The sequence below is a fragment of the Astatotilapia calliptera genome, chromosome 4, assembly GCF_900246225.1.
Source record: "Astatotilapia calliptera chromosome 4, fAstCal1.2, whole genome shotgun sequence".
In the NCBI taxonomy this organism is placed as follows: domain Eukaryota; kingdom Metazoa; phylum Chordata; class Actinopteri; order Cichliformes; family Cichlidae; genus Astatotilapia; species Astatotilapia calliptera.
The window spans coordinates 21,009,360-21,074,088 of NC_039305.1; the positions used below are offsets into that span (position 1 = coordinate 21,009,360).

At 40.9% G+C, this 64,729-nt stretch overlaps 2 protein-coding genes across 10 annotated transcripts in view; both read right to left on the reverse strand.

Moving 5' to 3' along the window:
* Positions 1-16,590, reverse strand: part of fam83ga (family with sequence similarity 83 member Ga) — an 18,991-nt gene extending 2,401 nt beyond the window's left edge. For 2 of the 9 annotated variants that reach the window (XM_026165453.1, XM_026165454.1), the window contains exons 1-5: positions 15,780-16,590; positions 14,732-14,899; positions 6,137-6,261; positions 3,808-5,798; positions 3,610-3,730 (exon numbers count right to left, since the gene is read on the reverse strand). In XM_026165453.1, coding sequence (XP_026021238.1) covers positions 3,657-3,730; positions 3,808-5,798; positions 6,137-6,261; positions 14,732-14,899; positions 15,780-16,232 — 2,811 coding nt within the window. In that variant the 5' untranslated portion in view covers positions 16,233-16,590 and the 3' untranslated portion in view covers positions 3,610-3,656. Of the gene's footprint in view, positions 1-2,554; positions 5,799-6,136; positions 6,262-14,731; positions 14,900-15,779 lie in introns of those variants that run through there. The other 7 variants (XM_026165445.1, XM_026165448.1, XM_026165450.1 and 4 more) reach the window with 5 other exon arrangements.
* Positions 16,591-22,557: 5,967 nt separating this feature from the next.
* Positions 22,558-57,197, reverse strand: grapa (GRB2 related adaptor protein a). The gene is made up of 5 exons (XM_026165455.1): positions 56,365-57,197; positions 49,468-49,565; positions 48,271-48,390; positions 36,093-36,261; positions 22,558-23,838 (listed from the first exon to the last, which is right to left on the reverse strand). The coding sequence occupies exons 1-5, from the start codon at positions 56,440-56,442 to the stop codon at positions 23,653-23,655; spliced, it is 651 nt and encodes a 216-aa protein (XP_026021240.1). The 5' UTR covers positions 56,443-57,197; the 3' UTR covers positions 22,558-23,652.
* Between the last annotated feature and the right edge of the window lie 7,532 nt (positions 57,198-64,729).

The following is a 64,729-nucleotide window of genomic DNA, read 5'->3' on the forward strand; positions in this document are numbered from 1 at the left end:
TTCACTGAAGCCTCATCAGAAATGGCCTCAATGGAAATGTGTCTGGCAAGAAGCCATTCCAGAAGGGAAGCAGAGAGAATGGGCTGAGATATACAAATCACATAATAACTGGACTGAAAATCAGGGTCAGCAGGTCTTATAGAGTGATGAATCCAAATTTGAAAATTTAGTTTAAATCATCATGAGCCAGCTGAGGTGCAAGGTAAAACAGTAAGTCTACACGGTGGAGGCGCTGTCACGGTTTGGATCTGAATTTTAGATGGTGGGGATCTTACTGGAACTGATGGAATTTATGAATGCAGAAAAAAATCCACCATGCATTACCTTCTGGAAAGCATTTTATTAGCATGACAATATGACAACGATCCAAAACACACTACCAAGGCAGTAAAAGAATACCTGATTAAAGCCCAGAGCTCACACCTTCAAGTTATTGAAGCAGTATGGGATCATCTTGACAGAACAAAAGAAAAGGCAGCCAACATCCAAAGAAGCCTGGAGAACTATTCCTGAAGACTACTTCAAGAAATTGCAGAAAGGCTGCCTATCAGACTTCAGACTGTGTTGAAAAAAACATGCAGTCATATAAATGTTCAAAATTAGAATTGTGCAAACTCTGTTTTTGCTTTATATACTTTTCCTGCCCAAGCATAAAGAAATGAGGGGCGGCTCAAGACTTTAGCACAATACTGTATGTTATTAAAGCCTTTCACATTCAATTTTTCTAAACTTTGATGAAACTTAATATAAAAAACTGTCAGTGAAGAACAAAAAGGCACTTTGATAAATGCACTATTTCAAGTTTCTTTATATAGCACATTTCATATGACAGGCATAGACTTAACAAGCTTCAAAGCAGAAGGAAAAAGGACATCACACATGGCAAAAACTTCTAAAATAAGAGATTAAATGGTCTGTATTTGTATAGCGCTTTACTCAGTCCCTAAGGACCCCAAAGCGCTTTACACATTCAGTCATCCACCCATTCACACACAGGTGCACACAGCACTGACAGCGCCACCAGGCCCTCCACCACCAGTAGGCAACGGGTGAAGTGTCTTGCCCACGGACACAACGACTGAGACTATCAGAGCCGGGGCTCGAACCGGCAACCTTCCGATTACAAGACGAACTGCCAACTCTTGAGCCACAATCGCCTTTTACACTTTAAAAAGGGATTTTGATCAGCAGGATAAAAAATATAGGAATAAAAATAACACTGATCCTGAAAAATTTCCCCATTGATCACACACGTGCAAAAAGAGATACGCTTTGAGTCTCTTTTTAAAAGAACACACTGGTGTAGCAGTAGTAGTTGTAGTAGTAAGTGGTAGAGTGGGACCATAAAACTAGATGATTTAGAAATCATTCAGTATTTGCTTTGTGATTCAAGCGATGCCAGGAGGTCTAGATTCAGTAAGCACACCGACAGAGTGAAAAGAGGCTGTCATTCATCGATTTTACAAGCAGTGAGAAATTATTTTACTGGGAGGCGAAGAGACCCTGAATCCTCCCTTAGTTACACTGTAATAGGCCTAGACTGCTGAGGGCTTCCTATGATGCACTGATTCTTCTTCCCTTATTTCTTTTCATTCTATGTGTTTAAACACATCTCTGCATTTAATCATTAGTTATTAATCTCTTACTATGGCTCTCTTCCACAGCATGTGTTTTATCTTGTCTACCACACCTCACCCCCAACCGGTCACACCAGATGGCTGCCCCTGCCTGAGCCTGGCTATGCTTGAGTTTTCTTCCTGTTGAATGGGAGTTTTTCTTCCCTGCTGTCGCCAAGTCAATGTTTGACTGTTGGGGTTATTCCTTTGATTTGGTGAAATATAATTATGCATATATTTACTTAATACCTGCATTGTTACAGTAGGAAAAGGTGCATAATTTTCTATTGAAAATAAAAGCATCAGAAAAGGCTGAGACTGTGACAGGAAGCACCTACAACTGTAGATATGTTGTTTTTAAAGATGATAAAAGGCCGGCTTAGAGATAGTGAGCATGTGCTTCTACAAGCTAAGATCACACCCACATTTTTGGCATGCTTCGGGTTTTTTCCGTCACGCAAGTTAACACAGAGTAAAGCCTTGGGATCTACTAAAACATTTATTTTGCCCTCATTTAGTTGTAAAATACATTTGGGCATCTAATTATGAACCCTGGCAATGCAATGGGTGCGTTTCTTCAAGAGACTAAGGATGTTGGCGGATACAGATATGTTTACCAAGGCTCCAATGGAAGATTGACACCACTTTCATGTTTGCATACTAAACAGTTTCAGCTGCTTAGCTCAGCTTAGCACAGAGACTGGAAACGATGGACATACAGCAGCAACTAAGTGTCTCAAGGTCACCAATTGAAAAACTGTGTTTTTTTTAATTAAGTTGTCAAAGAAGGAAAAATGTGTTACCTTAATTTCAATTAATTAGTGTGATGTTTTTGTTTTTTAACAAAATCCAGTTGTATATATACCCATTTGGATATGATTGGCAAACTAAAGAAACGTTTTGTTGGTTTTAAATGTTATTCTGATCAGTGCTCATACCTTCTGTCCCTCTGTCTGCCTCTTTGACTGGGGGCTCGCTCTCCTCTCTGTACCCCTGGGTCTTATTTCCACCTGGTTTGAAGCGTTCTCCCTCCCCTCTCTGTCTGGTCTCCCTCCCTCTGTTGATTTAATGTCACCAGCGGACGATCGCTTTGGCTTTGATCTCTCTTTACTTGACCCTCCTGCAGTCATTCCTCCATCCACCAGTCTGTCTGCAGCTGACTGGCTCCTTGCCACCTTTCTCGTAGGCGTTTGGACCTCTTTGTCTTTTCCTCCTGTTTCAGTTGAATCTTTGCCTCGTTTAATTTGCACCATTATTCTATTAGTATCCTCACTGCCTCTCATCTCTGTCCCCTGGGATTCTTGCTCTTCCCTCGTCTCGGCCACACTCAGTTTCCTCCCATGTTCGTCCTCTTCACTCGCTTCTTCTTCACTTGCCTTGTTCTCTACCTCCCTAGTTTCCACTTTTTTTCCAAGTAAAGAAGAACTGGGGACTTTAGCGGCCCCAGTCAAAGTCTGTGTTTCACTGTGTGCCGTACCTAATGTAGCATCACTTGAGCTGTAATTTATGTGTGCAGGACCGGTGCCAGTGGCGGGAGAATTTAGACTATTTGTGTGTGCGAAATTAATGTGATCCGCTATCATCCCCTGGTCACGAGAAGCCATGTGGTCAAAAACAGGCTCATTAAAAAGCGAGTCGCTACATTCATAATACTCTTCAGAGGTGGTGGAGAGAGTGGAGTCCTCTCGTGAGGAGATATAACCATCAAAAATGTCTGGCGATAGAGAATCCAAGGCTGGCGTGCGTGGAGAAAATCCATCAGGAGTGGGAGTGGGAGTGTGTGCTTTAAGCGACTGTGATCGGTGCACAGGTGTTTGCGAACGGAAGTCCGGCAGGTGTGTTTCGGTGAGGTGTAAACGCAGGGCTTTTTCGGGCGTGTGTGTGCCAACACGTCCTGTAGAAGTTTGTTCTTGAAAGGTGCTGTGCGTGTTGTGATTTGCAGTATTTCGCATATTAACCTCATTGTCTACATGTGTGAGTCTTACTTGTTCACCTTGCTGGCTGTGGGTGTCTGTAGCAGATGTGTGTGCGCCATCGCCGTTATGAGGTCGCAGACATGAGGTCGAGAACACTGGCGCTGTCGAAGAATTCAGAGCCTCCATCTGATCCATGTCCTGTGGTTTAGAAAATGATATCCTTTGGGGTTCATGTACTCTTGCGAGAAATGTTCTGCACTGTGTCACATTTTCACCTTTTCTGTCTGACACGTCACCAGATTCAGAGCCTGTCAGAGTCCTTTCAGGGCTCGCTGTATCTGCCTGCGCTGTTGCTACACAGCGTGCGTCCATCTTCCCAATAATCCTGCAATCTTCGGAAGTTTCGAGGTCAACATCTTTTGGAATGATTTCTTGAATTTTCAATGCGGCTGCCTTTGGTGCATCATTAATCAAAGCGTCTGACTTGTGCAGCTCGCTTCCAGCGACCGTCTGGGATGCTGCTCCGTCATCGTCTTGCTCATCTGCTTCCACACTTGTCTCTTTAGATTCTTGCTTTGAAGTTTCTTCAGGATTCCCTGTGTTCTCTGTGTCTTTTTGTGCCCCTGCCTTACTGGTACTGTCGTCCTGCAGCTCAGGGACAGTTTGACACTCTTTTACCAGAGATGTCTGCTCAACAGCTGCCACATCAAACGCACTGTGGGCCACGAGGGGCCCTGTGCTGGCCTCGGGCCTCCTAACAAGACGGATCTCCGGCAGTTTCTGCCCATTGCTGGTGCTGCTGTCACTCATAACTATCTGTATGGTACGAGGTTTAGGGATAGGGGGAGCTGGGGTCAAAGAAGAGGATGCAGGGAGGGGTGGATTTGGTGTTGTAACGGAAGAAGTAAGAGGAAGGGCAGAGGAGCTGGTGGAGGGAACAGAAGCGCTAGAAGATGTGCTTGAGTGCACTGTAGTAATAGGAATGTGGTTATTTTTAGACTGTGTGGCAGAAACCAGGGAGGTGGAAATGTTGCTGTGGACAGTTGGAGTCTGGATGCTAGAAGCCACTTCAGTAGAGATTTGCGGTTGCTTGTGAACAGCTCGTGTTTGTGAATCCGCCTGTGGTGGTGGGGTCTTTTCTTTCGTACCTTGTTCTGTGTTTAATTCTGGGGAGTCGGGAATCTGAGGGGTGTGTGCACCGTTTGGTGTTGGGGTGTGTGTCCTGTGCACAGCAGAACTTTGTGTGCTCAATCTACTTGTAAGTTCTGCTTTCTTTTCTGTGTTTAATTCTGGGAGCGAGCCTGACTCAGCGTGACTGTTTGATGAGACGGGTTGTTCTGCGTGGGAAATCTTCCCCTCGTCAGAAGCGGGTGCTTCGCTGCTGGATTGGGGAAGTGCTTGTGCACCGAGGGGAGTATCAAGGCCTGCCTCTTGGTTAGTGGTTGTGCTTAAATCAAATTTATTCTTGGGGCTGACACAATTAGCGGCGTCTGACTGCAGGTCAGACTTTTCCTCAGATGCAGGTGATTTCTGTTCAGATGCCTCTTTGTTATGTGTGACATCACTGAGTTGTGCTTGCTGTGCTTTTTCTACAGCATCATCAACCATGGATTTAGCCTGTGCTGGTTGGAGTGCATTCACCTCCTCTTGTTTAGGAGTCGCCTGTGTGGGCTTGGCGACTTCTTCCTTGGATTCCTTTGTGCTGCTGAACGGACTGCTAAACCTGATCGCCTGGCTGGTTTCAAACATCTCTGAACGCTGCAAGTGGACTTGAGTTGGTTTTTTGGCATCCCGAACATTAATGAACCCTATGACATCACTGGGGGGGTCAGGTTCTGGCCATGTGGGCAGGTATGCGATTAAGCATGCTTTTTCTAGATTTATTAATCCAGGATGGAGAGGAGGAGATTCTTTTGTCGATTCTTCACTAGCCTTGCCTCGCCTCTTCTTCTTGGAGTTCTCTGGATTTTGGGGTTCTTTGGGGCTTTCTTGGTTAACAGAGGTGGTGGGGCCGGGGTTGGTCAAAGCAACCAGGGCATATTTTGGGCTGTACAACTTCCTCGCAATCTCAGCAGAAGGGGGTATGACAGGGGCGGGCTGTGGGAGGGGTTCCGGCTCAGGTTCAGGCTCTGTGATGGTCTGCCGGAGGTCAACAGAACTGGAGGACAGATAGAGGAAGCGAAACAGTCGGTCGAAGCCATCCACAGCCTGGCCTGTAACCACGGTGATGAGATTCCTATCCAGACGTGAGGCCATCCAAGTGAAGCTGCACAAAAAACAAATATGAACAAATAAAAAATGCAAATTCAGACTTATTTAAACTGCACCACGATACCACAAAACAAACTACACTACACTGCAAGCATAATGAAGTAATCAGCAATGACTGCAAACGTAAAAGTATAATAATCCAGTCACTTAGGAACTGCACGGTTACTCTAGTAGATTGGATACATTTACAACCTGTTTGTCTGCTATGTCGACAAGCCATTGTTTATTTATCTCTTGTGCCAAGTTGGCAGTTTCAAAAGCAGGTGGAGCACAAGGGGATAATCTTTTTCTGACACATTCTCCCTCCTTCTCACACACGTGATGTGCACTGACCTGTACGACCCAGACACAGCTTTGTCTCCATCAACGAACATGAATCTGTGACCCATTCGCCCTCTGACCTTGGTGCAGGACCTCGTGTAGAACTCCGCTCCTTCTGAGCAGCGGACACGAAGGTGCTGAAACACAAACAAACACGCAATTTTTGTACATATTAAAGACCCAAAACTGCCTTCATAACCTGTGACCTGCATTATAGAATAAAAGCCTGCCAAACAATGTGAGTAGAGACCGTGAGTCACACTACGTCAGCCAAAGAACAATAACATCCACAAATAATAGTAATATCAAACATTTACAACTCAAATGTAGCCAATGTAGAATTTTCTTTTTTTGCTAACAAACAACTGTTTGCAGCCAAGTGGCGGAGGGCTTTCGCTTTGGTGGCCTCAGAATCTCATCTCTGATTTTTGCAGATGATGTGGTTCTGTTGGCTTCATCGGGTGAGGGCCTCCAGCTCGCACTGGAACGGTTCGCAGCCGAGTGTGAAGCAGCGGGAATGAGGATCAGCACCTCCAAATCTGAGGCCATGGTTCTCAGCCGGAAAAGGGTGGATTGCCCACTCCGGGTCGGGGATGAGTTCCTGCCCCAAGTGGAGGAGTTCAAGTATCTCGGGGTCTTGTTCGCGAGTGATGGGAGAAGGGAGCCGGAGATCGACAGACGGATTGGGGCTGCAGCTGCAGTAATGCGGACGCTGCACCGGTCCGTCGTGGTGAAGAGGGAGCTGAGTGTAAAAGCGAAGCTCTCAATTTACCGGTCGATCTACGTCCCTACCCTCACCTATGGCCACGAGCTGTGGGTAGTGACCGAAAGAACGAGATCGCGGATACAAGCGGCAGAAATGAGCTTCCTCCGAAGGATGGCTGGCCTCTCCCTTAGAGATAGGGTGAGAAGTTCGGCCATCCGGGAGGGGCTCAGAGTAGAGCAGCTGCTGCTCCACATCGAAAGGAGCCAGCTGAGGTGGTTCGGGCATCTGACAAGGATGCCCCCTGGGCGCCTCCTGGGTGAGGTGTTCCAGGCATGTCCCACCGGGAGGAGGCCCCGGGGCAGACCCAGGACACGCTGGAGAGATTATATCTCTCGGCTGGCCTGGGAACGCCTTGGTATTCCCCCGGATAAGCTGGAGGAGGTGGCTGGGGAGAGGGAGGTCTGGGCCTCTTTGCTTAGGCTGCTGCCCCCGCGACCCGGCCCCGGACAAAGCGGATGAAGATGGATGGATGGATGGATGGATGGAACAACTGTTTGCCTTAATAATAATCCCTAAAACATAGATACAGAAGTCATTAGCAGTCATTTTCCACTTACTGCCTTAATCTAAGGCAATTGCTCCATGTGTTCAAACATCTAAGCAATCACACAAACTACAGCCAGTGTAAACACTCTGCTTAAAACTTACACAACCCACATTATGATGTCTGGCTTGTCTTTACTTGATTTGAAAACCTATATTCCCCACCTTTGTTGGAAACTGTCTGTTTTTCATGCCTCTTAAAAGCACAGCATATGTGTTATAAAATAAGCCTTCTGAGTCAATTTTCCTGCACCTGCTTTTGCCTATAATGTGTTAAGGCTCAAAGCCTATAATGAAAATAATTATTCCTTTCAACAGAAAACATGTTTTCCTTCCATCTGTCCATTGTCATTAGCCATTTCTGGGTCCAATCACTTCTTCTGATCTCAAAATCAAACAAATGTTGAAATACCACTTAGGCTATGTTCACACTGCAGGTCTTAATGCTCAATTCCGATTTTTTTGATCAAATCCGATTTTTTTGTCTGCTTGTTCACACTACAAATAAAAGGTGACAGCAAACGCGCTCTAGTGTGAATCCTCAAAGCGGCCCGCATGCGCAAAAGAAGACGTCACACACACTGCACTCTGTTTAGATCCAGACCAAGCAGTATGGTTTGACTGATGGCTGTTAATATAAAGACTTGTTTCGGACTTTACGTTTCCCAATTTTTGCTTCAAGTTATTTTGTAAAATGTAATAATTATCCTTATTGCTGTTTTAGAGAGGAGCGGTGCTTCAAAGGATTATACAGTACAAATAAAATGTTCACGTTTCTCCAACGTTGTCTTCTCAACAGTTTCACTGACATCTACACTGGATAACCAGGAAGCGTTCGCGATGTCTTCTCGGGCGCTTCTCCGGAGCTGATAATTGGCGTCTGTCTTGTGTCCGTGACGTAAAAGATGGATTTAATGCGACATGACCGTTCAAACAGCAGTTGCTTTCTAAAAAATCGGATATGTATCGGATTCAGTACCACATACGAAAGTGACCCAGATCGGATTTAAAAATATCGGATTTGTGCCGTTCATACTGTCATACCATGATCGGATATGGGTCGCATAGCAAAAAAGTCGGATTTGATGCGCTTTCGCCTGCAGTGTGAACGTAGCCTTAGTGTTAAAAAAGTCTGTACTGTTTTTAGGTTAAAACACAATGATCCATGCGTTTATTTTCCCAGATGTTACAATAAAGTTTAACGTTCAGGTATCCATGACAAGAGGATTTATAAGGTTAGCTGTGTTATAAGCTAGCACAACATTAGCTAGCTAGTTTCTAAAGATGTTCGACCATGTTTTGACAAAGACAGAAAACTAAATAGTAGCAACATTTGGAGGGTTAGTGAAGTTGTGCTAGTTGGCACACAATTATGTCCTACCTCTGTGGCTAGCTACAATGAAGAGGATTAGGCCCACCTGGGGGGGGGGGGGGGGGGGGGGGGGGTGTGGCCACATCTTTTTCTTTTCTTTTTTTTTTGCAGAATTCTGAGATTAAAGTCAGAATTCTGGAAAAGAAAAAAGACATGTCCACTTTTTTTCTTTGTTTCTCCTGTGGCCCTAATCCTCTTCCATACTGCAGAGTTATGGTTAGGATAATATAAAACATTAGCACAGGGAAGATGGAGGATGAGTTAAACTGTTTTCAGTAAAAGTTCACGGTTCCAGTTAGTAGAGACAAACGTCATAATATGGCAAATAGAAGATGACGAAAATGTCTGAAATTATTCATCCACAACAAAAGATTAGCCGTTAATATCCCCAAACACATTGAATAGCAATCAACTTTTTCTCAGCAGCTAGTGGTGGCTGAAAATAAAAAAAAATAATTCCAAAATAAAAGTTGAACTGATGCCTTGGTTTAAGGTGCTTCTTAAACAATATCTGGATGTCCTTGTTAGACTTTCTATCAACAGTAATTTTGTGTTCAAGGATAGTTTTCTAAAACCTCTGCATCAATTAAAATTAAATGAACGAAATTTAAAAATGAAATGAATGAGAACTATATATATTTACACAGACTGCTGTGGTGACTGAAACCTGTGACCTCATCACTTATCCTACTGAGCTTAATGGCACATTTGAATAATATCATTCCTGACTGTATGATGCTAACATTGTGGAAAGAGCCTGATGTTAGGTTCAACATGCAACAAATGAAATACAACAGAGGTATACAAAACTGTGACTACCTTAAAAGTGTCTATTTCTTAAAATCAGGTTGCAGTAATACTAGTTTGTGTACATGGAGAAGACCAAGTTGCATTAAAGTCTCATCACAATCATGTACTAAAAAAACAAAACAGAGACAAATGCCTTTTATTTCTTCTTTGCAGTAATCTGATCTACATTTCTTACTTTGTAAGAGACGGGCTGACGCAACAACTATTCTACGTGACACAACATCAACATCCATATATGTACGGTTCAGTTTCTGGCATCAATCATTGACAAGTTTTGACCAAGGAGATGACGCCGCAGTTTTAATCATGTTTGCTGGGTGTTGCTGCACGGTTTGGATTACTCACTAAAACAAACGTCTGATCCTGAGCTTACTTTCACTTTGAAATTTTGTTCAGACTGAAAGTGATTCCTTTCTGAAACGTTCAAATATTTGGAGTCTGGGACACCGTGAAGCCTAGGAGTTTTTAGAAACAGCTTAAAAACATGCTGTACATGAACAGTGCTAACAGAAAAACTGGAGCGCTTGAAAGTAACCACAGTAACTGAATCCTCACATCATCATCTAACCCAATGCACTTTCAGAAAGCAAAAGACAAATAGATACCAACTAAGCCTATGCAATCTCTGTGCATATGCATGTGCAAACATGACCTCTGTGAAAAGCCTGTTTTCAACTATACACCAAACATATAAAATAATGTATGTTGCAATGCTAACATTTAACCAGTGTAAGGTTCATAATAACTGAATGGTACAATATCATTGTTGCAATCATAATCTGATATTAGAAAGTCTGACTCAGTCAAACTTTTCAGAGTTAAATGTTGCAAATATTTTTTATCCTAATACTTGCATGGTGATATTGTATCAATACAGGAACACTAAATATTGATATTTTATTAAAGAAATTAAAATATGGTGGGAACGCTGTGAACAAAAGGCACATGCAACACTACCACCCTAAAAGTACCCCAAAAGGTGCTTTTAGGGTGTTTTTCTTCATTGTCTGTAGTGTTTAAGAGCTAAAAGTCTGTATAAAACTAGTTTAAAAAACATGGTTTCCTTCCATCACTTTTCTACATCACTAGCTGCTTGTCAACTCTGTTGTCATTGACCATTTATAGGTCCAATTGCTTCTTCAGTTCTCAAATATTAAGATACCGCTGAGTGTTAAAAACAATTTGTTTCGTTTCAGCTCCAACAAAAAGATCCCAGTTGTTACAATAAAAAAAATAAAGGTTTAGGTATCCATGAACAGGTTTACAAAGTTAGGCAGTGCTATAAGCTCGCAGGACGCAAGCAAACTCTCATTAAATCGACTGAACTGAAAGACCATCTGACAGACTTAACCTCCTAATTTGCAACAAGCTAATACCTAAGTTACATGATTAAACATAGGACATCAATCTCCTTGCATCTACAAAATAATAAGAAAAAAAAAGCGTGGCTTCCTGGTGACAATATTGAATTTTTTCACATTCTGCGACCGAGTGCAACTTGTGGTGACTCAGTGGTTGCCCAGAGATTGAGGGTGTTGCACTCATGACCATGTGGACTGACTGAGGTCACTCTCAGAGAGATTGTTGGAGGTTTGCAAAGAATTGCTGTCTAATTTATAAATGCAGACAGATTGCCAGCATGTTGCCATCAGTCTGATTGAGTTTTTGTCAATGAGTGCAACTTGAGGGACTCGACTCAACAGGCTGCCAGCTGGTTGGATTCTGGTTATATTCATGTAGAAGAAGAAATGTTCATGTAATAGTTAAATGTGAATTTCAATCTATGTAGACAGCAACACATATATATTCATGGATGATTTATCACAGTTAATTGTTGTATTATCCAAAAAAGAATGCATGGAAGTGTTAGACTGACAATCTCATTTTACAAACATAATACAGTAACGTTGGAGAGAGAGAAAAAAAAAAAAATCACACCATTACACATATTGACCTTAAGTTGTGTGGTTCTTGTTGTCGTTACTCAGCAGTACATAAATAAGCTCCATAAGCCCAGCAAGGTGTGTAACAGACCCTCAAGTCACCTTGACACACTAGTCCTTTGGTTTGTTGTAAGTGTAGACTTACACTGTCTGATCTGGGGATTTTCACCCTGCCCTTCCGGATGCCTTGACACAACTTTGAGTGCTAAGTCTGTCTGAAAGCCACATGATGCAGCCAAAACATCATGCAGTCAGTCTTCTTGTTTCAGCTCCTCCTCGTTTCTTTTTTTCTGGCATGCTTTGTCTCACAGTAGAAACACTTGTTTTCCTCCTTCGTTTAGGCACACCCTAAACTTTCTCCTTCCCCCAGTGCATTCCTTTGGTTAACCGATTCGATAAATTGCATTGCATGCTCCAAGTTCATGACGACGAGCATTTGAGCAGTTGTTCAATGCATTTTATGCGGAAATAAAACCACCTCCGAGTGCACTGTGGTTTCAACAGTCTCTACAGTCAATGTGCACACTTTGCTAAACTACTTAAATTAAGCTCTGTCAGCTTGAAGTGTGGCAGTTGGATATTTTCCTAGAAAACCTTCCTGAATAACTGATGGGTAAGAAGAATTTAGTACCTTATTGCCCACTCAGGTGCCAGATTCCACTTACTCTCACTCACTTGGCAACTCATTTCACCACTCATCTGCTCCTCCTCCCATCCCTCCCCTCCAGCCGCTCTATCTCGTCACTTACGGCTTGTGGTAAATTCCCAAACTATCACCTGTTTCCTGCAAGTCATCCTCTGATTGTCTTTCTTGACAGACTTGTCGCTTTTAGAGATGTTTGTGTTAGCTGCTCATCGTCGTCACGTACTCCTGTCTCCTGGCTCTTCAGATTTTCCACATAGATGAGCATCTATTGGTGCACTGTTAATGTTAATGTCATAAATGGCTATGTAGTTTTACTTGGTGAAATAGGCCCCACGCCAAAGGTTGCCTGCCAGTATAACAAAGCAGCAGTATATGACACATCAGGGAGCAAGCCCCTCCAGTGCACTTCATAGGAGAACCTAACAGACTCGCAGTGTATGACTAAGAGAAAGGAAGCACGCTGGCTGTCAAACAAACAAGATTGTGTCCTACTACACTGGATCCATCTCTTAACAGCGTTGTTTTACTTGCTGCAGAGCCACCGTGGATTAAACAGAATAGCAGCTTTGCATGTCATTTTAAAACTCTCTGTCAGGTGTACGTTGTACGCTCCTGTTGGCTAAAACCAGAGAGTGACCTACCTGAAGGAGATACACTTGTCTCTCCATAAATATTAGAAGAAACTGTGGCACAGAATGTCTTTTCTTCATACAGAGCCACTGTGCTATCAAATATTTAATTTAGCAGAGCAACTTCAGCCTGTGTGTCTACTGTGAAGCAAGTAGGAGTAAAACTGTTAAAGACAGATTCTCAGTGCTTATGAATCTAAAGCAAGAAAAAGGTCTGGGACGTCTTAGTAGGAAATAATAACATGGCATTTAATTCAAAAGGCAAATGCAGTGAGTATGAATCGCATATGAAAAACTCGTTAAACTGAGCAACCGCTTTCACTTATCATGTCATGTGCCACACAAACATGTGCTTTTGTTGACAAAGCAAACACTGCTGCTATTGAATTTCTTGCTGTTTTGTTGGCAAATTGGATCCAGATGGTACTGAAAGACTGTCAAGCCTGTTTAACTTTAGTTACTCTGAGGCATAAAGTGACAAGTGTGAGTGTTTGTGCATCTTTTCTTATCAGCATGATCTGCACGCATGCATGCTACTTTAGATATTTTGAAATATTTCTGCAGTATTACAGGGACCACTAAGCACACAGGTCGAGCCAATAAGGTACGGCTAATGCTGCAGACGGTAGGCGTGATCATGGCTAAAAAAAATTATTCTTCAATTCTGACCAAAATGTAAGTGAAATACATGAAATCAAACATTTATTTAATCAAATAAAGAGCTGTTGAGGACAATGTGCTTGGTGTAAACTGTATAACAATCAGGTGAATTTCATTTTGCCAATTTCATGGAAAATTTCCATTAAATTTTCTTCTGTACTCATGGAAAATTTCAATCCTTTACAGTTGAACCAAACACTCCAACTGGAAACACCTTGCGTTGGATGATTTCAGCTCCTTCTTCCACCTGTCAAGCAAAACTGTGTCCAAGTGAAACAAGCAGACCTTGTGAGAGGCCCCATCTAATGCTGACTAAGCCATTAAAAAACACTACACAGTGAAGTAATATGAGAGAACATTAATCCTGCACAACGACACTTTAACCAGTAATCTATCCTAAACTGTTCTTGAGAAATGATCACACCTAACAGAAAGCAATTGTTTCTTTTGGTTGACTTGAGTTAAAATGATTGTGTTTGCTTTGGCAGCTTTCTACAAAAGATTTATGCCCCAAGAAAACAGTTCAGTGAAAACGCATTTTTATATTCCATGCAACTCCCTTTTAACATGTCCCGGCACGAGAAAGATCTGTTTCATATCTGTGTTTTGATCGTAGCTAGCTACTTACGATATGTAACAATAAAGGTAGGCAGAATGGGATTTATCTGCGTTGCAGTACCAGCTGGGTGGATCTACTGGTGGTTGTGTGGACTCTAGTGTGTGTGCGTGTGAGGGAGACAGCGAGAGACAAAAGAGAGAGGGGAAGCCGGCATGTGCTTCTGTTTATCCGTGCATAACAGAAGTCTCTTGACTTCAGTTGCTTATTTTGCGAGATAATCTGTCCTTGTGTTCTACATCAACAGCCTTACAAAGTTATTTCAGGCTCAAAAACACAGCAAGACTTTCCATTTTGTCCCAAAGGTTTCAATGCACGCGTTTGGGGCCAACAGGCAAAGACGCTCAACTCGTCAGTGAAACATTTACCCTGTAACATTTTGACCTCACATGTCACACAATGAAATTTCGCTTTCTATCTCATTATCATTTGAGTCGTAATCACCTTTTATTGCCTAGGTGGACCGCTTTGAATGGCGACGTCTGTCCAACAGCGTGCTGTGGGAAAACTGAACGGCTGACTTTTATGACTGTTTTCAGCTTTACTTAGAATTTGGACTCACTCTTTCATGATAAGATTCAAATTGCTATGCAAAATGACGAAGTGGGTGGTACCGGCTCACCTTGAGGTGTCCGGCGTGCATGTTGGCCCTCCGACACATGGCCAAGAAATGAGGTAGCGTTGCACGTTCCAGCAGGATGTAAACAGAAACTCTCCTTTTGAAACCAGCATCAAGCAAATCTCTGAAGATGTCGACATCAGTGAAGACGTCCATCACCACTGCGATTACCTGGAGACGCAGAAGCACAGGCACAGAACCTAGATCAGCCTCAGATACTCCTATGTAGTTCATGCATGAAAATGAAAACAAAATTCATTACAGAGCAGAAGGATAAAAGCCTCAGCCTTAAGGTTACTGCGCGGACACATTTTTATGCCAAAACAAATAACACTCAAGTTGTTTTTCAGGTTTAAGTAAAATAAGTGTTTCCTATGCAGAGGGAAAGTTCTCCCAGCTCTCACAGCTACTTATACAACCGATAACTCGTTTTCTGTCTGAAGCTCTTGAGGAAAATGATCCAGCGAGCTCGTTTCAGGCAAATAACACGTCACAGAGAAGTGATGCTAAGAAATAAGACATGTCATAAATTTCTGCCTCCAGATGACTCAGCCGCATAAACAGACACAAACACTGACTGATAGGCATGAGCGCTGCAAATTACCCATGCAAATACCCCACCTAGCACACATAGTCCACTGTTAGTGGCATAGCTGATAATGGCCATAAATCAAGCTGCACTTTACTCATTTGGTCAGCAGTCTGTAGTCTGACTATACTGACTTCTTTAGACTTTATGCCAGCACTGTGGGTAATTTCAGGACTATGCACAGCTGATTAAAGAAAAAAAAAGTTAGTTAGATGGCTAGAAATCAATATTTTCGGATTTTTATTCAGTCATTAAATGAACTCAGGTGAGTAAACATTAGCATGCTTTGAAGATGAACCAACACACAAGTCATCCAGGAAGCTCAAAACACACATAAATATTGATGAGAAAACAAAGTTTTCATCCGCACTTAAACATGGTTATTTTTATATATTATTTAATGCACAATGTGATGATGAATAGTGCCATTTAATATTATCATAACTGCATTGGCCCACCTACCTTTTGCGCCTGTGCGATCATTTTTCTGACAACCTCTTTGATGTGAGCGTGACCATCCAGCGGCGGCTGCGTGTACACCGTAGTGCGCGTCACCCCCCGGTACGCATCGCTGTCGGGCCAGCCCAGGTCCATCTGCGGGATGGACGTGTCCGACAGCTCTGGCCAGTAGTGAAGCGACAGCGGGGTCTGCACGTCTTCGGCATCCCCCGAGAACAGCTCCAAGCCCGGGTCATAGGGTTCGACGGCGCCGGTGAGAGCTTCCAGCTCCGGGTCTGAGAGGAAACCCCGGAGGCCGCGAGCCTCCAGGTATTTAAAGAACGCCTCGCGACCATCCTGCAGGAGAGCCTCCAGCGCGAGCCGCTGGTCCTCACAGTAGAAGAACTCGGGCTTGGACTCGTGCGTCCGCGGGTTCACGTGGTTATCATCCAGGCACTGAAGCTGGGATAGAGCCATGTCGCGAGCCCGAAATAGTTAACTGAAAAAAAGCAATACAACTTTCATGAACCACCCAGTTCTACGAGGCAGTTCTCCAAAACGTCTCCAGACTTTGGCTGAAGACAGACGCACCTGTGTGCTTTAATTCCTCGCGTTTCTTTAAAAGAGCTGAGCAGCTTAGCTCGAGGTCTGGTAAATATCTTTCATCGTGTCGCCTGCTTCGGTCAGCGCTATAATTCCGCTGGTCAGCCATAATGCATTAACACTGAGCCATTGTTACTACCAAGCTGAAAGGCTACCCGGCAAGAGAGAAAGTAAATAATGAGCGACATGCTGCCTGCGGCACCGCCCGACAGGTGTGACCTTAACAGGCAAAACACACCTACCCACACGCTTTCAGAAAAAGGCAGACCTTTATCACGTGACCTCCAGGGCTTCCCAGTTTTATGAAGTGTTGCAGCAGGAAGATGTCCATCCCTCGATTTGTCCATTAAATCATTTAGATGGCACCTCATGTGAAAACCATCAGCGGATCATACATAGCTGTTTTACCTGTTCTGTCATGTTTTTTTTTTCTTATTTAACTTCCTGCCAGGATGGAAAAGCCCCAGCTTGTGTTTTGTAAAGATCAAATTGAAGCACATAATTACTTTAAAGAAAGACTAAAAACTAAAAGATCAAAGCGGGATTAATAAGATGTAAAATATCACCGAGGGGCAATAGGTACATGCACCATTAAGTTTTTGTTTTTGGTTTGTTTGGGTTTTTTTCTCCTGGTGTCTGTGTTTTCAACCACAAACTTCAGCGTCTCCTGCCTTGTGCACTATGTTTCTGACCTCTGACCTGCACAGAACATGTTGAATAAGAGTTGCAAATAAATTCCCAAATAATTAAAACATTTAGATTTACGCAACCCTTTACAAAACGAAGAACAAGTCTTCACAACCACCGCCAATCAAATGTGTTGCCTCAAGACTTTTATGATCGTTATATCTCTTTTATCAAATAATAACTTCATTTGAACTGCATCTAATACCAGAAACATAGTACCTCGTTGTCAGTAGATTATAGTGACAGGGCAGCCCAGTTACATCTATAAGCATGCATGTGATGTTATTACTGTGTAAGAACAAAGAGATTGCAGTCAAGGCTGAAATTTACTTTTCAGCAGGGAGGTGTTCTCGCCTACAGCTCACTGTTTCTGTTTTTAATGCAGAGCAGGCCTGATGCAGATGCTCAAACTAGAAGTCTGCACATTGCAACCTAAAGAACAATGACGCTTAGAATCAGGCAATGGCGGTATCGCAACATTTCTGGGCACGAAATTTAAACCACTGCTTGTGGTTTTGGGAGAGGCTATACCGTGAGATATTTAGCAATGATTTGTTGATAGCGCTGCAGATTCCACACACACAATTTTACTCCAACTCTGGCTAATGATCAGTTTTCAAACCTCTAAAAGATTTATTATTTTAGTGAGCTAAAATGAAATAAATTTGAAAGATTGGACAGATGGATAAACTAAACAGTGTTTTTCACGCCTAGTTTTAGTTTTTAGTTTGGTTAACTGCAATAACATTGATGCAGTCAGAAAAAGAAGTACACCCTCGGTCAGTTTTAGTATCAGGACACAATAAAGTCAAGAGTTAATATTTATTTATTTTTTTAAACGGATCTAAAATGTTGCAATAATGTGTGAAAAAACAAATGCGCCCCACGATTCAGTAGCTTCTATAACCACATGCAGCAATAACTTGGAATAATGGTTTCCTGTATGATTTTATCAGTGTCTTGCTGTGCAAGTCCACTTTTGTTTACAGCATTGCTTCAATTCAGTAACCTCATGTTGACATTTGATCTCTGAGTGGGTCATTGCAACACCGTTAGTAGAAAAATAGCCTCATTTGACTCCAGAATACCTTGGTATACAAACAAGTTCATGGAGTTCATGGTCTGCAACGTCCCAAATCATCACCCCTCCACCACCGTGCTTGACACAGTTCATTTGTGCTGTTTGTGCTGATATGTTATGTTTACTTTTCTCCATACATAATGCTGTGTATTACAGTCAAACAGCTTCATTTTAATCTTGTTGTGATTTCTAACTTTGCAAACCTAAGCTGCACTGCCATGTTGATTTTAGAGAAAAGAGGCTTTCTTTTGGCATCTCTTCCAAACAACTCGTACTTTTTCAGTCTTTTTCTAATTGTCCTGTCATGAACTTTAACATTTAACATGCTAACTGAGGCCAGTAGAGTCTGAGAGGTACTCTTAGGCTTTTTTGCAGTTTCTCTGAGCATTGCATGGTTTGACCTTGGGGTGAACATGCTGGGATGTGCACTCCTGAGAAGACTGGCAACGCTCTTGAATGACTTCCACTTGTGAATAATCTTTCTCACTGTAGACTTCAAATTGGAATTCTTTCCCGATTGATGTCTAAGATCATCACTGCTGTGTCAGTGCAGCACCTGAAAAACTGCCCGAACTTCTGCTTTCATAGGGGGGCTCGCACTTGCTGGCGAGCAGTCGATCAAAAGTGTTTTTTTAGACCTTTAAGGACAGGATGATTTTTAATTATTTCCTACATTTGATTTTGCTCTGAATTGCAGTCATTTTAACTGACATGGACTCTCCAGGTGTGTATAAAGCCTGATATTATCCCTGCATGATTTGGGTGTTCCAAAGAGCTCAGAGTCATCCACTGTGAAACGCCCGTCTGCCTTCTTGTTCATTGTGGCTGAGGTCACGTGACTGTGGAGGAAAATCAGCGACAGTCAGCACTCCTTGGTCTTCGTTGGTGTCAAAGTTGGAGTGCAAACCAGGCGTTAGAGCATGTCTCTGAAGAATGGAGAGCTACTTCTTGTGGGTCAAACTTCAGAGTATAGTACAAAAAAACCTGCAGACTTGAATATCATTCACTGCAGAGTAGATATGCTTCATCCTCTCCCCTTTACCGATCCATCAGTCAATACAACATTACAACATCCACTGTGAAACGCTTGCCTGCTTATCATTCCTTTCTTTCTTACTTCATGAGATAAATATTCCATCGCATTCACACTTCTATCAGTGTTTTCATATAAAGACGGTCTCTCTATACTGTATAATCCAAGCTTTCTTTATGCCGGACTGTCAGGTGGATGTCAGGTGTAAAGGTGAGTATAGTGAGTGATGACTCATCTCGTCTTTCACTCCCAGACTGGCTGCATTTGACCCATTAGTTTAGTAAACAGTTTTTCTGGTTCGCAGGATGTTTGACCAGTTTCCCTTCACTCCGTGGTCTAACCAGCCAGGGGCCAGTAAGTCAGTCAAACTGGTTCCTCTGTTTCAGTGTTTTTACTGTTCACACCTGTAAATAGCTTTGATGTAAGAGCTCACACGCCTTCCTCAGCCGTTTGCTGTTTAACCATCAACCTCGACTGAGAGACCGACACACTTGTCCCTCACACTGCCTCCTCATCTCTCATCAGTAATCTGGTTCATCCTGTGTTCTTTTCTACCATCTATCTTGTCCCGTTTCACCGTGACACAAATATGTCACTATAGAAATCTTGGCATCTCTCTCACACACACTTACACACAAACCTTATCCCTTCATCCACAACTCAGACACTTCAAAGTGACTCAGCAGTTTTAAAAAAGATCAGAGGGAGAAAACAGCAGTGCTATTTCTGGTACACCTTTAACTCCTTTTCTTCTTTCCCCCTGTTGGATTGCGGTAGCTTATTGACTAACTGTCAGTGACAAGCCAGGGATGACTCTGTCAGGAAGAATGAAAATAGAGGTTTGTTAGAACAAAAGCAGTGACAAGAGAGTGAAAGGCAACAGAAGTGATTGAGAGCAGAGGAATGGTCAAACGTAACCCAGTTTACCAGCTTCATGTCAAACATTACAGTGTGGTGAGAGAAGCTGCTCTGCATTCCTTACATAACGGCGGCCGAATGTCAGCGCAAAACTGTCCTTAACATCGGTGACGTGATGCGTTATCGCACAGATCTATTATTATGTTGACAGAATTACATGCCAGTGAGGCGTCTCCTGGCACAGGATACAATAAGACCATAAAATGAGCAAGTGTTGTAAAACTCTAATTACCATATAAGTAACATGTACATATTTGTTGACACTTTTATAAAATACACCTAAAAGACAAGTAACAACTCTTTTAACTTGACTAGAATTTCATGTTTAGGTTGTGTGGATATATACATGGATATGTTTTCCTCTTTAAGAGAGTTTTAGACACGTCTAAAGTGATTCTAGTTTTTTAGTTCCTTTTTGTTAACCAGGGTTTGATTTACTCAATCATAATACCAATTTTTGTTTAATCAGAGAGATCAAGCTTTATTGTATTTGCACGTTGTGCTCAGTGTCCACTCAAAAATGTATTAAGATCCAGGAAAAACGAGTAGATTGGCACGCTACAGTAGCTTTTCCTGTTGATGCAGTTAACAAGCTGATGTACTTAATCAGACTGAGAAAACTTTAAAAAAGATAGATGTTGTTTATATGTTAAAAGCGGGTCATTATATTCTCTTGCAATAGATACCGACCTTCGGGGGCCCAAGATGTACCTGTGTGCCAAGTTTGGTTACTCAGCTCCTGATGGTCTATGAGGAATTAATGGACAAAGAAACAAACAAACAGAGAGACAGCCCTTATTATTATTATTATTATTATTATTATTATTATTATTATTATCTGAATTTAATATAATTATATTAATTAATAATTATATCATTTAATTTACTGAAATTGTGATGAATATGCTGTGTACATATGAAAATAATGCCCCTGGAATTTTGCTGTTTGACATTAAACAGAAGAAAGATTCATAGTGGACTCTATTTGACCGGGAGCATTTCCATAACTTTTAAGTGTGGAGGCACAGGGCAGACCAACAATGGTGCTTGGAGGTAGCAGGGAGGATCAAAATGCTTAGTATATTACCATACCATACCATACCAACTTTATTTCTAAAGCACTTTAACATAAAACCAGGGTTTCACAAAGTGCTGTACATGTTAATAGCATACGTAAAGAAAATTAAAATGAGATACGATAAAATAAATAGATACAATAAATTAAAACATGTTAAAACAAATTGAGTCAACCCCTCTAATCAATGCCAAAGGCTTCAGCGAATAAATATGTTTTAAGAAGACTTTTAAATTCAGAGACAGAAGAGGCCTGCCTAACATGCAAGGGCAGATCATTCCACAACTTTGGAGCAGCTACAGCAAAAGCACGATCACCTTTAAATTTATACTTAGGATTAATATTACTTATTAATATTTAATAAGTTTGTAATCGGAAGGTGTCCGGTTCGAGCCCCGGCTTGGACAGTCTCGGTCGTTGTGTCCCTGGGCAAGACACTTCACCGGTTGCCTACTGGTGGTGGTCAGAGGGCCCGGTGGCGCCAGTGTCCGGCAGCCTCGCCTTTGTCAGTGCGCCCCAGGGTGGCTGTGGCTACAATGTAGCTTGCCATCACCAGTGTGTGAATGTGTGTGTGAATGACTGGATATGTAAAGCGCTTTGGGGTCCTTAGGGACTAGTAAAGCGCTATATAAGTACAGGCCATTTACCATTTAGAAAATTTATGTACAAACCACAGTTTTTAAGCTCATATGTGGCCCTGCCTCCAGATTTATTATGTAAAAAGTGGAGCTGCATCAGAATTTAAACCTAATCTTTTGATGGATAGCTGAAAAAAGTTATAAAATTATAATTTTACTTACATGGCATAATAATTCACTGGTTACATATTCAAACATGTTTAAAATACCTAATACCTAAAGTCATGTGAAATAAAAACAAATCAGAATCATATACATGATATTATTGGATTTTAATTATTGATTTATTCATGTGTATGTTCCTGTAATGTTGCTCAGCAGCTTGGTTATAAAACTGAAGTTAATCTGTAAAAATAATAAGTATCTAAAACTTTAAATTATATAGCATTGGGCACAAAATGCAATAATTGCATTCAAAATATGGAGTAATCTAAAGTAAAAGCCGAAAGTAGCATAACATTGAAATACTCAAAGTACAAGTACATTAAATCTGTTAAATTTAATTGACCATTTAATTAAATGGTTTGGGGGATTGTGAGATTAGCAGTGCTCCAATGGCTTTGGTAGAGGGAACTTCAGGATAAAACTGATTATAAAAAAAAAAAAAAGGGGGGGGGGGGGGGGGGGAATAGCACCAACAAAACTGATCACGATCACAGCAAATTATGGCACATGTGACCTTTTCATTAAAAAGAACACAAGATCATTGTAAAATACACACTAAAAGCAGATACAGTAAATACCAAATAAAGTCCAAGCTTCAGGGCTCAAAGATGTGAATGTATCACTTTATTTCAATGATTTTGTTACAGGATAAGGAAGACCGATCCAAGTTCTTGCTGTCAGTCACATGAAGTTTGTTCCTCTTAAGCAACTGCAACAGTTTCAACAGAAGCAAAACATGTATACAATGTTTAAATTCACTTGCAGTATATGTATTTTAAGATCACACGTGGATAAGAATAAATACTCAAGAACAAACGATTGATCAGTAAATTGAGTTGAGCATGTTACATTTTAAGCAGCGCGTTTTTCTTCTTTTTTTGTATTAACAAAGCGATGTCGGGGCAGTGTTCGTCTTACTGTCACACTGTAACACAGTAACTCCTTTCACTGGTCCACTGAGCACACTCAAACACACACACACGCACACACACATATATACGCGCACACAGATACAATCAACACAATCAACACACTTCTCACTCCCTCATCGTCACACAACATGCATGTATGTATGTAAAGACTGCAGCTTTACACCTGTACAGACACCCCCCCCACACACACACACACACACACACACACACAAGCTCAGTGACAGAGGAATCTGCTGTGTCAGTATCCTCTAAGTGTTCACACTCACAATGACTTTCTGTCCAGCTCCTGGTGAAAAGGATGGCAAAATACTGGAGTAAATGAGCCAGAGAGCAAGCCTGCCCTTCCTTCAGGAGTTTTCATGGGCCACACACTTTTCCCCTCAGTTTAGTGTTTATGTGTGTTACTTTTCTAAAAGAGATGGTAAGCTGTAATAAATGATTATAACTGGGAGTATGTATGACTTTGAATATATGTGAGAGTTCTCCACAGTGTAAAGGTCCATGTCTGGATCGGAGGAGAAAGTGGAGTCTTCAGGATCAGATGATCAGATGAGCCTGCAGCAAAGGCTGATTTAAAGGGCGACATCACAGGGGGGCATTGGGAGGAATCAGTTTAGGGAACGGGTCGTTCGGTGGTAGCTCCGTCGTTTGCTCCAGGAAGTTGACGGGCGAGTGCAGAGCGGGGGAGCAGCGTGAGTGTCTTTCAGGATGGCTCGTCGGTGAACCCGAAGGAATGGCCGTGCGCTTGTTTGACATGAGGTCAGGTCACTGGCAGTGATAAATGGGCTGGACGTACTCTGGAGGGAAGTAGCCCACGCGTCCATGGCAACGGCCCCTCCAGCGCACCGAATCAGAGCAGTCAATGAGTTCAATGACATCACCACGCAGGAAGCGTAGCTGGGACGGGTGGTGCGGGGTGAAGTCGAAGACAGCTTGGGCATGATGGGAACGCTGTGGGTCAGGAGGGAGAGAGGGAACAGGAGGGAGGGGAGGAGGAAAAAAAAAGAGAGTTAATCACACATTTTCATCACAACAGTAAGTTAATACCCAGTTAATAGCGTCAAAGAAAATACTAAAAGTAACCCACCCCTGTGTTGAAGACAGCTATCAAGCTATATAAGATTTACACATTAGCCCGGGGAAGTGAACCTTAAAGCCAGAATTGGCCCAACAAAGACTCCAGTATAAAGTATAAATGCAAATATTATACAAAATTTTAAAATGAAAGAATTTCTGTATTCTGAATTTTTTAAAGATTTTTTTGTATATTTTTCTTCAACCACACATTTGCCATTTACAGAAGCCTCTGTTAAAAAACAGGTAGAAAATTACTGTTGTTGTTGTTGTTGTTGTTGTTTTTTATAGTGTGGACAAGTGAGCTACCAGAACTCTTTCTGTCAGTTTACACTTTAAAGTCCAAAGAGTCATAATGACAGTCTTCTTTCACTGATATAACAAACTATTATGACTGAACTTCTTTTTCTTAAATTAAAATATCTCTGAGATTAAATGTGCAGTTAAACTTCTGTACAGTCACAGAAAGGGGAGTTTCACTGGCCTGCTTAAGTAGGCTGCATGTGGCCCACGATGTAAAATGAGTTTGACATCCCTGTATTAGAAAATGAGAGATGAGGCCTTTTCATCGCACAATATAAAGACACCACATGTCAAATGTCAATGAAGCTCTTTTTTACCAATTCAATCCAGAAACAAAGAACATGAATGCTACTTTTCTATTTTTAAAAGCTGGAAAGGAGGCAGTAAGCTTCTGTAATCCAACATCTCCCACATAAAATGAGTCATAACACACCGGTGCAATGTGTGTAGTATTCAGTGGGGTTACGCTGTAGCAGCATGGTGTTATTTGCATGTGACGGTCAAATATGTTACTCGTCAAATGAGGGGGTTGTAGAGTTATTAACGTGTTTATCTCGCTACGTTTAGATGGCTGCAGAAACCAAATCAACTTAATGTCCTGCAAAAGACAGATGTTTCATGCTGATTTAATATCACAGCCAGTTTTGGGTTACCTTTGTTTTTTTATCAGTGACTCCCAAAAATATGTCTTTCTTTATGTTAAAGTAATATTTATACATACCAGTGCGTTTTCTGCTTATCATCAGGATATAAGATTATAGAAAAAAAATAGAGCACACAGTTTACAAGGGCTAGTTTGGAAATTTCTCCACTACACGAACTTAAAATGAATGTTGGTCAATAAGGTTCGCTGGTCTTATCTCCTAAAGGCTTTGAGAGGTATTATTTAATTCACCAGCCACAATCTAGACAGTGAATTTTTAAAGTGAGCGCAGTTTCTTTGAAGCAGGAGGCCAAACAAAACAAGAAAAAGAATACGAGCTCCAAAGAGATTAAATAAGTCTTGGTAAATATGAAAAAACAGTCTATGTATTCACACATTCATACAGAGCACGCACTTGGTGACAGCAGGAAGGAAAAACTCCCTTTTAACAGGAGAACCCTCCACCAGAAGAAGGCTAAGGGAGGGACAGCCATCTGCTACGACCGGCTGATGTTGAGGGGTGAGAGATTAATAATAACTAATGATTACATGTACAGTAGTGTGTAAGCACCTAGAGAGTGAAAAGAGTTGAATGAAGAAGAAACACTGTCCATCATGGGAAGTACCCATCAACCTAGGCCTATTGCAGTGTATCTAAGTGAGGACTCAGGGGTAGCTGAGCCCTGATTATGAGAGCTTTGTATCCTGAATCCAATCTGGGAGCTGAATTCTCTGCTCCCCATTCTACTTTTAAGTATCCTAGAAACTGTTAGTAAGCCTGCAGTCTGAGAGCAAAATTCTTTATTAGGGTGATACAGTACTATCAGGACCAGGGAAACAACTAGATCTATCCAAGAGTAGCATATGCTAATGGACAGATACTTATATAGCACCTTCCACTACAGCTACAACTACACTACAACAACTCTCATTCACCCAATCACACACACTACTTCTGGTACTTCAGCTTCCTCCCACAGTCCAAAGACATGCATGGGATTAGGATAAATGGCTAAATTGGCCATATGCATGAATGTAATGTGACTTGTTGACTTGTTGTTTGTCTCTCAGTGTTGTTCCTGTGTTAGACTGGAGTACAGTCCAAGGTGTACTCCCTCTCTTGTCCTATGACAGCTGGGATAGGACGGTGAACTGAAGGTGAAACTGATGAAAATGAATGGGTGGCTGGTTTTGTTTCGAGGGCTTCAAGGACTTGTGATACTGAGAAAGTGATGGAAGCTGTAAAGAAAACCATGCGTGTAGGGCATATTTTCAAGGGGAGAGCGAGTACAGACACACAGCGATGTTAGAAAGGACCTAACAGACAGAAAAACAAAGAACATGCTGCTTACTCCCGCTCCAGACACACCACTAATCTGGCCCTGTTGGGTTTAAAGCTACCATTCTGACACATTCCACTTTCTTTACCCTTCGATTCTCAGACTGTCCTTACCTGACAGCAGGTTAATATCAATGAGGCAAGATATTTTAGATTGCTGTGACACTTTTATGGTGATGAACATCATGTGCTTTGCATAAAATTCTCATTATGCGCACCTTCGTGAAGCATGAAAATCACTTCGCGCCACTCTTCTCCTCAAAAGCCTTGTTTAGCGTTGGGTTTTATCCGATATTTAAATTGAGTAAATGGTAGATTTTAGTTTCTCTTGGTCATAAAAGAAAAACACAGAGGGATGGGTATGCAACGGAGAGGTGCTATCAGTCCAGAATGATGAGTGTAATAAACACACATGCCCACTAAAAATAACAACAACAAACAACGCTTATAATGCTTGTCGCTGTGATGTTTGATGGCAATCCAGGGCAAGGGGAGCCGCTTTAAATTCAGCCCTCAGATTCTTCTCTCTCTTCCTCAAGATGTTTTTCTTTGAGTTCACAAAAGTACTGTTTTTCTTCTCCCTCGATCGCCGGCCTCCTCTGATCGCTGCTGACTCGTGAAGTAAAAGCAGTTTAAGAGTGGCAGAACAAAAGTGGCTATTTTAAGGAGAGAGGCTCGAACTTAACTAACCCGGCTATCACTGGCGCTCCCACAGAAGAAGGTGGATGTGATGTGAACTGCGAGGGAGCGGGGAGGCTGCAATGAATACCAATATTGTTTTTTATATGTAGGTGCGTAGATATCTATGTTGCAATTCTGGGCTTTTTTATTGTGGACTGCTTTATCTTAGAGTAAGGCCCAATAAAATGACATCCAAGTAGCGGTAGGCACACAAAACATGTACACAGTTACAAACAAGTACATGCACTAACTAGACAGTGGGATTAGGATCAAGAAACCCAGACAGAATCCATCAGGCCTGCAAATCTATAAAATCCTCACAGTCTTATGATTTATTGTTTCACTGATCTAGTCGAGACTTCTAGTTTGTGTGGGTTGCACAAGAAGAACCCTTTCATTCTTGTGCTCTCTTGTAAAGACAAATACAATCCATGTATCCTTGTGATTAGGGTTGACTCTACCGCCTAAGAGAGCACTGACAGTACAGCTTTTGCTAGTTCCCTTGTGCACAGAATGCAACGAAAATTCCTCCAATACTGCTTGTTTGCCCCTTTGCACAAGGTCCAAGTTTTCCAGGGTAAAAGGGAAGGCTTTGCAACACAAGGACATGAGGATATTAAGGGATGTGTTAGGAGAATTATTTCCTATTCTGCCATACTGAGATAAGAAGCTATCAAGAGCCATGTAATGAGCTGATGTGGAATTAGTTTGGGAAGACAAACCAAACAATAGGAGGGTCAACACACACACACACACACACACACACACACACACACACACACACACACACACACACACACACACACACACACATACATACAAAAAAACCCACCATGGTGCAACATGATTCAAGGACTCACAAGTGCTCAACACACTCGGTTCACGTCTGTGAAACTGACCTATTTAGTCGAACACAAAAAGTAAGAGAAACACTGAACACAATATTTTCATAACCTCGTCTTTCTTTATAATCTAAATGGTTAAAGGGGGGAATGAACAGTTTTTTTCTTTGTATTCTTATTTCTTTTATGAAAGAAAAAGAAGTGATGCTGTGAAGAAGTGGATACTGAATACTGTTAATATTTCAGAGCTTTGAGCGTGCACATCAAGCTCACAAAGAAGAAAGAGCTGCTGAGCAAATACACAAGAAAGTACCAGACTGTTTATTTGCCAGTTTGCCATATTGTTGTCTGGTTAACTGGTCTTTAGGGCAAATTTCTTTCATTTAGTATTTTCTTTGGGGGTTTTTTCTTCTCCAAAAACGGCACAGAGTATTTTGTAGCTCACACAATTCTGTCCACAGTGGCACCTCGGAGATGCTTAAGAGTCCTTCTCATGATCAAAACCCAAATAGAAACCCTAAATATGGTTTTGCCACCATAACCAGGTTAAGTCATTCATCAAACAATCTTTTCCCCAAGAGAAGTAAAGCGTGAGTTGTATGACCGTGTGCAAACGCTGCCAGTGGAAGACGCTGGGTGTTGGAGCTTTGTTGATGCCCAAGGCCAAGACGCGAAGACCAGCTGACTGTGATTTTATATAGCTTGACGGTGAAAAAGCCAGATGGGTCCAAAGCTAATATCAATGTTTCATGTGTGCTTTTAATCTGCGCATCTACCTACTGGGAAACCAAGCCCACTGATGAAGAAGAATTGAAGATAACTGGATACGGATGGAGCCAGTGCAGAAATGATCGGCTGGTGTTTACATGATTGCATCTCTCTTTTTTCCCCCCACCTTTGATCCTCTCACAGATTAAATTGTAAAGAAGTAGAAGGCTGTAGAAATACATTATGTTTATGGAGATTCAATGCTAAGGAAAGCTCTCCACAGACAGGCACAGAAAATACACCTTAAAGCTCAAATTAAAACAGTAAACACATATGGAGACATAAAGAACTGACTAAGCTGCTGTGATCTCGTGTGGAAAGACAGAAAGGCTGCATAGCCATGTAAGGAAAGCACGGCACCTTTGGCTCTGGGGCATGATGTGATTCAGATTCAAAGTGACCTACAGGGCAACAACATCACAGCCAGTGTGCTAAACACAGAACGATACAAGGATACTGTATATGACCAGCAGCTGACACTTCACTGTAGTTATTTTCACTTATTTTTCTCAAAACAAAGTCACACTGTTGCTGTATGTGGGCGAAACTCCACAGCAATGGATATAGAATTAATTTGTCATGTCCTAAAGGTACAGTGTGTAAAAGATGTCTAGATGTCTGTGGACTGCAGCCAACGGAAGTTTGTTTTCTTACTCTTCCTAATTCAAGTGCATAATCCTAGCTAAGGTGGCCACTATAAGATAAACAACTCTATTTATATCTTTCTATATTTATCTGTAGTGAGCATAGGCTGTCTGCTGTTTAAGTCAGCTGGTGTCTACGTCTGTTTACTCTGGAGGAGGCTGTAAAACATTTAGAAGAGAGTCTGATGAGTGAATGAAACTCACTTCTGTCTGATGACTGCAATACTGAGGTGAGTTGTTGATATCGTGAACTTTTCTGTTTACCCCAGCTAGCCTCTGCTGTTTTGGCTCACAGTAGAGCTCTTAGTCTCTATTGTTGCTGTTAACCTCTGTTAGCTACTGTTAGCCTGTGTTAGCTGCTGTTGGCCAGTGTTAGTGATATCCTGAACGTTTCTGTGTTTGCCCCAGCTAGCCTCTGCTGTTTTGGCTCACAGTAGAGCTCTTAGTCTCTATTAGTTGCTGTTAACCTCTGTTAGCTACTGTTAGCCTGTGTTAGCTGCTGTTGGCCAGTGTTAGTGATATCCTGAACATTTCTGTGTTTGCCCCAGCTAGCATCTGCTGTTTTGGCTCACAGTAGAGTCTCTTAGTCTCTATTAGTTGCTGTTAACCTCTGTTAGCTACTGTTAGCCTGTGTTAGCTGCTGTTGGCCAGTGTTAGTGTTATCCTGACCATTTCTGTGTTTGCCCCAGCTAGCATCTGCTGTTTTGGCTTACAGTAGAGTCTCTTAGTCTCTATTAGTTGCTGTTAGCTTCTGTTAGCTTGTGTTAGCTGCTGTTAAAAGACACTTAATGAATGAACTTGCGATGTGAGTAATTAAATGTAATTAAACTTTGTAATTAATGTAGTTAAACTTTTATTAGAGGGTAAGTGTGATTTTTAGGACACACAAGCCTAGCTATATTACAATATTGGGAATAAATGAGCATGTAGAGCCCTGACTTCAGTTCAAGAGATGAGGTTTGATGTGAGGAGGAAGACAATGAAGTGGAAATGAGGGAGGAGAGTGAGCAGTGGTGAAGGAGGAGAAAAGCATAATGAGAAACAGATCATGAAAATATACATGTACAAATGTTCAATAGTCATATAAGTACAACATATTTTTCTATTACATACGTTAAAAAATAAGTGACTGCATTTTTAAGGTTAGCCATACATGTAAACAACCAACACATGCCACATTTTATATATATTATTATTATTATTATTATGAACACATGTTTCAGGAAGATAATTACATAACACTGTCCTAGTGGACCCTTAATAAGCTTGCTTCTGATGGGGCAACTTTCTGACCTGAGACTAATGATGCTGCGTAATATAAAGACAATCAGAATTTGGTTTTGTGCCTGACTCCTGTCACTGATGAATGGAACAGATATGATATAATATCATAGAACCAGGAAATTAAGCAGAACCAAATGAAAGAAAAAACAAAATTAAAAAACAACAACAACAACAACATTATTTGGTAAAACAGAAACAGTCTTTTATGGTACTTGAGGACCATGAAAGCCATATGTAGTGATAATGTGTATTTTTGTGTTTTTCTTTTTTTATTCTACTGCACGTATGTGAGCAAATTTAAAATACACTTTAAGTAATATTGAAGGTCCTGCTAAATGCTGATAGCAGAGTGGAAGTGGCCTGAAGATAAGAGCTGAAATAATCGATCATGAGTAAATGAATCTGCAGCGACTTTAATCATGTCCATAACTGTAAAATGAATTTCTTTTGGGTGTTGAACCATTAAATTAGAGCTTGTAGATGCATTTTCAAAACTATGGGAATTTTACATTTGCTTCTTTTGTTTTTAAAGAACAATTTTCTTAATTTCCTTAAATCGGCTCTGTGGCGTTGTGATTAACACATTTGCTTTACATGCAAAAGATTGATGGTGGAAGGGTAAGAAGAGTTAAGGTTAGGATTAGCATAAAGTGCTTTTACAGATCCTTAAATGTACAATATGTAGAAACTCCACTGATCATGAAAGTAATGCTGCTCTACTAATGCTTAGATAGACGCTGGGTGAACAGTGGCGGTTTCCATAAGCCCTATTATTTCTTAAGTTTAACCATATTCTTAAAAGTAACAGAAGAGTCACAGCTGACCTCTAATACCTGCATATTCATTGAGAATTCAGGGCAAATTGCCTGTGTCATCATAGTAAAATATGAGACAGAATAAATGGGGTGTAAAAAGCAATGAAATTAACAACCATAAACATCTTGTTAAAGCCTCCAGGCTGTTTTCTAGCAGTAAGTGCCAATAAAAGAATACAAGAATGCAGCATCTGTCCTAGTTTTGTTTCTCTTGTGTTCGTATTCCACTTCAGCTTGAGTTTGTCAGAAGTCACTGCACACAAGTGGATCCAAAAGTGTGTTTTTGAATGAGCCGTTTGAGCAGATGGAGAGAGGACAGTCATCCTTTTTGTGCTATTTCTGCCCAAACCACAAAGCCAGAAGTCATAACATAACACCACCTCCTCTGTGGTGGTGTCGTTGGTGTAGCCTTAAGCTTCCTGTGCATGAGCATGAGAAATTCTCAGAAAACTGAAATATTCAGAAACAAAACCTGGTGTTGTTTTCATGTGCTATTCACTCGCATTAAAGAGAATTCAATTATCACAGTATTTAGGTCATACAGTTTATTAGTCTCCCGGGGGATGGCTGTAGCCATCTTCCGTTTAAGTACCACCATAACTGCCTAAAGCTAAATTCATCACTTCACACCTGCTCCAGCTGCATTTGCACAGAGAGACGAATGCACTGCGCATCATCCCGAGTGATTTGGAGCACGCTCTGAATGGTTTTATGACCAGCCATGATGCAACTAATCAGGAGCTCAATTTGCAAAAAAAAGACTTTTTTTTAGGATGAAAAAAAAATCTGAAGGTTTCCTGTTCCATGAGACAAACTACAACAAATCTAGAAGCAGCTACTCCAAAAGCACATCATCACAACGATCAAATGCATCATCTTCACGACTCAGATATGCATACATTTTGTAAATTTTGGCTTTTTGTGTGCGCTTTTTTTGCCGTGTTAAATGGTTCATTCAGAAGGATTTTGGTTTACATAATTTTTCTACTGAATGCCCAGCTGCTTTCCTGTTGGGTGATGTCAGCTGCTCTTGCTAAATGTCTTTAATAAAATGTCCCACAATTAAAGTCTAACTTGTGGACATCCACTTTTTAACCTTTTGTTAAACAGTAAAGGTAGAAGTCAAAGTATTTTTCTTTATCAGAGCAAATAGCCCTTACAGGTTACCCTAGCCTATTAAAACAATCTTTCCTTGGAGCCTGCTGTCCAGGCAACTAAGGTCATGTTAACAAGTTCCACGATCAATAGGGAGCTACCGTTAGCATGTGGGACTGATAGGACACTCAGGTTTCTTCATATCAGAGTAAGCATGGCAGACACCTGGATGATTTTGAGGTAGTACTGGGCGGGTCCTCTCATCCACATCGGCTCCAAATTTGGAGGGGTGGCCATGCACATGAGCTCAGTTAACCTTCGTATAGCTAAGGCACTGAGTATGAGTTAGCTTTTACACAGAAGTCAGTGCATTTTAGTGTCAATCCTGTAAATTATAAGTGCAAAGGTGTATTTTATTCTTTAGTAAACAGACATTTCCTTTTTTTAACGATGGTTTAAAATAATTTAGTGACGATTCTGGTGGTTTTACTTTGGGTTAAGGCTAATAATCTTTTTCTCTCTTTTTGTGGTGACATAAAGTATATTACTGCAGGCGTTCTTCTCCAGGCTGGATCAGTAAGGATGCTATTATTACTTCAAGCAGAACATAAAAGGAACGTGGAGAAAGGAGGGCGAGAACTACAATGTGCTGCTACCTTGCCTGAAATACACTCGTGCATGTGTGTCTGTTTATTCCCTGCCTCCCTTTAGTTGTAATAACAGCACTGACTCATTGGCCACTAACATCACTTCTTCTCTGATCATCTGCAAAACACCACAGAGCAGCAGTGACTGGCTATCTGCAGGCCACCACCTCGGATGTCAGCACCTCTCTGCTTCTTTTTTGGCACTTCACAGAGCTGATCGTTAGGCGAAAGGTTTGATTTCAAAGGTGAACCGAACCGAGGCAGTGAAAGCAGTGGTCGCAAACAGATCCCATCTGCAAGGGTGCTTTGAAAACAGATGGCAGCATTAAGGATAAAGCTTGGATGTAATTCTAAGCTGCTCCAGAGTTGCTTTAGGATCATGTCTTCTTATTTGGGGTATTAAAAACATTATTAAGTCAATAAAGAAAACATGAGACAGCTCTATGGCAAACTTTGTCTGTGCATGTACTGTAAACACAGAGTACGAGGGAGCTCTTGCATTTTCTAACATAAAAACTGCAATTAAACCTTTATCACCACTATCATCTACAATCAAAAGAAAACATGCAGAAAACTGAAAAATCCAACTTCTTGAGGTTAAACGATCCAAACTTCAACATCATCTGTAGGCCATCTGAAGCACTGATTCTTAACTGATACTCAGTTGAGCTGTGGGCTAAGTAACCACATATGATGAGATCCATTTCAATGAGTGATGTGAGCAAAATTTACCCTGTCACATTCTGTTAATCCTCGACTCCCATCGAGCCCAAAATGAGAAAAGTGTAAAGTGCTCATGTAAATGACTTAAGATCAAGCCCATCTTGATTGTGACTCTTTTATTTTAAATATACAGGATCTGGAAATTACACTGCGCTGATATTACTCTTATGACGTTATGGCTCCCTAGCTGGAATAAGTAAGAAAGTCTGTGCTAAAAATCCAGCTGAGAAATTCATCCAGGGCACATTAAGCTTATGCCTTTGGCTTCTTCTGTGCTTCATATGATTGTAAAATACTGGACTCCATTCAGAAGTCTGAGTGAGTTACATGTTATGCATTTTGCAGGACTTTTTGTGTAACATAATTTTGCACAAATTAAGAAAAACAGCAAACCCTATTTATTTAAAATAACATATAGTACTGCGCAAAAGTCTCAAACTAGCCCTCGTTTCTTTATAGTTTATTAGGAAAATGACAAATAGGTGCAAGCATTTAATTAAAACATGTGACATGCACGATAATACAACATAAAACACCAAATTCTGACATTGTCTTAAGCAGCTTAACAAGCAAATGAAAATGATAAGATACAAGACTTTTGCACAGTACTGTAAATGACTTTTTGTTTGTTTAAAAGAAACTGGGGACTTTGTGATGTACAATAACAGCCAGCTGACAGAGTAGCAGGAGTAAACCATGAAGACAGGAGGCTGACTAAAAGAACGACTTAAGACAAAAACCACGCATCCAGCAATGCCAGACATTCCTCGGTTTCATTTTGAGAATTATAATTTTTGTCAGTGTAGTAAATGAAACATGATCTCCATGTGACAGCTAACACTGGCAGATGACTGCACTAAATTGATCGTTCTGTTCGCCGATGAATCGAGGTCAAATCTCGGGGCTGAAACCACAGAAGTGAATATGATGTTATATGAAGTATTAGCTTGTGGTTTGTGTTACAGTGACACAAACATGCTGTCAGGTCGGGATTGCTGTGGATCAAATCCCTTCGGTGCAACTGGGTTCGCCTGCGGGTGCGGCACTGCCTGCCGCTCCCAGGAGTAGTTACTGTGCAATACGAGCTTGTCTACATAATGACAACAACAACAGCAGCTTTTCCCATGATGACGCCTTCTCAGGAACTAACTGTCATTTCTCATACTAAAAATCAAATAAAGTACTACTAATGCTTGGGCTGTGCTTCTGGTTTACAGCTGTAGTATATCACTATCGTGTGCAGTCTTTTGGAGTCTACATATCACACTCTACATAGAGTGTGATCCACCTAAGACTGATCGGGTGATTGAATTATGGAGTAAAGTAATAATATGCCCAAATTTGATATGTAGCTACCTCATGACTAATGCGTAGAATTGCCTTTTAGAAAATCAGTTTCCTTTAACACTGCTGTGCTCAGTCCGTCTGGCACGCTGTCTAAGATGACTGATTTGATTTTGCTCTAAACTGGCGGCTGCTCTGTGATGTTTCATTACAAGCTGCACCTCTACGTCAAACATCAAACTCCGCCGATGCAGTTGCAGCTCCAGAAATTCCACATATGGAGTTTTTCCCATAGTTATCAGCTACATTAGATTGACAGGTTATGCCTTCGAGTCAAATGAAAAATGAATACTCAGCTTGTTATGTTTGTCCAGGCGTACTGATTTGATAAGCACCGGATAATTTACTGTGTCTCGCCTGATAGTTAACATGATGTATGGGAGTACGGCGGAGGGAAGAGGAACGAGACAGAGACAGATGACAGCAAGAACAGATGTGTCTTAAATGGTTTGGTGAGGACACTCATAAGGATAATGGGATTAAAAAATGCATAGGGATTTTTTTATTTATTTTTTTTAGGTGATTTAGGTACATTTAATTTTTGTTTAATTTAATATATTCCATTTCAAATAAATTATATTCAGGTTGCTTTTAAAAACTGTTTGTTTAAAGGGAGACTTTTGTGTACATTTTTACTTCTACTGTATATTTTTCTCCTAGGACTCCACTGGAACACATTTGCATTAGTCACAGTTTTAGCTCCTGCCTCTTTAAGGCCACCCTTCCCTTAAAGCACAGTTTAATCTGATTGGTAGCTCCTCACCTGGCTTTCACAATCAGAATCCAGTGCTAGCAAGCTAGACCTCCTTATCTCACCTGAAATGACCATAGAAGGAGACCTACAATGAGCAGATTGAGCTGAAAACTGATTGATTAGATCAGTTTAGAGGGTTTACTTTGTTACAGTACAAATACAAAAAAAAAAAAAATCAGGTTATAGCTTCCCCACTTAAATTTTATTTTAGATTGCTTTAAGAAAACCATGAAATCAAAAGAAACTCACCCTGGCGAAGTGCTCGGGGTCTCTCAGAAAGACCGTCCTCTCCTTGGCGATGCTGTTGCTGTGGTAGAAGTCCACCAGCTCGTTCAGAGAGGAGAACGCCTCGTCCCACACGTAGTACTGACTACAGCGATCCTGCAGTACCTTGAAATGCTGAACATGATCCCCATAACTGCAAAGCAGGTAAACAAAGAGATGCAAACGATCATAAAACTGAGTATCTATGAGGATATGTGTTTCCTCGCAGTAGCATACCTTAACTAATGAGTTCCATTTTTTTGCCATTTTGTTAACTAACACTAAAAAAAATACAAAATCGTGAGAAAATCCTTATTTTGTTCCTCTTGATAAATCTTAATTTTGCTCATTTCTTTCTCCCCTGGTCATCCACAACACCACCCTGCAGTGGCTCCATGCTCACAAACACTGAGAATCACTGCCACAGCCAGTTTCCCTTTATTGGATTAAACTTCATGGAAATGAAATCTATAAAACACACTGGGCAAAATTCCCAAATCTCATTAAAAGTTTGAATATTTACTATTGTTTATATGGGACAAATTGCATATATATATATATATCTGCAACAACACGGGTCATTTACTCTCAGAAATAATTTGGAAACAAAACGGTGACTTGTTAACTGTGTTGACGGTGCTTGGGCTCAATTTAAGGTCTATTGTAGGAATCATGGCTGAATAATCCTGCTTTTTAATCATGTACTCTATTGTCAATCACAAGGTCTCTTTATTTTTCTTTTAGTTTATTTCTTTTTGTCTTACAGTACATCTGGACCAACTATTTCTTAATAGTCTTAATGTTTAGCCTGCAAAGCCTCCTCCCAGATGTCAGCTGCTGATTGGACAATGGATTTAGTGCATTTCAATTTGCCTCTAAAATCAGTGGAGTGACCTCTGCTTGGTATTATACGTATAAGCAAGAGAAACGCTTGAGATTACAAGTCTCTTCCGTAAGAGTGTCGTGTCCTCGCACAGGCAGAATTAACCTGGTGTGTTTTTCATTTTGAGCCGGAAGCTGTGCCCGAGTCCAATCCCAGGACCCTGGGTTGACTTAAAGCTGTTGAAATAATGTGAAAACAGACAAGCTGTTACAAAGAGAAACCCAAACTACTGTGGAAATATCTAACACAGTCAGTTTCTCAGAATTCATAAAAGCAGACAATGACATTTTCACAGACTGCTCTGTGAGTCTCATGTCAAATAAACCCAATACCCTTTAAATTTAAATAAATGTGGTTTAGATGCTTTGTAGCACAAAATCAGCAACATTTTTAGACAGATTCTGATCAAAGCCAAGCAAAGCAAATGACAAATAATAATAAAATAAAGCCATAAGTGACACAAACAAAAATAGCCTAGGTGTTGAAGAGCTTTGCCTTGTTGTTATAATTAGAAGAGTTTGGCCAGCATTCATTGACAATCATACCTGCTCCCCTTGTCCTGGTCTGTGGTGGTTGCTAAGTAACTTCCCAGCTTATCTTTAGAAATCTGGACATCTCACCGTGATTACATGGTTACATAACTGCGTCTAACATGCAGCGGAAATCAGTGCAACACCCCCATATTTCTAAACACATCGCAGAGTAGGTGTGTGTGTTAATGTTATGTTAATGATTGCTAAAATATCACGTCGGTGGTTAAAGAGAGAGCCAACATTCTCTCTCCCGTTTCTCTTCTAGCGCAGCGTCATCGGTGTGGATGGAAATACCGCCATTGAATGATGCATCCTAATAAGCGAAAAAGCACAATGTGGGATCTCTTTTTGGGGGGATTTGTGGTTTAACCTTGCTCGGCTCCTTCTGAATCGCGTCTGATTGGCCGTGCTCCAGGCTCGCGGAAAGTAAATGAGCATCGGCTTTTTTTCACCCAGAATTCCTTTCTCTATTCAGACACTGTGCTCCTGTGAACAAGCAGAGCTGGCTCCCTTATGACTGGATGGCATTCAGCTACACCTCCACCCTGCCCTTCTTTCTCTGCCTCCTCTTTTTCTCCAGCCTGTGTGTCCTTGTTTCTCTCCTCTCACGATCTGACTCCCAAAACTGAGGATTTTATTTTGCAGGAATATTAAATTAATCAAATGTGTCTTTCTAAAATGACAGCCTACCAGCATGTGAATATTAACTCATTCTGTATGACCAACAGTGCTTTTATTTTGCCCACAGGTCTGGTTGGCTTCAGCTATTTTGGTACCCTGTGCGAGGGTTTGAGGTTTGGTGAATAAACTCTGAGGAAAATTTCTGAACAGCCAGAAGCAACAAACACAACTTCACCTTGAATTAATGTTTAATTGGGTCTTAATTACATTTAATTTCGGGGACTCTTACAAATAGATCTGTCTGTGCCCCTCTGGCAACACACGAACACTGTGTTTTAAGCTGTAGTGTTCCTAGACCAATGCTGGGGTGGTAATGTTCATGAACTGCTACTTAAAGGCCACAATTTTTTTATTTTATTATTATTGTCATATTGTTGCCATATCATTGCTGTCAGTGCAGACAATCACCTCTTAATATCAGTTCTTTCTAACTTTTCTCTCTTTATCTCACTTTGTCTCCATTGCCTTTCTTAATTCAGCTTCACACACACACACACACACACACACACACACACACACACACACACACACACACACACACACACACACACACACACACACACACACACACACAAAGCACAAAACTGTGGTCTTCTGTCAGAGTAATCTTCATCAGCCCCAATAATCTCCCAAGGTGTCTGGCGCCCTCTGCTGCACCCTACTGGTGGGGCTCTGTAACTGCCACCAGCTCTGCAACTGTGCAGCAGCTGCTTGTCTGAGGTAGCAAATCACACAATAAGCCCCTGCTGGATAACGAAGTCAAAATAAGTAAGGGGTGCTGTGAGAGGTGAACAGAGACGAGAAGATTTTAAAACAGGATGTGAGCTCAACACGGACTTTCCCTCGAGGGGATTCACAACAATGTAAAGCACAATTAAACACATAAAACAGATGGAAGAAAAGAAGAAAAGAAGGTAATATTTGAAGTTATTCTGCACCCTCTACATCCTTCTCAGTGGTAGTTTGAAATTTGAAAGAGAAAATTTATTTTCAGGAAATTAAAAATTATTATTATTTTCAGGAAAAAGAAATCAATAGAAAACGAAAAACAAAAAAAAAAATTAATTTCAGTTTAGCTTTGGAATATTAATGTGAAACTGGCATCTATCATTAATGTTTGACATGCCCAGCCCCTCCCCCACCGGAAAAAGTGCCCATGCAAGTGACCAGAAGCTAGCTAAATACTGGCTGAACATTAAACCACGCTTGATGCTAAATTTACCCTGCCATGCAAAACACAAACACACATCAGTATCAGGAAAGAGGTAAAAATAATAATAATGCAGTTTGAGACTTTGAACACAAATCATGAGAAAACTAGCCTTAAAAAGTATTTAAATACTATTTTTTGCTGTATCGCAATGGCAACACACCTTATTTAGAATGAAATAAACTATAATCTAGAGTTAAATACTTGTATGTAATCAAGAGGAGAATGCATGATAATGTAGTTGTAACAATATTCGGCGATGTCATACTGATGGTTTTATTAATTATGACAGTGAAGTAGAGACAGTAGAGAAGCAGTTTGCTGTAAGAGCGCAGACAGCATCTGTCTCAGCTGGATCGCTCTCTCGCACACACACATACACAAAGCAGTCTCTCCAAGTGCCCTCTCATCTCTCTGATCCAGTGTAATTAAGGCCCACAGCGATGGAGAGATTATGCTCTGTTTCCGAGTAAAAGGAAATGAGAACGAGAGCAAGAATCTAAGAATGAGAGTGAGAAAGATTGAAAGACAGAAAATGAAATAGATTTAGAGATAGAACTCAGAGTCAGATATACTGTAGATGAGGACAGCAGTTACATTTCAGACTTTTGCTCTGCGCCAGCGCTATTGTGTGTGCTCAAAGGTCGTCCGACCATCTTTCTCTCAACTTCCCCCATCAATCTATTCTCACTTCCTTGTTCTTGCTGTCTCTCTCATTCTGCCAGCCCCCTTGTCTAATCTGCTGTTCAGTTTCTAAACCGCTGCAGATGTCTGGACTACTTCACACAGTCACACTAACACCTCCGGCCGACAGTTTTTAATCTGTGTGTGTTTGTGTGTCCATGTGATGCAAATTGCTGATTATATCATGTTTTTGTGCCAGCTAGCGTGCATAACCGTCTGCCGTATTACATGCGTTGTAGGCCGCCATGCACACACATTTTGACCACCAGTGCGTGCACGTTTTAAAGGAGCGTCCTTGCATGTCAACCAGGCATGTCAGTGAGTGAGTGAGGGGGGGAGGGGGGTTCAAACCGCTTGTGGCATTAATAAAGCATAGCATGTTTTGATAGATGGCTGAGGAGATAGGAAGGAAGTGTGACCGTCTGTGCTCTGAGGGTGCAGAGCGAGAGATGTGATGAAGCAGAGAAGGGGAGGAATGATAAAATATGTTTTGGTGGAGGCACTTTAATCGAAACTGTGTTGACTTAGTGGGCTGAATATTTCTACTGCATATTTAAGTCATTCGCGTCCACCTGAAACTTTGGGAAAGCGCTCATACCCCTGACTTCAATCAATTTTTTAAAATCAAGTTAAAACTGTTTACTTTCATTTTTTTTTTGTCTGTGTGCAAAGTGGAACAATGCAAGCATCCAAAATAAAACCAGGATTGTTGGAAAAGCAGCGCTAAAAATTCCATGCTATGCTTAACAGCAGTTGGGCAATACTAACAATGCTTTTCTCATTTTGGATGTTTGTTAAACGTGTATTCTTTTTTCGGCTTCCTTTTTTGTTTTGACCTTCTACATGAATAATTAAAAACAGCAGGACTTGCCATCCTAAGGTGACAGAAACTGTCAGCAAGCACTTCTGCTGAATGAGTCATGTTGGTCACAGGAAAAGTCTCCAACAAGCAGGCCTCTTTAAGCAGAAAGCTCAAATGACACCACTGTCATGATGCTGTCAAAAGATTTACAGATCTATGTCATGTCTTCACTTTTCATTAACTTTGTTCACCTTAAATTCAATAACATTTTAAAATTCTTAAGTAATGAGACTTTTACGATGCTCTGTGATTTCTTGAGTTCAAGCTTTTTTTGTGGTACATTTATGTTATGATTGAAAATCTTTTCAATCTGAGTGTTTGGAATTTGGGGAATAAATTTAATATAACTTTTTGTATCTGCTTTTTCTCAGAGTAAACTCGGTCTAAGCCTTGAGAGAGAGTGAGAGACAGAGCGAGTTTGGATTAATTAAAATGAGAAAAAAATGAATACATAAATAAGGAGGAGGAGACCCTCTGGAGCCTCTCACAGAGCACGTGATGGTCGTACTTGACCGTGAGAAAACACAACAGAAGGAAATATAAAGTCCTGTCCTTCTCTGACACTGTTCTTGCTTTGCCTCTTTCTCTCTTCCCCGTGTTTACGTTCCTGTCTCTCTCTGATGTGTTTTGGTCACTGAACTGTGGTATTAAACTGTGCCAGTATGAGTTATGGTTCAGGCTATGAAAACCTGACTTTCTACTGAAAATTTATGAGAAAAGCTCTTATTTGGGTTTGAATACAATATCCTCTCTCTAACCAGGCTGTGGTTTTTGGTATCTGACAATGTTTTCCTGGTCTCAGTCATGTTGGCTGTGGAACTCAAACATGTCTATCAATGCCGGGATTACACATATTTATTGCAAGTAAACAACTTAAAGGAGAATTTCACAGAACAAACATTATTGTGCTGTGCACCACACATACAATCGCCAGTTACTTTATTAGGTACCTCTATTCAACAGAGGTGGCAAAAGTAGACATTCTGTACTTAAGTAGAAGTACAGATACTAGTGTACTCTACACCGACAGTTTACTGTTTAGGCTATCTTTATATTAGACAGTATAACGTTAGTATGAAGGTGGAATTCAGTCAGCAGATATAAGCATCATCAGCTTAACTTAAAATTCATCTCTGCTACACCCAATGTAACCTAACTCTGACCATGAGAACCACAGCCACTGTGCACCAGCCCAACACAGTGCTTTACTTTAAATCAACCACATTATTTATCCTGCACAAACATGCAGAGTATTTTCATGCAACCTTTAAATAACAGTTAGTCTATCTCAGGTTTTTTTGTTGGCTTTTTTGCAGCACGTTTCACAACATGAAAAAAATACATTGTCACATATACAGGCACAATATATGATTTAAAAACATGAGGTTTATCAAACACCACTGAGCAGTCTTTACCTTTACATCTAACCTCTCTTCCTCCTCTCCTGTCCTGTCTTTCTTATCTTTCTCCATCTCTGAGTAAAGTTAGCTCTCTTTCTTTTCTCTCCTTGTTAAATACAGCAGCTGGACCTTTAGTTAGCAACACACTGTGTGACAAACTGCACACAAACAGTTTGCTTCTTGACACATGAATAGGATTGCCTTTTGTGCATTAGTGCTGAGCCTCAAATCGGTTTGATGTGTGAAGGCCCGCAGTGATAATAACTCCCCTCAAATGCGTAAAACCAAAAGTAAAAAGCCTGTTTTGAAAGCGTAAGGAGTAGAAAGTACAGATATTCGTTTAAAAATGTAGGGAGTAAAATTAAAAAATTGTCAGAAAAATAAATACTCAAGTAAAGATACCTGAAAATTCTACTGAAGTACAGTAACAAAGTATTCGTACTTCGTTGCTTCCCACCTCTGCTCATTAATGTAACAAACAGCCAATCACGTGGCAGCAACTCAGGGCACTTAGATATGCAGACATGGATGTCCTGCTGAAGTGCAAAGTGAGCATCACAATGGAAAGAAAGTTGATTGAGGTGATTTTGAAGGTAGCATGTTAAACTTGTCTGACTTGTACTTACATAGTGCTTTTCTACTCTATCTGAGCATCTGAAGCACTTTCTTACCTCACACACACATTCACACAAGCACTCTTTTCTGGGTCGAAGTGTGTTTACGTTCACACACTCACATTCTGATGGATACATCGGGGGCAACTCGGGATACTAAAAGCAGACTAGAAGAGCTGGAGATCGAACCATCAACCTTCCGATTTGTAGACAACCACAGTGTGGTTGTTGATGACAGACTGATCTGAGTATTTTAGAAACTGCTAATCTACTGGGATTTTCCCACACAGACATCTCGAGGGATTACAGCAGCAGCTGTCGGAGTAAAAATGCTCCGTAGATTCCAGAGATCAGATGAGAATCCCGAGACTACTTTGAGATGACTCAAATAACCACTCATTACACGTCAGTACAACACACTGAACTTAAGGCAGATGGGCTAGAGCAGCAGAAGACTGTACCAGGTGTCACTGCTGTAATCTCAGTAATTGGAAAAAAGTTCATCTGATGAGACTCAGTTTCTGTTGCGACATTCAGATTACAGGATAAGAATTTGTTGTAAACAGCATAGTCCATTGGTCCATTCTGCCTTGTATGGATGGTTCACAGTAGTGGCAGGCGTTTTTTAACACACTCTTTTTTATTGTATCAAATAAACTAAAGCACTTTTTTTTTCCTGATGTTCACGAAGTGTGAAATTGTCCCCCAAATGATGACATTCACAGGACACTGAACCCACTCTGCGTTACTTAAATCTCTGAGCGGATTATGTAGCTGTAAAATAAGCATCACCCACAGGGTCAGTTCCCTTTAATGGTTTCCCTTTGTAGAAATGTCCCTGAAAAGAGGCTGATGATAAATGATGACTAGGAAGCCGAATGAACAGCCAGAATCAGCGCTTACTGTATGAGCCATCAGTCAGTGTAGCGTGAGTCAGTGATACGTGAGGCCGTGTCAAAAACAACAGCATCCACACTGAAATGGTAGCGCAGTGGGCAAATTGCCTAGTGGCCCTGTCTATATAATTTTCATCTACCGTTAATAGTATTTACAGTCTCCATGGAAGGCGAGTTAATCACTATAGATGCCCATGTTAAAAATGAGCAACTTTACAGAAGCACTGCATTTTAATCTAACCTATGCTTTTTAAACTTTCTTGAAGCAGATTTTGTTTTTAAGTAAACCCGAATTTTACTATATTATTTACATGTTGGTACTAATTCACAGGCATCTGTTTCTATGTACTCTTTGATGAGTCAAGCTAGAGAAACTAGCAAAGTTAGCTGAAAACTGTGAAAAAAAGCCATCATAATTCAAGCTTCGAGTTAATAAGTCAAAATTTTGAGCAAATACCTAAATTGTCAAGCTGGATCTGACAATCAGGGGCTCTGTGAAGTTATGCCATTACCTTGTCACCTGGAGGTAGATTGCAGAAGACGTCAGCTGTCCAACAATTCCACATAAACACCTTTTATGAATTATCATTCGCTAGAAGGCATTCAAGTGGAAATGAGGTCCATCAGGGCCCTTTCTGAATACCAGAGCTAACTGAAACTTTCAACTTACTAACTCAAAATTTCTAGTTTTTCGATGTCCTTAAAACAAGGACATAAACTCAAGGCTTCAAAAACATCCGAGCCCACAAATCAAAGAGTGAAATCAGATAGCCAACCCTTTTTCAGGGTGGTGATTGCTCTTGGCAAGACATGCAACAGACCTCAGTCCTTACTGTTCAGAGCACAATGCGATTGACAAATCATTATCTTGAGACTATGAGTCATCTTCTGGGTGGGGTGGGTGGGCGTTCTGAGGCTGAGAATGTGGACTCACTGGTCAAGAAGACATAAGGCCAGACAAGTTGTTGGTGAGCTTCTATCAGACTGTTACATCAAAGAAATGGTGTTTGTATGACCTCCAGGTGATACGGGACAGATGCAACAGGAAAACCGACTGTGTACGTGTCTTTGTGCACGTGTGCGTCTGCGTGCAACACCAGACTATAGTCTAAACAAACACTGGGTCAAGCAGGAAGAAAATATCTAATGGAACAGATTTAGGTCTTTTCAAAAGAAAAAGGAAGGAAGTGATGTTGACTCTTTGGATGTGGGAAACATGTGAAACAAAACCTTGATAACCACAACCACAATGCTACTCCTGCCTGTCTAATAAATTTCAAGTGAACTGCACCTTCAAGACAGGTGTAGCTACTTTTGCTAAGGCACTCGATCAAATTTTTCCTGAAGTGTCTTTTGGTGACTGCGCACACTTTTTTTTACTTTGAGGGAGTTTGGGAGTCGGCCGCAAGGACTTGCAGTTATAGCAGCTGTTGAAAAGCCTGAAAAAGGAAGTGAGATTTAACACCAGACAGTGAGAAAATTGATGTTGTCTCTCTGCAAGTATCTAAAAAGTACCCAAACAATAGAACTGGATTAGGTATTGCTGAAAGTATTAGATCTAAGTTGTGCCACTGTAGCGCTGCAGGAGAAGACCAAATATATCCTTTGGGTGCATCTGCTGCTGAGTCAAAGAGAACTGTAAAACCACCCGGCATGGCAAAATAGATTTCTCTTCTTGGTCTCTGTCTCTCTGTGTCTAAAGTCTATCTTGGCATCACTTTATATTCCAAAAATAAGCTACTAAATAACCCACTGGGATAGTTTTGCTGGCGTAGTCTGAAACTACAGTCTTCTGCCACATATTTTGCATGTTCAAAGAAATTTTGAAGCAATTACTGTTTTAAAAAAGGTCCCTTGCATTATGGCTGGAGTCATTAAATTACTTATTTTAGGCCACAAAACCGCTTTTAAGACTGATTTTATGGTGAAGAACGATAGCGAACAGGACATTGAGATCACGTCAGTTCTTTATTCCCCTCCGCAGATGTTTGTGTTCCACATTTGTGGCTATTTTACACTTTTGTGCACAGTTTCATTCACTTGGCATCTTATATTAAGCGCCATTTTAGTTCTCTAGCTGTACCAGACTACCAGCACATTCTTTTAATGTTGTTTTTTTTTATATTTGCTTACATCTTGCTTTTACGGAAGCCCTTCATGTCAGAATCCTTACTATATTTTAAGATTGAGATTAGACTTTTTTTCCCCCGACAGTTCAGATTAACTCTGATCCAGTTTTGGTTTATGTGTTTGGTTTACTGTAGGTTGACATGGGTATAACTGTGGCTCACTTCTGACTCAGATCTGTTGGTCATTCGCACAGGATATTTGCTTAATGAAAATGTCAGGATTTTTCATCGATTTAAAAATCCTCCTCACATACAAGGCCTTGAATATTCAGGCCCCATCTTAACTTAAAGACCTCATAGTACCATAATACCCCAATAAGGCACTATCAGAGGCTTTCTTGTGGTTCCTAGGATATTTAAAAGTGGGGAGACATTAGCCTTCAGCTTTCAGACCCCTTTTCTGTGGTGCCAGCTACTAGTTTGGAGTTGGGAGACAGTCAACCTCTGTACTTTTAAATATAGACTTTTCTTCATTTTAAAAAGGAGTTTTTCCTCCCCACTGTCTCCAAGTGCTTGTTCATAGGGGGCCATTTGATTGTTGGGTTTTTCTCTCTATTATTGTGAGGTGTTTACCTTATAATATAAAGCTTTTTGAGGCAACTATTGTTGTGATTTGATGCTATATAAATCCCATTGTTGTTTGCGATATAAAATCTAATGACTGCAATATTTGATAACAAAGCAATGCATGTTTTGTTGTTTGAGTTTTTTGCGGAAACAAGAACAAAGATAGTAACATTGTTTGCATTTAACAAGTACAACAGGGACAGATGTAGATGACCAACAAATTAGAGGATAAAGAACTAACCACTTTATGTTGGTTTTTCCTTTAGTAGGTCACCCACATATATTTATGTTAGAATTACTTACCACAAGACCAATATTTCAAAGAGATCAACGCGGTGGAAATATTTATATTCACATCTTTACACGGGACTTTAACTATTTTCATAATGGACTAAAGTGGTTTTAAAGTTAGATTTAGATCTGCCAACCCTGCCTTCCTAAAACAAAGTTGCTAATTAGCCAATTTTATCGTACATCACACTTGGAGGATTTCTGTCTCCACCAGAATTTTTCTTTATGACAAAAAGAGCCACGACGTCTCTTCTAGGATTCATTCATGGCTGTGAAAGTGGATCGGATTTTTCACAGACTGACGTCAAAGCCGGACCGAGCTGAGCTGAGACTGAAGTCTCTGCAGTTACTGATGTCCTGTCTCCTCTGACAGGAGCGGTGTCGGCACACAAGAACCACACACGCACACTGGCAAACTCACACAAACACCTGACCCACTTTTCAAGCTGCTACACCATCCAGCAACAACAGCCAGAAAGACATCAATAAACAGCCAAAAAACCCAAAAAAAACAAGAAGCATCAGATTCCGCTCTGTCCCCTCTTGGCAAATCTATTTTACTCGCAGCGTATCGCTTCTCTTCCATCCCTTGTGTCTAATTTTGTATTTTAGCTTTTTTTTTTAAACACAGGCAACCTAATTTTTTCCTTTCCCTTCCACAGGACTATCCTAAGACAAATCCACTGAGAGTGACATTGTGCCCAGGCGATTTAACAGCCAAACACAAAACAATCCCCAGATCTAATTCTTAGTCTTGAGTTAAGTAGGAGCACAGTGAAGGGCCAAACCTCCATTCCAGGTCTGGCCTTTATCAGCACCAAAACTCAGACTCCAGACCTCCCACACTCCAATATCCACACAGCCCCTCAAGGCACAACACCAAGTCTCAGCTGCACCCTTCAGCGCCACGTACTGACAAGACAACCCATCAGCCCCATCAGCAGCTCCAGATGCCGTGGTGTGCTAGACAGGATTAACTCACATCAGGCCAGAGGGCCCGCAGATCCCCCCCCTCACCCCTCTTAGCCTCCACCCCATACCTTATCCTCTAACCCTCCTTCTCTGCCTGCTTCTCTAATCCCCAGCCACCATGACAAATATATCGAGCATGCGCACGCTCGCCTGCGCGCATCCAAAATACATTAATGAAGAGATACAGGGAAATAATGTAGCGTTTTTAGAGGTGTGTGCTTATAGGTCTGCTAATTCAATTCTGTGGCATTAGATGAGATGCAATGAAACTTCAGTGATGGCTGTGGAGCAACCCTGCAGCTGCAGTAATGAGAAGTTACGCAGGGTAATATGAAGAAATACATATGAGATCAGAGAGGTGTATGAAATCCCACTGCGAGGAGCACGACAGTAAAGCAACTGTGCAGAATATAGTGCAAATCTTTAGTAATTTTCTCCTACCTGACAGACATGGAAAACTCCCCAGGAGCACTCTCGCTCTCTCTGACCAGGAAGGCGCCGCACTCTCTGTTTCTGAGTCGACTTTCTGCCACGCCGCGAGATATGCGACCGGCGAACCAGCTGCAGGCCAGTCAAGCAAAAACAAAAACAGACAAAAGAAAGCAAGTGAGCAAACAAAGAAAGAAAGGGGTCACCGGTGTTACCGCTTTATGCAGGTGAACTCTCCTGATCTGAGCATCTCCTCCAGACGTTTGCACACACACTCAAATTTAAGAAAAGAAGTTTGTGGATATCTGCTAACTCTGAAAGAAACTGAGAGGAGAGCAGCTCACAAAAGCACGGATCAAAGAGCTGAGAGAGAGAATGAAAGAAGTGAATTTTCTACACGCTGCTAAGTTTGCACATGAAACAAATCCAGCAATTCAGTTGTCAGCAGTGGTGCGGAAGTAAAGGTGTCATTATTCATTTCTTTTCTCCTTTCTTTTTTTTGCACTTGCTTAGTAGTGCGCTTTGCTTGGAGGCTCTGAGCGCAGTCAGTTTGATGACTCGTGAAGAGTGAGCATCTATCCAATATGGTGGAGAAACTCTAGGACCCTCGTGGCTAACTTCATGCAGTCAGATTTCAGGGATTTAAAAAAAAAAAAATCAAAGCCACGCAAAGAAATTTGGAGGCAAAAAGACACACATATATACACACACGTATCCTACACTCCCAGGGGTGTCCACAGACTTAACTAGGCAATTCCAACTGGGCTGTACATCAGGGTTCATTAATGAGCCAGAGCTGCTGTAACGTCTGTGTTGTCAGTTTAGAGTTTGTCACAGCAAACCAGCTGGTGCATGACCATCTGATGGAGATACAGGGTGTACCAGCAGCTTCACTGTAAACACACACACACACACACACACACACACACACACACACACACACACACACACACACACACACACACACACACACACAGGGCTGTATCATGTGTGATTACATAAGTTAGCGAATGAGTGTGTCCCTTTGGGTAGGCCGCCTTATGCCAGAGTGCAGATGTCCAAAGCAGAGCAGAAAATGCCCGGGGCAGCAAACTGCTCACATCCTCGCTGATGAGATGTTTAAATGGACCGGTGGTAGGTAGATGTTTGAAACGCTTTATACAGATGAGCTAAAGATGCACATGTGTGCCTGAGTGTGCGCATACTTACGCGTGTGGACGTAGGTTGATGTAGTTTTTCGGCACGAACCCTTTTCGGTTGTGGAGTTCGGCCGTGTACCAGTTAGGATCATCCTCCATGTTGGTGATCTAAGAGCAAGCGCACACAAAAACACAGAGTGAGATGAAAAGCTGCCCATAATGATGTTGGTGCTGGATTTTGTCCTCACACTGTTTTATCAGCCTCCTCAACTCGCACAAGTTTGAAAAGATTACTGGGCGAGTTTTAAATGCCACATGAAGCCTTTCGTGATTTCACCATGGCTGGCAAATCCACATATTTCTTCAAAATTGATCTTCCTCGAGTTAGCTGACGTGAGTCAGTCGGTCTGCGCGGGTCATCACGCCGAATGCAGAAACCACCATACATCACAGATGTGTAGCGGAGATAAAAATGAAGTTTGATGGTATTTTCCAAATGTTTGTTGCCCTTTACTGCCCTTTATCACACTTTAATATGTAATGTATTCCTAACACCCCATAATAGGTGTCTTTTTCCATCAGTAAAGCCCAAAAGATCAAAGTAATTAAAAAGAATAAATACTGTAAACTTAATTCTTCTTAAAAAAAACCTTTTTTCTTATTAATTCAGATTTTCTGTCACATTTTCATCCCTATAGTATAATGTCAGAATAACTACAGTCTATTCAGTGCTATATTCTGCATTATGGAGTACAAAACCTGTGTGTAAGGGAGGCTCTGTGTTTACACTAATTATGGGTAAAATATAATGCATGCGCTATAATGTTGAGTGATTTGTTTGTTTCTATTACACTTACAGGTCAGTTGATCAGGTTGTGTTTTATAGCAGAGCTGTAACACCATGAGCAAAGTGGGTAGTGTAATGGAAATCATGACGACACCAGGTTTTACCTTGCGCAGATTCTCCAGGCGATCCAGAGGAATAATATGAAATATACATATATTTACTGTGGAATTTCACATGATATCGACGAGTAAAGATGAGCGCGTCTCAGCAGGCGTTGTCATTACAATCTGAAGTTGTAATCTCACACTGAGTTTCATCTACCTGCTCCTGCGTGTACTCTATAGATACGGAAACACAGCTTGTCACAACAAGCAGCCAGGCTGCCCTCGCTGCCCGTTACAGAGCCAAAACACCCAGCGCTATCTCTAGACAGTTCTTCGTACTCCTAAAGGCCCCACCGACACCAGCCTTTTTCCATAAACACAGACATCTCACCAAAAATACAGGAAACGCCAAAAGAAAAATCCTGTGCAGGTGATACACTTGGAATGAGCTTTTTTGCAAGAGAAGATTACATTTATATATCAGTACTTTGACTTTTTTTCTCCTCTTTACATTTAGTGACAAATTTTGATCTCAGTATGTATCAACGCAGAAGAACAGAAACCACTGGGCTCAGAAAAGAGCTTCTAGAAGCTTTTTAAGGGGCAAAGAGTTAATAATCAAAATTACACCGCTTTGGTGTAAGTAAAAAGAAATTAATTACATAAATAAAATAAATTGAACCCTTGTTTTTTTATAGCTTGAAAATAAGCCATAACTGAAAATATTTCAGTTGACTTTTTAAAGACTATAGTTACTATAGTTAGTCGCTTGCCTTAAGAAAGTCTGAAATGTCACACCAGAGCCTGCTATCAAGTTCACATTAGCTGGCGTCATTATCATTCGCAGGATGTGTAATCTGACAGTGGGGTGTGCAAAGTAAAATGAAAAGAAATTCAAGCACAAATGATAACAATGATAGTCATTTAAAAGCTCTTGCAAACATGTCTTATTTCTGCTAGCTACAGTAGGTAATAAACAGGGCCAGGGCTCCATCATGATGATGGTAATAAAGGACAGTCTGTTATTTTGACTCCTGATATGTTCCTGCTTTAAACCTTATCTGTTTTATCCCGTCTCCTTTCATTGCTTCATCTCTGTTCATGCTCTTTTTCAAAATCTTTTTTACATTCAGTCTCCTAACCCAGCTGTGACATGGCTTGTCATTTTGATATTTTAAGATGATTTTTATTTTGCGCCGCCTGCCTCGCACTGCCACATTTCTTCCTTATCTCCCTTACAGCTTGGGTTTATCACTTTTTGGGCTTTCGTCACGTTGCCTCTGTGTTTGATCAGCAGCTGTACCCAGCAAAGTACCACGTGTCATGTACTGTAGTTAAAACATCCTCCCTCACCTCAAGCTTCACGCGACATCCTGCCAGCAAGGACTTGAAGGCCACTGTGATGAAGAACACCTTGGGCAGTAATGCCCATCTGCCAGAAAATAAATAAATAAAAAAAAGTTGCCCTGTCCCCTCTCTGCATTTAGAAACTTCATTTCATGCATCAGCTGCTTGTAATGGCTACAGTGCACATTTGTACGTGCACTGTAAATGCGTCGCAGGCTACGAAATGATTTACTGCTCATAACGTCAGTCATTCATCGAGCTGAAAGCTTGCCCTTTCAAGAGGCTGGAGGTTTCGGTGTCCCTCCTAAACAACCTCTTCCTATATTTCCCACAGTTTAAAACAACACGCTGGACTGTTTCTCATGAAACCCAGTGAGCCATTTCTGCATCAGTCTGACTCAGAGACTAACTTCCCCCCCACCACAATTTCAATCAAAAAGTTTCCACTTCCTGTACAGCTTCACCTGTTAATTTAATTTTTCCTGCTTGTACATCATAATAACGAGTAACTACAGGAGTTCTGTGGAGAAACCAAATCTTTTTTTTTGTCATATGTATTGTGTTCATAAAGCCTCTTAAGGGGTAACACTGGCAGTTTAAGAACTTTTCCTTATTTCTATTTCATAGATCGCTACTTTAATTTTATTAATAATGCAACAATGCCAGTAAGTACTAGCGCATCAATACAAATATCAACAGTATTAATATAGTAAAGTTCAACGTGCAGCCCATATTGTTGTTGTTGTGTTTTGGAAAGGAAAATACACACCTCAAACACGCACTATGAAAAATGTCTGAGCCTTTGCGAGCTGACTTTCATGCCTATTTTATTTATAGCCTGTAGCACATTTAAACAGAAGCTGACACAAAAAGACGAGCGTATCTACATCCCAGCTCTCCAAACAACCCCACTTTCAAATTACATGAAATGCTGCAATGTGTGCTTTGTTGGGTTAACTAATGACTGTGGAAAGTAAAAGTAAGTTATTTGGTTCAGCTCATAAGTCATAAAGGCTGCCTTTACTAATCAAAAGTATCAGTAGTAGTATTAGTAACTCTGGCCCTGTTTTTACTTGGTATCACATGCATACCAAAATTTGCATTATCACGCACCACTAGTAGCTACTAAGTAAGTAAACAATTGTACTGAATGTTGACCGTGTACAGCAGCGGTCTCCAACCCCCGGGCCATGGACCGGTACCATGGCCCGTACTGGTACCATGGCCTGTACCCGGGGGGTCGTTTGGTACCGGGCAGCGAGACATTAGGCTCGGGTGTGAAATTTATGGTTTTCAGGGTTTTTATTGTTAACTCGGTCTTTTTCCGTGCTGTAGTTGTGTGTCTTATTTTGAAAGAAATATTTACGTGTTACCATAGCAATCGGAGAGGATTAAGGGGCAGAGAGGAGGAGGTTACTCTCAATATTGTTGGCGCATTTCAGTAGGACGCTGCTAATAAAGTTATACAATTACACAGTGAATTTGCGTTTATTATTATATTTACAAAATACCACAGTTTTTGTCTTTGTCTGTATCCTTTTATTTTGTTGTATTTATCCGCGACACCTTAAAGGCCGGTCCGTGAAAGTATTGTCTGACATTAATCAAATCAAATCAAATCACTTTTATTGTCACATCACATGTGCAGGTACATTGGCACAGTACATGTGAGTGAAATTCTTGTGTGCGAGCTTCACAAGCAACAGAGTTGTGCATTGCTTGGGGGAGCTTGCGACGAGGCTGCCATACTCGGCGCCATCTTGAAGATTATACCAGTTAATGGCATTAAACCGGTCCATGGCGCAAAAAAGGTTGGGGACCGATGATGTACAGTGTTTATCATATATATATGTAGAGAGAGACCGTATATAACCAATAATAGCTGATTATCTAGCTAGACCCTGTTAATTCAGCTGTGACTAACAGCTCCTTCCAGACCACTCCAGAGAGTTTACTCATTACATAATTAACCCTTAACAAAAGAGCATTAAACAAACAAAATCCGACAACGTGAACATCTGACATGGCAGTAGACTGAAAAGACCACACACAAAGCTCTTAATGAGGCTTAAAAACAGGTCAGGTATGGTTGACCGCACCTGACTGCTGTGGTCAGACACACGAAACTGTTGGATAAAGGAAGCAAATAAATACAGCAATATTTTTATTTCCAAGGATAGTTAACTATTTTCTAAAGAAATGAAGTTATTTCATTTTGTGATTAGAATGTAGTGCGTACTCTCTGGGTGCTTTGGAGGTTTTCATTTCCAGCCGGAGTTGTTACATTTTTTGTGACGGTATCTGGAGAACTAAAGCTCGGCTTTTGTGTCCCTCGTGTTAAACTTGGCAGCACGGTCTCCCAGCTTTACACATAATGCCAGAGCCACTTCTTTTTTTTTTACAAATTCTTCTATGAAGCTATTTTTATAACTTCTTTATGAGTCAACACTCTGCTCAGCTCGATCGATCCAGTTCCACATGGAAAACGCACAATGCGTTCGCATTGGCAACAAGGTGTGAAAAGAAGCAGAAGTAGGCTTTAAAGCAGCATAAGGGCAATAAATGAGCACCAGTGAGCAGCTGTGAGGAAAGCAACTATCTCTTTGGTATTTTTGTAACTAAATTATAGAGTTTCTTTTTTCTTTTTCCGCACAAATTCTCTTGATGTTGTAAAGCTCAGGCCATCTGGCGCATCATGCAGAAACGAACAAATGTGGAGAATTATTTAAAAGTACTGCTTGACCCGAGTGTGAACCAAAGCTTTTTGGCAAAGACAAGACAGTCGCTTAGCCCTGCACGAGTAAAGAAACAAACTTAACAGTGGTTTAAGTGATGGTGCTGTTTTAGCTACTGTAAATTATCACTATGGCCAGACAACACAAGTACGCATCAAAGACTGCTGTAACTATCTGTCTTAGTGTCGAAACTAAATGCCATTGCATCTTAGCTGTAACATGCTGTGACACTCGACTTCTAACAAATGACTTTAAAGACAGCAGGAATAAGAGCTCTTTTTTATTCATGTTTAGTGCTGGAATGAAGTCAGTATGGGAAGAATAGTACACCAACTATCTTCAAGCAACAAAAGGTAAATTCACCCTCAAAGAAAAGCCTCAAATTAGCAGAGAAATATTCCAGTGAAAGGAAAAAATAAAGGTTTAAACTAGTGAGAAAAGTTGGACCTGCAGCACCGACACCCACTGGTTAACTGAGACAAAATCCAGAAGACAAATTGATCTCACTGTGTCTTCATCTTGCTTGATTTGCCTGCGTCTGAGTGTCAAACAGATGGTGCCAAAGCACCAGTGTTAGAAAGAAGCACTTGGCTCTTTAATTCTGAGGTTTGCTGTTGATGTCTTAGAGGGACGATTTTCTACTACACTAATTTCCAGCTGTGCCGGAACTATTTCAGCATGGTGTTTGACACAAATAAAAAGCTGCAGATTAAAAAAAAGATTGTTAGGCAACCTGGAGCAAAATTTAATTAGAGGAGTAGAATCGAATATGCCTATTTACTTTCTGTAAAATGATAAGAAGATTCAGCATTCCCATTTTATACTGTAAATATTAAGTTGTAGCCTGTGACGTTAGCTTAGCTTGGAAAAAAAGGTTTAAAATAGTGGTAACCTGTTAGCCATGTAGCCATGTGAAAATGACAACTTCCCATTTTAATATGTGAAGATTTAGACTACAAAGCCACCTGTGCTACCACTCATTCGTTTTTAAAGCTACATTTTAAAGCATTTTGTCTGTTGCCATGTTGCTTTTTTGTGGTATTTGCAAAAACTATCATTTGTTGAGACAATGGAGTGCTAAGTTCTGAGCTAATGTTAGCAAACATGACTGTACAGTACACAGATAGCATAGGTGCCTTTGTACTAATAAAAATATAACTAAAAATCTATATTTTACTCACAAAACTGAAACACAAACTTCTTAAATGGGCTGTTTGCACAATAAATAGTCCGTATAATTAGCTAACAGCAGAAAGAACACTGTTGTGAGGTCTAGCTCTGTAACTTTATACATGCTACAGCATTTTAGTGTCCAGCTCTCAAAGTGGCCAAACCACTTTCTTTAGTCCTTAAGGAAAATTTGCACAGTTATCAAAAATGTGTTTAGCTTCATAGACATAAAAAAAATGTTTTATCTTTCTGCTGTTAAGTAAGCCTTTTCAATATTAAACACGATAGGGAGTGACTTTATTGGTGGCCACTGAGGAAGTACAGATTTGGCACTTCTACAAGCTAAGGACTATTTGCCCTGTAGTCAGCAGACGCTCCAGGAAACCACTGGTTCAAGCCAAAAAAGTCCTCTAGCATACTCTACATGATTGTTTTGACACTTTTGTGTAAAGATTAGCAAATTAAATATAAAAAATAAGTAACTTTTCGCTCTTTTTAAGAACAAGGCTAGCTACTTCAAACTGTTTCCTGCCTTTATGGTAAGCTAAGCTATCTCACTGCTGTCTAGCACATTACCACACATACAGGTGAGTGCTATCATCCAAAATAGGTTTAAGCCACTTCTAATACTTTATCTTTCTTTAGACTATTCTTTCTTTAGGAAGCACCTGAAGCACTTGAAATATAATTTCAATGGCTTCTGACAGTAAAGTTTTAATTGCTGTAATTATCACAGTGTAGGCAGACGGAGCGAGAGAGAAGACAGAGGTGCTGTGCCAGTTTTACTCTTCAGACAGACAAAGATGAAAAATTATTTTTCTTACCTTGAGCAAGTCTCCCTTGTTGAAACTGAGTTCATCACCCTCTGTGGCACGAAACGTGTACAATGCCACCGCTTCCATGCTGAAAACAGTACCGGCACGCTCTCACATAAACACACACGCACACACACACACACACACAGTCAAAAAGACACGCCGGGACCCCCACTAATGCCCCTGGCACCAAGGTGGTAGTGCTAGTGGGCAGGGGGGCAGGCAGGGATGAAGAAGAAATGTGAGGAAGAAACAGATAAAAGAAGAGGATAGAGCAGAGTTAAGGGGTAGCAGAAGAGAAGAAGAAGTGGAGAGGAGAGGTCTAGTCTGTTCACTGAGCAACAGAGCGTTTGAGAGCCGGAGCAGAGGATAAGAGAGAGAGTGAGCTCAGTGAGGGGAAAAACACGACTGGCTGCTGCTCAGCAACACACTGCCATCAGAAACATTCAGAGAGCCAGAGAGAGAGAGAGAGAGCAAGTGACTAGGGGCAAAGGAGTGGGAGGCACTTCCTGTGTATATATTTGTCTTACACACTCAGTGCGGCTTCTGTGGAGTGTGTGTGTGTGTGTGTGTGTGTGCTTCAGCTTTTTCCATTATGTTCCGTGTGGTTTGTCGTTGCACTTCTGTCATCGTGCGAATTCAGCTTTAGTTTCACACCTTTGAAGTGAAAGGTGAGCTCACGTTTGCTGTTCCTATATTTAACATCTGTGAAGGCTGAAAACTTCCGGATGGTCCAGTCAAGTCAGGCATTTCAAAACGTGAAAAAAAAGAGTGCCACAGAACAAGCTGAGAGATTACCGCATCGGTTTTCCCCTGACACCCTCTTCCTTTCATCCTGCTGACCGTACACATACACCATGTGCTACATTTCAATTCTTGAGTAGCTTTGGTTGAGATTTCCAAAGCATCTGCGTGACAGTGAAGGCGTGTCTGATGCAACCTCTGTGCCAAAAATGATAACTGGGCAGCTGAGTGAACCTTTTCAAGATTTATTATTAAAGAAAAAAAAAGATTATAGCATGGATGATAAAACCAGCTATGAGGTTTTACATCATATCGTCGGTATTTATCATCTATGGACTGACAGCAGCAGCGGGCTGCCAGCTTCATCTGTTTCAATTTATGTCACATGCTGAGTTAAATTCATTGTTCCAGCAACTTCTCTGGATTGATGCTAGAAATAGTGGACGGTTAAAAGCAATAGCTTTTTAATTCTGGAGGCCCGTTCTAGGGGTTTGCTCAGATTCGTATGTGGTGAATCAGAAGCCCTGTATACACTGTATGCTTTGGGTTACACTGTAGGAAATAAAACATTGGGAATCAGTGGCTGTGGAGATCTCAGCTTGATTTGCCTATTCAGGACGATTATCCTGGGGACAGTTAAAAGATCTGAACCTTATAGCCCCAGACGTCTGATTGGGTTATACACACTGAGCAAGTCAGAGATGTATTGAGAGGCCAAGCCATTGAGAGCTTTATGAACTAGTAGGAGAATTTTAAAGGTAATTTTGTATTGAACTTGTAGACAGTGTCTGTGTACTTGTAAGGATCTTCACCGTCTTTTGTATTATCAAATCCTCTTTCTGATGCTTTGGATAACCCTTCAAATAGAGCATTACAGTAGTCTAACCTTAATATGAATTTTCTAACTTTTAGGTTTTTTTATGGTAGAAAGGAGTCCTGGTGACCTTATTGGTATGATTATCAGTTATCAATTGAGACCACAGTCCACAAGAGTTCTGAGATTCCTGCCTTGCTCTAGACTTTGTGGACCAACAACAAGTATTTCTGGCTCATCTCTGTTTGGCTCTAAAAAAGTTTGTAGACATACAGCAGTTAATGTCATCGTTTACAAAATACAGAATTGAACTCAAGATTTTAACTGATAAATGACTTCTTCAGGATTTTATCTGGACATTTTGGCAGTAGTTTGGTAAGAATGTGAGGCAATGCTAGATAAATTAATCAAAGATATTACTTTTAATGAAAGAAATTCAGAGGGAATGGTTTTGGAAGCATTGGGTAGTTTATCAATGGCTGGGAATAAAAGAAGTGGAATTACCCTGAGTATTGTTAGTCAGTTGGGAGACATAGGATTGCCTGCCTAATTTTATTCCATTGTTGCAGTAACAAAGTGTATTTTTATTGATTTCAAAGACTTGTTTTGCCATCTTTACATTCTCACTGTAGACTGCATACATTAACAGTTCTGACAGGTGCGATATGATCGATAGACTGAGAAATGTCATCACATGACAACAGTACCAGTAATGTGTATTTTGAAAATTCACTACTAAATGCACTTGCACTGATGTAACGGCTGTTGATAAATCAGTTGGTGTTAGTTTTGTCAGACGACCAAAACACTTCTGGAAATATGTAATAACGACCCGAGACAGTAACAGCCAGAACATTTGTCACTGTGACGTCAAGACCTCTGGAACCAATTAGATCAAACATGTGACTTTTAGTATGAGTGGGTGGAGTTGCATGTTGTTAAACATTAACATTAAAGTAAACTGATGAAATATTTTGAATCAGAGTTGCTGCTGGTGTCAGTGTGAATATGAAATGAATTAAAATAAAGAATAATGCATAAAAAAATGTATAATTTCAGAAAAAAAGTTCATTAATTCTTTCCATAAAATCACATCTCAGTTTAGCCGGTTGGCATTTACTAAGGAGTACAAGAGATTTACAACTAAAACTGTTTTTATATATAACAGCGACCAGATCGCCTCTCTGTGTGGTGTAAAGGTTCAAAGCTGTAATTACTGGGTGATGTTTTAGCCAGCTCTGTGTTAGCAGTATAATCAAGCCAGGTTTCAGTTAGAATCACCAAATCCAGTTTATTACCATCCATCCATCCTCTTCCACTTATCCTTTTAGAGCCAATCCCAGTTGTCTTAGGGCAAAATGCAGGGCACACCCTGGACGAGTCGCCAGTCTGTCTAACACATAGACACAGACAACCAATTTAGAGTTTCCAATTAATCTATTCCCACTAACTGCATGTCTTTAGACTCTGGGAGGAAGCCATAGTACCCGGAGAACCCACGCAAACACGGGAAGAACATGCAAACTCAACACAGAAAGACGCCAGCCTGATGGTGGAATTGAACTCAGGACCTTGCTTTAAGGCAACAGTGCTGCCCGGTTTATCACTAATAATGATATAACTAATAATCAAAGTCTTATTTGGAAAGTCCTTTTTGCCACATTCTACAAGCAGCCAATCAAACTCCCAAATGAGCCTCCACACTTCATGATCTGTAGATATCGTCTGGATGGACTTAAGAAGAAGAAGAGACAGAGAGTAAAACATAGAAGAGGAAATGCAAAGTAAAAATACAAACGGCTCTAACTACAATGAGATAAAACAACAGGGAAGTTGTAGCTGTTTCTTTAGCGTGACCTGTCCAGGAAATCCCCGGTCAGCTGCGTCACTTGCCTGTGCCACCAGAAGGAGGAGTGCGGGATGTGAAGGCTAGATGTGAGGTGATGGAAGAATAGAAGAGGAAGAGAAAGAGAGGAAGTGGAACTGCCTGCTGCTCTAGGGCTGAAGCAACACCCTTGTTCTTAAGTCTTTTCCTTCCTGTGTGATGATGTCTTGTGCGTTTGAAATGCTGGAGGTGAATTAAAAAATTTAAGGATCGACATATTCTACATCCAGACATTTTTTTTCTGTATTTTAATGTGTGGTACACCTCGCTGTGTTTCTGTGTACAGCTCTCCGGCCTCACTCAAACGTTGTGGGTGATCCTATTTTTTTTTTTGCATTTTTTTTCTGTTGGTTGAGTTTGTGTGTCCGTAGGTGGTTCTCTTCTTTGTCTCAGGCACTGTGCTGTTCACTGCTCTTTTCTTTTGTTTAGGCCCCTCAGCTGACACAATGACATCACTTCCTGTGTCCTTTTCCAGGAAAGCGTCGGATGTTTTAAACACCAAGTTACAACTTACATAAACAGCTGCCCGTACACAATGGTGTGTTTTCTGTTAACAGTGATGAATCCTTCATGCAATGTGACTGATAGGCCATTTTTAACAGCCCTGCAGTACACTGTGTATGTGTTACCCACAACACAGGCAGCACATAGTATGTAAACCCAGTGCTTTTCTGCTTGGGTGACATTTTCATCAATTTCATCAACATTTTTATCCTGCCGGGGGCACTAATGCAGGGGGGCTTGAAATGGGTGAACAGGTTTGCGTGTTTGAGTGAGCTGGCGGAAGTCAGTGGGCAATGGCGGAAAAAGCAGGTGGGCACAAAATCGCTCAACTTCCCCTCAAACAAATAAACAATGCCTCTCAGGATCTGTGCATTCTCAGGCCACATTTGTCTACAGCTCATTCCTACCCTCAATTTTCTTTTGCACCTATATGCTTGTAACCCCCCCCCCCCCCACCCACCCACCCACCTCCAATAGCTGTCATTATATTGTACTGCATTGTCCCCACGATGCTTTTTAATCTCTGTTCCTCTCTTAGCCCCCACCCCCACTCCCATTCTCTCACTTGCTTTTTTGCTCTACCTCGCTTCCTCTCTCACGCACTTACTGAACAACATGTGGCAGGAAGGGCATCTGAGCTCACAAAAAAAAAAAAAAAGTTTTGTGAAGCCAATTAGAGAACTGCCTCCTTTATTTGCTGCCCAGGGTCAACATTACTCTATACTTTCTGTCAGTGTAAATTTGTGTCATTGCCCAAACTGTCCTGTGAATGTTTATATGAAAAAAAATGTTTTTGTTCATTTAGAAGAAAATTATCTTTTTTAACTTAGAAATTTCTTAATTAAATAGTGAAAAAACAGGCACTTTTCTGGCATTTAATTGTTTAATTATCACTTAAATGCGTTGGGGAGGTGTTCATCATCAGAACAAAGTCGCAAAACCTGTGAAAATACAGTGTATAGTTCAAAATGTACACCCTCCTTCACATTTTCCGAAGCAGCCCAACAGGCCGGATTTGACTATGCCTGGTTGTTCTGGCCCTCTGGCCTTATGTTTGACCCCTCTGACTTAAAGGGCACGTGTAACTAAAGTGGTTAGGTATGTAAGAGTGAAAACATGATTCACCTCTGTCTGCAGGAGTGGTTTCACAAGGATATGTCTGTAGAAATGTGTGAACAGGTGGGTGAAAAAGTGAATTTTTCAGCCACAATGGTCAAGAAAATGTCAAACTGGTAAGAGGTCATGTATGGATTTGCATCTCTGCAGCTGAGGAAGGCTGACTATATGGATTAAAAAGTTGCCTTTATAATGAAGGGTTGTTGTTTTTTTGTTTATTTTTTTACTAAAAAGAAAAAAAGTCTGCTCTCACAGTAGAGGAGTTGATCAGGTGGGTTCTTTATGCTAAAAATGTGTAAATAACAACTGCTGGGGCTGTTTTTCTTCCACTTACCTTCCTTCTCCAGGTATCATCTACAAGAGCTCCTCACAAGCACTCTACCATTTGCATATGAAAAGATTTAGCTAATAAACTGGCAGGAGTGGCAAAAATTATACGCTATCCTATTTCATGCTTTCTGCCCCCCCCCTTTCTGCTGATTTAGGCTCCATCTGGAACCAAGTGCGCTACTTCAGGCCAAACCTGACTCCTGCCAGTCTTTCCTCCTTTTCCTCCACGTTACATAAGTTTTGCAGGCTTCTCAAAGTGATGCACCAGTTATATTCATGCTTGAGCTTCCTTAGGTGAACCTAATGTGTTTGCACATCCTGCTGAATAAAATTAAAATTAATATGACTCACATGCACCGCTTGCCTTTGTAACTGAGATTTACCGCATTTGGTGGCTGAATTTCTGGTGTGTGATAAACGCCACTCGGTTATATAATAATAGTGTAAGATATGGTAAACTGCTAACAACTAATGATCATCATGAGCTTCCCCTGACTGTTGTTCATGTGTCACGCATGGTGGCATCTAGACTCAACGAATCATGTGTTAGTGACTGCAATACTCATTCTGCATGAGTAAAACTATGCTGGGTCAGTGCATCTGACCATGGATGGTGCAAGACAAGCTAATGGCCCAGTGAGTCTCTAATAGGGCATGAGTGTTGAGAATGAGGGTGATTATTTTGTGGAGGGTGATTTTGTAGGGGGTCACATATGGTGATTACATATTAAAGGTCACACATGTCTGCAGGGGGTTCTAGACAGCCCTCCTAAGTTTAGTTTGTGCTCACATTACAGACACACTCTCTGACTGTTTTAAAAGTGGGACGCTCCTGACCTCTACTGGCTGACACTGGACCTGCATGTACTTTAAAAGGGCACATACTCAACACATAGCACACTTCACTTTTTTGTTTGCACAGACTGACCAATCAGAATTTAGTTTAACTTTCAAAGTTTGTCTGATAAGAGGAGATAGTAAATGCCAAGGTGACATTTTCTTGTTGTTTGTTTGCAAAATAACTGCTTGAGGTAGCTTTCTCACCCAACCATGAATGTCACCTTCAAGCTTCTCTTTGATACCTGTTGCAGAAGAACAAAGGATTTGCCACAGTTGCCACAATTACATCTATTTTGCACAAAGGTTTTGCATTTTTGTGTTGGATGGAGAAATACAGCCATGGTTAAAATAAAAGAAAGTACATCCTCTTTCAATTATGAGGTTTTAAAATAATATGGTCTTAAACTTCAGTAAAAACAACCTCAGGATAAACAACAACAGATGACATATTACACTGTGTCATTATTTATTTAACCAAAACTGAGCCAAAATGCAGAAGCAGTGTGCAAAAAAGTGAACCCTTATTACTTCCATAGGAATTCAGAGAGTAGCAGCCAGATGCTGCTAATCAAATGCACTCCATTAACTGATCCTCACCAAGTGTGAGCACGCCTATAACAAGCAGAGGTTTTGGCAGTTTGCTGGTCTGGTGTGCTCAGGTCTGTGTGTGGCCATCAGTCCTGAGAAGAAAAGGCATCAGCTATGAGCTTGTTACTGCCCACCAATCTGAGAAGAGTTAAGGCCATTTCCAAACAATTTAAAAGTCCATTCTACAGTGGCTGAGGTCGCCAGTCTGTGGCAGGGCTAACAAATCGAGACAGACAATCTTTCACAATCACTTTCTGATCTATGGTTTGTTTAGAATCAGCAATTAACCTTACTCCCTGTGTGAAGATGAACTATTTGGAGAGAACATTAAAGTCGGCATAAGAAGGTTTCAGACTAGAATTGAAGCCAGGACCTCCTAGTGAGGCGTGAGGCGACAGTGCTAACCACCACGCCTCCAAGCTCCCCTCAAAGACAGCACAACAACACAAATGCCTCGTATCATCTGTCAGTGGTCATGGTTTGGGCTCATTTTGCAGTTGCAGGACCTTGCAGTCATTAACTTGACCATGAACTCCTTGGTATACCAAAGTATACCCAAGGACAGCAGTAAACCGAAAGCCTAAAACTGATCAAAATGTTACAGTGGGACATTAAGAGAGCTGTGTATACACAAAAACCAAGAATCTTCAATGAACTGTAGGAACACTGTAAAGAAGAGTGGACCAAAAGTCCTCCACAACAATGTGGATGACTGATAAAGTCACAAGAGAAACCATTTCTTCATGTTATTGCTGCTAAAGGTGGTTCTACAAGCTACTGAATCATGGTAGCTTCTGCATTTTGGCTTAGTTTAGTTTATGACACGGTATAATATGTCATGAGGTTGTACTTTATGAATTTTAAGACCTGGTGAGGATTAAATCATGTATATTTGAGTAACACAAATATATATCTTTGACAAGATATCCTCTTGCCATGTACCAAACCTTCTTTGTTACACAATCCTCTTGTTAACAGGCTCCCATCAGGAGGGGCTTTGCTTTATATAGTGGATGTTGGCAGTCTAGTAAGATGAATCATCAACTTGAAATACTCCTCTAAAAACACCAACATAGGTCTTCGTGTTAAAGGTCTTGAGTTAATAAGTAGTGTGCAGTACAATTTTTTTTCTCGCACTCTGATTTGGTCTGTTCTGTTCAGGCAATAGCTTTAGAGCAGGCCAATTACACAATTTCAAAAACCTGTTTGCACAAAGAGTCTATTTGGTTTTTTTTTTTTTTTATCACTCTCTCAAGCAGAGACCAGCGAGTGCCAAAAACATCTCAATCAGCTTGGCTTGGGCTTCATTTAATTGGCTTATCCTTTCCACCGAATATGCAGCAGGAGGACACAAAAGCATCAGTGAACTTTAAAGGTGGCACTCCCAGCCAGATTTAGCACTTTACTAGAAAGCAGAGCTGGGTCGACAGTATCGATACCAATGCTGGCATCTGTATTGGATCGATACTAGCGTGATAGGATCAATACTTTATTTCTGTCCCCAAAGTTCACTATCTATCTGACTGAATTGTGTCTTATAAGATAAGATAAGA

Bases quoted from the DNA above. Each gene is read 5' to 3' on its own strand.
- grapa (XM_026165455.1), bottom strand. From the start codon at position 56,442: ATGGAAGCGGTGGCATTGTACACGTTTCGTGCCACAGAGGGTGATGAA. The intron at 36,262-48,270 runs GTAGGAGAAAAT...CCTGCTTTGCAG, and splicing joins GAGTTTTCCATGTCTGTCAG to TTATGGGGATCATGTTCAGC. The intron at 23,839-36,092 runs GTGAGTTTCTTT...CCTGACCCACAG, and splicing joins ACCCCGAGCACTTCGCCAGG to CGTTCCCATCATGCCCAAGC.